General features: G+C 43.5%; 1 protein-coding gene across 1 annotated transcript; it reads left to right on the top strand.

Annotated features, from left to right (window-relative positions):
• Positions 1–43,602: 43,602 nt before the first annotated feature.
• LOC147684058 (taste receptor type 2 member 40-like) lies at positions 43,603–44,526 on the top strand. Its single transcript, XM_086942588.1, has one exon. It carries the CDS (start codon positions 43,603–43,605, stop codon positions 44,524–44,526), a length of 924 nt encoding a protein of 307 aa, XP_086798714.1.
• Positions 44,527–72,089: the final 27,563 nt, after the last annotated feature.

Here is a 72,089-nt window from a genome sequence, read left to right as displayed (position 1 = left end):
CTGAACACATGTGATTTCATTATGTTCGTCCTGGGAGTCTCCTGCACTTGTTTCCAGTTTACCTTGATAGGAGACGCTTATGTTACAATGAAAAGCCAGGTTTTATTTAAACTGAATTATCCATTGACAGTTCTTGAGGGCTTTAAAATATGGATGTTCAGTTGCAGTTTCTGGAACACTTCATGTCTCTGTGTCTTCTACTGTGTGAAGATTGTGGACCTCAACCATCGCCTCTTCTTCCAGTTGAAGGCGAGAATCACTAAGGTGGTGCCATGGTTTCTTGCAGGGTCTGTGGTCGGGTCATTTGTGCTCAGTATCCCCTTGTACTGTGAATATGACAAAAGATCCTCTGAAATGATTACAACTAATATCACCACTAATGTTACTGTCACTCTCTTGAACAAGAGTTGGTACTTTTCTGTTGTAGTTGTTTTGGGCTTTTGCTTACCTGTTCTGATTGACATTACTTCCATCACACTCATTCTTACGTCGCTCTTCAGACACACCCAGCGCATGAAAGACAACGCATCAGGATTTAGCCAACCCCGACTGCAGGCTCATTTTGGTGCTGTCCGGATGGTGGGGTCCCTCCTTTGTGTCTTCATAGTTTTCTTGCTGGCACAGTGCTATTTACTATATTCCACTGGCCATTGGTTTGATTTAATTGCTTACATCTCACACTATTGTGTTCCAGCTGAGATATCCACTATCCTGCTTGTGGGGAACACAAGACTAAGGCAAGGACTTTGGAAGTTCTTCAAACTTTGGAGGAGGTGAAAAGCCCAACTGATGAAACCTGATGATCTGTGGTAGAGGTCTACACACAAAACAAAAATTAAGTACTTAACTTTTTTTAAGGCGGCTAGTTAAGGACTCACATTTCTTTCTCCTTCCAGTCACTTTCAACTGGAAAGCAAACATTTCATTATGCTTCATTCTTGCATGTGATATTTAATGGCATTTTGAATCATAAATAGAGATGTAGAGAAAAAGTATTGTGTGAATCTTTTCTCATTCATTAAGAACAAAAGTAGTTTTTGTAACATTCAGCTACAAAAAGTAGTTTTTCATAGTTTCTGGACTAATATTGCATTGTTCATTTTTACTTTTTATATTTTCCTTTTTGAAATATAAACATTTTCATGAACGTGCTCAGCTCTGTGACTGTTTTTACATGATGGCTCTTTTTAAAACTCACACATTTATCCTCAATTTCTGTGGTGAGTGTATGAGCCGCAGACAGCACAGCTAGGAAACAGTGAGCAATGTTTGCCTTTCTCTGCTTATGAGCTTTGCTCTCTGGAGCTCATGCACTAAATCAGAGGAATTCTGAGTTAAATACACACACCTCAGAAATTGTGATCACATAAATGCAGGTGCTCAGTTCTGCTCTCAGCCAGTGCACATCCTCATGACATGACCTCTGATTTGGAGATATGGGGCCATATCATGAATACACTGACGCGAGGCAGAGGCACATGTTTGTTTTTAAGGCATTGCACCTTATAACGTTCATTTAAGTTAGAAATTCTCCAATATAGAGATTGATATCTGAAGAGCACCACTCAGAAAGAGAGAGATTGAGACAACGACTGTACAGTTTCTGAGATATGCTGTCTGCAGCTCATGCAGTAACCGAGAATTTCCTGAAGAAGTGTCTGCGCTTTGACTAGTCCAATAACTTAAAAAAGGGCGAGAAACTGTTTCCTGTTCTAGTGCATCCAATCAGTATACATCCAGTGTGGTGTAAATAAGGCCAACATTCTCAAATCCACATTTAATGTTACAATACTTACCAATATCAATTCAAACTGTAGAAGATAAAAACCAGTGCATGCTCCTAGAAGATAAAGAGGTGGACAGGACTGTTAATTCACGTGGCATCCATTTTAACAGAGGTATGTGGACAGATATTAAAGAAGACTCAAGGGGTTCTTATATAAAAATACATATATGTGTGCGCTTGTACATATATATATCTATACTAATATAATAAAGAGAGAGCCCAAACCTTTGAGGCGGGTAATCTCAGGAACCACAGCACCAAATACAGCGTTGGAAAGGGCAGTTGCAGCAGAAGGACACAGGCTATGCAGATGCCCACCATATACATTTAAAAGGTAAAAGAACCGTGGCAGCAAAGTAGACCCTTGTCTGCGTTGTGCTGCGGGCGTGTGCTCGGAGCGTGACAAACGCTGGGGGCGTGTGGTACGTTCCGCCCTTTAAGCCATGTCTCATATCGTGTGCTGTGGGTGTGTGCTGGGGGTTTGGGCGTGTGCGGGAGCAGGATTACGGGGAAAAGAAGCGAGCATTGTGCCCAATATTTCATTGTTTTTTCTTCCCAGGTTCTGTACATTCCAGCGCCGGGTGTGCCTGCCCCGCGCTCCCAGTGACGTGTACCTGCTTTACTGTATGGACGTCAGGCATGGTGCTATTCCCAAGGGCCGGACGGAGCGCAAACAGGGGCCATTGTGCAGGAAATGTAATCTCGCCTCAACTTCCGGTGACGCCTGAAGCGCACACTGGAGATTTTCCACTTCTGCTGCGCACAGGCCTCACGCCACGCACATCCGGACAGAAGGCCCACCTCCACAGAAACAGCAAGAAAGGGACTATCCCTCCCCCAGGAATATGTGATGATATTCTACAAACCAACATCCCGCATACCATCACTCCGCAATTTTTATAACGCGGACTATAACTCCACAAAGACATAATTTCTAGAACTTTTACAACGCATATGACTTTATCACGCATGCCATTATAACGCAAATGCATATGTGGTAAAGTCATATACATTGTAAAACATCAAATATATGTTTGTATATATGTGTATTTATATATATGATGAATATTTTAAATAAGGTCAAGGTGCACCACTTCAATGTTTCCAAACGCTGTTGGCTTCAATACGGTCAACAGAAAAAAACACATTTGTTGTTACTTGTCTTCTTTAAAAGTTCTTTTATTCAATTCAGTCGAAAGTGAAAAACACGCACAGGAGCTACAGCCGACGCGTTTCGTCCTCTTGGGACTTCTTCAGGGCGAAATCAATTTTAAAATAGTGTTCTTAGATCTTCTCTCGTGATTATTGAGTACGTAGGTATGTCCGTGACGTTTTAATATGCTGAATGGGGCATCCTGTTTAACAAGCAGTTCTCAATGGAGGAATCTAGTCTGTCAGAGCCGTTCTTGTTACTAAGCGGTATGTATCTGTTTGTAGTCACATTCAGCCAGAATTTTCATCAAAGTGTGGATTATAATCCAAGTAGCGCTGGAACCAGGGTAGAAAACATGGAATGAAGACGCTGTCTTGTCTATTGTTATGTACTTGTTATAGGCGAAATATTTGTTACTCCTCCTGCTTGAACACTCTTAATAAAGTGAATTGGAGCATCCCCTGGTTCCTAGGTCAGCTTGTAAAACGACGTCCTCCTCCGTCAGGTGCCGGCAGCTGATTTCGCCCTGAAGAAGTCCCAAGAGGACGAAACGCGTCGGCTGTAGCTCCTGTGCGTGTTTTTCACTTTCGACTGAATTGAATAAAAGAACTTTTAAAGAATACAAGTAACAACAAATGTGTTTTTTTCTGTTGACCGTATTGAAGCCAACAGCGTTTGGAAACATTGAAGTGGTGCACCTTGACCTTATTTAAAGTACTTTATAGTTCATATTTTGAACCAACATTGTAACGGTGGGTGTTTTTTGAAGTGTGCACACATATTGTCCCATGTACTACAGTGTGGGTTTGAATTATTCTTAGGAGAATATTTGACTAGGTGCTGCTCTGTGGGGAATCTTCCACCGTTGCTTTTTTCTTAAACAAATATATGATGAATATATATATATATATATATATATATATATATATATATATATACACTTTTTTTATTTAAGTAAAACATTTATTCTTTTAAATTGCATTATTTAAATACCCCTGCACCCCATAATCATAACCCACCCTTACTCCTTAAAATACCCCAACACCCTTAAACACTAACCCATCTTAACCCTATAAATATACCATGTACCCCAAAACCCAAACCTATCCCTAAACCCTAAAAATACCGTAGCACCCCAAAACCCAATCCTAGCCCAGAACCCTAAAAATACCCATGTACCCCAAAACCCAAACCAAGCCCTGAACCCTTAAAATACCCCTGTACCCCAAAACCCAAACCTACCCCTGAATCCTAAACATACCCCTATACCCCAAAACCCAAATCTAGCCCTGAACCCATAAAAATACCCCTGTACCCCAAAACCCATACCTATCCCAAAACCCTAAAAGTACCCCTGAACCCCATAACCCAAAACTATATCTGAACACTTAAAATACCAAAACCACCCCAAAACATATACCTCAGTACCCCCAAAACATATACCCCTATACCCATACTTACCATAACCAAAAAACATACTTTTACCATTCATGCATTTACAACGAATTTCGTTGTAAATGTATGTGTGGTAAAAGCATATAAAAGTAGTGCCATGCGTTATAATGGCATTGTGTAGTCATGGTATTTTCGTAATGAAATGTTTACCCTCCCCAGGTAAGTACATTGGTGGCACTGCGGCCCACATCTCCAGCAACATACTCATATTTTTTCACCACCCATTTGAAAAATGCACAGGTCTCTCTCATTGATGGCCAGCACCGACATACATTTTTAGACACACCTCCTGCCACAAGTTCTAGAATTGCGAACTTTAGAGCTGGGGAGCTACGTTTGAATATCGGCATCAGCTCAACATCCTGTGATTCCAGGCAAATCGCTTTGTCTCCCCGTGCCTACCACAATTGAATGTGTTCTTCTGTAATGTAAATTGTGCTCATGCCATGTTGTCGAGTTGCAAGGAAAAATAAAGTAGGGAAACTCGAGTTTACACACTACTGAGCGCGCACTCTTAAGTGCATCTGCAGTGCACTGTGAATCAGAGCGTTTCACAGGCCTGTCACAGATAAGAAATGCTATCAAAACGAAATCCTACAAAACAATATACTACTGGCCGGCAGCAATTCATACCCGGATAACGTCGGGACGGGCTGCTAGTGTATATATATATATATATATATATATATATATATATATATATATATATATATATATATATATATATATATATATATATATATATATATATATATATATATACTGAAAAAACCATAGGTTTCACACCAGTTACAGTTAGCTGGAAATCACCATTAAAATTCCCACGTTATAGTTAGTTGGACTCACTATAACTTGCGCGCCTGCAATGCACTGCTGATGACGTCACATATTACATCACTCATGACATGGTCAGTGACATCACTCATGACATCACTGATGACACCATCCAGTGAATGTGTGTCTTTCTGAAATATCAATATGTTTTATATATGTATTTGTAAAGGTCGATGGACGAATAAATGTTTAAATAAGTGTGTAAATGGATGTTTATTTTTAATAAAATATTGATTGGTTAACTGGCTTATAAAGTGTATCTTAGTGAATACATATATTAGCGAGTAATTTTTAAATATTTTAAATATATGTATCAGTGTTTCACTTTGTGTATAAGTGGCTGCATGGGTTGGTGACTGACTCACTGTTTGTATGTGTTTTTAAGACAGCGTATGTGCAGGACTGTATGGGTGGATGAGTGTGAATATGCGTGTGTTAGTGAGTGAATGTCTATCTCACTAGTGTGTTTATGAGTAACTACATATGTTTTAATCTAGTATATGTGAGTATTGATGTATATAAGTAAGTATATGTGAGAGTGAGAGATTGAAAGAGTTCCTGTTTAAATAAGTATGTGCTTCTATAAGTGATTGTTTAAGAGAGTAAGTATGTGTAAGTTTCCTTAGAAGTAATGTACTAGTGTGTGTATAGCTGTATATGCAAATAAATGGATGTTCAATAGTTTATTTGCATGTGTGAGTAACTTTTGGATGACTGTCGGTGTGTAACAGGATGTAAATGTGTATCACTACATATGATGAGTGAGTATATGTATGAGTGACTATATAGAACTGTTTCTGAATGAGAGGATGTGTATATAGATGGAGGAATTACTGAATTGGCTGTTATAACTGGTATGGGTATCTCAATTTTTTTGAAAATGTTAGTTTCTATTTTTGAATATGTGTTTCAAGGGTTACATTACACCCAAAGGAGGTCTGTCAGTCTGTCACAAGGATGGTGTCATCAGTGATGTCATGAGTGATGTCACTGACCATGTCATGAGTGATGTAATATGAGACGTCATCAGCAGTGCATTGCAGGCGCGCAAGTTATAGTGAGTCCAACTAACTATAACGTGGGAATTTCAATGGTTTTATGTCAGTAAAATTTCCAGCTAACTATAACTGGTGTGAAACCTATGTTTTTTTCAGTGAATTTAATAGGTTTTTTAAATGCTGATTCCTAACTATAACTGGTGTGAAACCTATGGTTTTTTCAGTGAATTTCATAGGTTTTTTAAATGCTAATTGCTAACTATATATAAGGCCCCAAACCTATGTTTTTTTTAGTAAATTTCAAAATGTTGTTAATAGCAAATGTCTATAGTTATCAAATGTAATATTTTCGAAAATGAATGAATCCTATATTATATTTGTATTTAAAACAATTTTTTTAATGTATATATTTTATTTATTTTTTTGCCCTGGAGCGCTCCCGGGGCGCGACTCGGTGAGCGCCCTGAAAAGCGTAGTCTTTTGAAGCGCCCCAGGGCGCCCTCCGGAGAGCGTCCCGTTAGCGCTATTGCCGCGAACAAAAACAACATTGTGACATATAGCGTAGCCACGTCCACATGATACGCACAGCGTAAGCGCACCCGGAAGCACTCAAGCGAATACGATTGCGCAACGTAAACATCCAACGCGCTTACGCGACGCGCGCCCGGGGGCGACTCGCGTAAGGGCGTCGGGTCATGTGACCTGAAAATAACACTTTTAATTGGTGCAGAACAGTTTTGGTTTCATAATGATGAAATCCCTAGTCTTGTGACCTGAAAATAACACTTCTCATTGGTTCAGGACATTTTTTTTTCCAAATGATGAAAGACCCCACCTTTTTTCCTTATTCTGACTTTGTCCTTTGACTGAGGAAGACCTGTTTTGAAATCTTTTAGGTATATTTTGTACTTTGAAATGGCTACAGTTGCAGCATCAGCTGGAGCATCTCCACCACCACCACCACCAACAGGACCACCACAACATCACATTGGTGGTCAAGAAGAAGAGAAGGAGGAGGAAGAGGAGGAGGGGACGAGGAGGAGGTGGCTGGAAGAACACAATACCCCATACCAACCCAAGCCACACATTGTATGGGAGTTTTTTCCATCCCTGAGGGAAAAAAGAAAGTGAATGTGGCAAAGGTGACTTGCCTTATCTGTGACACAGAACTCTCAAGGGGTAACCCAAATAAAAAATATTCATTTGGGAACAATACCATGATAAGGCACATGCAGCGCAAGCACCCTAACATCTATGCTGCCGCAGAAATGAGAGAACTGGCCAGCAACCCTCCCCAATCTATACCCAGCACCTCCAAACGAAAACAGCCCACTCCATTGGGACCAGAGACATGGGAGACAATCCCTTGCATTCAACCACGATTTGGAGAATTTAGGGTCAGCTGTATTTTTTGCGGTAAGACCATCTCCTATGGTGAGCAGAGCCTAAAGCTCATCCTCCTTGCTGGTGACAACCACAATTGGATATACACCATAAGAAACACAGGGGGTCTATTAGCTAACTATTAGAGCTATGCTATCACTACGGAGTCACCTAGATCTCAACGTGTGTGCAAAAGAATAAGGACAAAGTAAGAAAACAAGTGGATATAAAGGTGAAAAAGAGATGAATACATTATAGACTATTCATCAGTGGCTGACCAGTCCAAAAGAGTGATGTAGGGTTTCCATCAAAAGAGACTTTTGTGATCAGTCATATCATCTGGCCAAACCCTGGAGTGTGAACGGCTAGTCCCCTGATCAATGGGACTGTACCACACAGTGTTGATATCTTAGGATTTGGTCCACCAATACTGATGAAACATCCGCAATGACTGATCTATTGATGGTTTTGAAAAAGGTGCAACAAAACAGAAAATGTGACTTAAAATAGGATGGAATGTCCTCCTTTACGCAACTTTATTCTATGGACAAGACATGCCTCCTAATTAAAAACAGAACAGTGCAAGATGACAGTAAGAAATATCTGTCTGTAAAGGGGCCAACATGTTTCTGCCTATTGGGTGTCTAATCCCACGGCATTCATCAGGGCCTCTCTTCTTATTCTCGTTGCACTCTTACAAGTGAAAAAAGTTCACCTCCACCATAAGAAAAAATGGGAAAACTGAAAAGAAATGGTTCACTGCGGTACAACCTGTAATAACCATATGTTGTCACCCTCCGACTCACTCGTACTCTAGTGAATCCTGCGAAGGAAAACACATCAAACAATAACTAAATATCTGATTGTATCGGTTCTCAATACACCCTATCCACCCAACATTCATGTGTGAAAAAAGTAGTAAATTCAATGCTCACCCCGACTGATGGGTGAAGCTACCTCACCTCGCCTGGACACTGCTCAGGTATAGGAGGCACCGCACTGGTATAGGGAAGAAAGAAGGAAATGTCGCATAATAAAGCTAAAAACATATAAGCCTATCACTATGTGCCAAACTCCTTCCTGTATTGCCCTATTTCCCAGAGTTTAAAACTGAAGTAGGTGCCCCAAAAAACCCTAATTTTTTCCTGATTTTTTTTTGCTCCTGTTGAGCCATTTTCAATTCCCTGTTTTTTGTTTCCCCCCCATAAAAATAACCAAAAAAAATACAAAACATTCCATAAAAGCCAAAAAAAGTACAAAATGTTCAAAAAACATAAAAATATATAAAACAACAAAAAGAAGAAAAAAACAGTTCTTTTTAGAACTACCTCCAATTTCTAAAAAAAGGCTACATTTTTTAAAAATTCTATCATTCATTTTTCCCTATGGCACGCTCCCCGGTGCGCTCCCCGGTGCGTGTACCAGGCGCTCCCCCTGCGCGAATAAAAAAAAATGTTTTTTTCACCCGCGGGGCCCTTTTATAGCCCCCACATCAAACCTAGGGGGTCAAGGAGGGTCTACTCTGCCCCCGTATGGTCATTTCCCCCTTTGTTTTTCCCACCTCCTGTGTCTCGATCCTACCGAGACACAAGATGGCGGCCGCTCCGGAATGTTTTGAATGTTTACAGACACCCGAGAGACAATCAGCTTTCCGTGCGCACCTCGCGTGGCGCGCCCGGAGCGCGTACCGGGGCGCTGCCATAGATATATATATTTTTTTGAACCTAAATTACTCAAAAACCACTGGAGCACATATCTTGAGACATAGCAAAGGCACATCGGGCTACCAGTCCCTACAATTTTGCCAAGTTTGGTGGAAATCCATTCAGCCGTTCGGGTTAAAAGTGAGGTCGACCGCCCTATGGAAATTAACATGGGGAAAACCCGTTTTGGGACCCCCCTTTTATCTCGGCCCTCGCTTGACGAATCCCCCCAAACTTTCTAGGAAGGACCAGAGCTCCGCGAGGCAAATTTGAGGAAATTTTCAGGCAGATTCGTCAACCGGCGCCAAAGTTATTCACAATAGAATTTTGAGATTTTGCATTGAAAAAAATCCTAACTATAACTACCTACTGGCAACCGCCAGTAGGTAATATTTATATATATATATATATATATATATATATATATATATATATATATTCACTGAAAAAACCATAGGTTTCACACCAGTTATAGTTAGGAATTAGCATTTAAAAAACCTATTAAATTCACTGACAAAACCAGTTATAGTTAGCTGGAAATTTTACTGATATAAAACCAATGAAATTCCACGTTATAGTTAGTTGGACTCACTATAACTTGCGCGTGCAATGCACTGCTGATGACGTCACATATTACATCACTCATGACATGGTCAGTGACATCACTCATGACATCACTGATGACACCATCCAGTGAATATGTGTCTTTCTGAAAAATAAATATTAGTGAGTAATGTTTAAATATTTAAATATATATATTATTGTTTCACTTTGTTTATAAGTGGCTACATGTGTTGGTAAGTAGCTACATGCGTATGTATATGGGTTATTAGATGTTTCTCTTAGTATCAGTATGAGTGTCTATATGGTTTGGTGGGGGTATTACTTAGCACATAGATGCATGAGTGACTGACTCGCTGTTTGTATGTGTTTTGAAGACAGCATATGTGCAGGACTGTATGGATGGATGAGTGTGTATATGTGTTTGTTAGTGAGTGAATGACTGTCTCACTAGTGTCTTTATCAGTAACTACATATGTTTTAATCTAGTATATGTGAATATTGATGTATATAAGTGAGTATATGTGAGAGTAAGAGATTGTAAGAGTTCCTGTTTAAATAAGTATGTGTTTCTATAAGTGATTGTTTAAGAGAATAAATATGTGTAATTTTCAATACAAGTAAGGTGGAAGTGTGTGTATAACTCTATATTCAAATAAATGGATGTTCAATAGTTTATTTGCACGTGTGAGTATGTGTGTGAGTAACTTTTGGATGACTGTCGGTGTGTAACAGGATGTATAGGTGTATCACTTCATATGATAAGTGAGTATATGTATGAGTGACTATATAGAACTGTTGGTGAATGACTGGATGTGCATATAGATGGTGGAATTACTGAATTGCTTGTTGTAACTGATATGGGTATCTCCATTTTTTTTTAAATTTCAGTTTCTATTTTTGAATATGTGTTTCAAGGGTTACATTACACTGAAAGGAGGTCTGTCACTATGTCACAAGGATGGTGTCATCAGTGATGTCATGAGTGATGTCACTGACCATGTCATGAGTGATGTAATATGTGACGTCATCAGCAGTGCATTGCACGCGCAAGTTATAGTGAGTCCAACTAACTATAACGTGGAATTTCATTGGTTTTATATCAGTAAAATTTCCAGCTAACTATAACTGGTTTTGTCAGTGAATTTAATAGGTTTTTTAAATGCTAATTCCTAACTATAACTGGTGTGAAACCTATGGTTTTTTCAGTGAATTTCAAAGGTTTTTTAAATGCTAATTCCTAACTATAACTGGTGTGAAACCTGTGGTTTTTTCAGTGAATTTCAAAGGTTTTTTTAATGCTAATTCCTAACTATATAAGACCTGAAAGCCCACCAGGAATCTCCAGTATGCGCCAGGGGACTGCATTGCAGAGAGGTGTAATGAAGCCACAACCCTTTTTACACCTCTCTGCAACGCAGCCCCCGTGCATGTTTGAAGAGGGGAAACTAATTCCCCTTGCATACTGGGGGCCCCTGGGGGCCTATTAGCCCACCTGGAACCTCCAGTATGCGCCTGGGGCTGCATTGCAGAGGTGTAATGAGACTATGCCCCTTGTTACACCTCTCTGCAACGCAGCCCACTGCCGCGTTTGCAGAGGGGGAACTAATTCCCCTTGCATACTGGGGGTCCCTGGGGTCAACTAGTCCACCAGGAGCCTCCAGTATGCACGAGGGAGCTGCATTGCAGAGAAGTGTAATGAGGCCACACCCTTGTTACACCTCTCTGCAATGCAGGCCACTGGCGCCTTTGCAGAGGGGGGACTAATTCCCCTTGCATACTGGGGGTCCCTGGATCATATCTGCCCAAACACCGATATTCCGAACGATTGTAAATGACTTTTCTTGAGAAACATTTGGATTTGGATTATCATGTCCTATACTTTGGAATTTTTGAAAGACTGACTTTGAGGATGCTATAAATTACTCAAGTCTGCCCGAATTGTGTGGGTAAAATTGATACCTAGTCACTTTTAATAAGAATATACTTATGTCTCGTCTAACATTTGGAAGAAATATCTAGTTATATGACAACGGGATACCGACATAACTTGAAGGAAATAAGAACGCCCTGAAGAAGTTCTGTTGTACAGAACGAAACGTTTCGGCTGGCTGTGGTACATAAACTTAAGGAAAATAAAAGCATTTGAATATACACCAAGATTCAGCGCTTCAATAAGTACTCTAAGTGATATGATTTGATTGGACTCATTGTGAAAGTGGTGCTGTGCCAAACTTTGGAATATTCTCCACTACTCTCTACTACTTACTCTCTCCCACTCTCTACTACTCACTCTCTACTGCTCTCTACTACTCACTCTACTACTTACTCTCTACTACTCTCTACTACTCAGTCTCTACTACTCACTCTCTACTACTCTCTACTACTCACTCTACTATTCACTCTACTACTCTCTACTACTCACTCTGCTACTCTCTCTACTGCTCTCTACTACTCTCTACTACTCACTCTCTACTCTCTATTACTCACTCTCTACTCTCTACCTCTCTACCTCTCTACCTCTACACCTCTACCTCTCTACCTCTCTCTACACGCACACATATAGACATATATGCATATATATATGTGCATATGCATTTATATATATGTATGTGTATATATAAAAAAAACAACTAAACATTTTTTTTTCTAATCAGCTACTTTTAAAACTGTCATTCTTTTTCCCCATGGTACACTCCCCGGTACGCTTACCGGTGCGCGTACCGGGCGCTCACCCCGCGAAAATCAAAAATTTTTTTTTTTTTTTTTTTGCCCCGTGGGGCCCTTTTATGGCCCCCACATCAAACCTAGGGGGTCAAAGGGGGTCTACTCTGCCCCCTTATGGTCATTTCCCCCTTTGTTTTGGCCACCTCTTGTGTCTCGATCCTACCGAGACACAAGATGGCGGCCGCTCCGGACTGTTTAGAATGTTTACAGACACCCCAGAGCCAATCAGCTTTCTCCGCGCAAGTCGCGTGACGCGCCCGGTGCGCGTACCGGTGCGCTTACCGGAGCGCTGCTATAGATATATATATTTTTTTGAACCTTAATTACTCAAAATCCACTGGAGCACATATCTTGAGACATAGCAAAGGCACATCGGGCTACCAGTCCCTACAATTTTGCCAAGTTTGGTGGAAATCCATTCAGCCGTTCGGGCTAAAAGTGAAATCGACCGCCCTATGGAAATTAACATGGGGAAAACGCGTTTTGGGACCCCCCTTTTATCTCGGCCCCCGCTTGACGAATCCCCCCCAAACTTTCAGGGAAGGACCGGACCGCCATGAGACCATTTTCCTGAAAATTTCAGGCAGATTCGTCAACCGGCGCCAAAGTTATTCAAAATAGAATGTTGAGATTTAACATTGAAAATTATCCTAACTATAACTACCTACTGGCGACCGCCAGTAGGTAATATATATATATATATTTTCCATTGCCGGTTCCTTTTGCCACTCAAACAGCGCTCAAAACGGGTGCGGCGCCCTGCAGCTGAACCACGCTGCTAATACATTTCTCACAGCTCCCTCCGCGAAGGAAACAATTGGGTCGCACTCCACGGGTTGTATTTTGCAATTTTTTTATTTTTTCATTACATTCCACAGGCAGTTGTTACGATCGTATATATATATATATATAAATATACCATTATAGATAATGGGGTAGCCAGTAAAGTCAAGACGGACCTAGGCGCTAATACGGGAATGAAATACTGGTCCGTGACCAAATGTTTGAAAAGAGCAGTTTTGTGTTATGTAGAACACTGCAACACTGTTATTTAATAACCCAACAAAGAATTTTATGCATGTACACAATTACTATTTATGCATATGTATGTATCAAGAGACCACACATGAAACAAGTGCCAAACTATACAGTTGATTCCAAGAATATCAATATTTATTTTAGAATTAATCAGGAATATTTTTTCAATAGACATAGGTTGCGCGCAAAAAGAGTGAAAGGGTAGCAGGGTACTGAAAGTGCAAATCAAGGAGATGAGGATAAAGACAATTAAATACTTTGACAATCACTGGTAACCAAGACCAGACAATGCAAGCCTGTCCGTATTATAAATTTCATTTACATGTGTTCTGTAAATTACAATAAGCAACCAATGCATTTTCCAATTATATAGCAAAATAGGATGTAGATACAGGTCTTGATCAGAAGGAGAGCGTCGACGTTTCGAGTCGACTGTGCAATGAGGGAATTCTAGCCTCTGCTGCGAGTCTTCATCAGGACTGTGTGTTGCAACCTAAACCTGGAGCCGGGCCTGTCTACTCAGTTGTTATTCCATAGATGAGCCCAGGGCCCAACGTCGAAAAGTGTACGAATGTTCAGGTGTTCTATGATTTCAACACCGTATGTTAATTCATCTGTTGAAGGACTTTAACCCTGTTCCTTACTCAATATAATATATATATATATATATATATATATGTGTGTGTACACTTGATCAGACGAGATTACATATCTCGTGGTAGCTATAAGAATTAGAGTTATGTGCAACAAGGATAGATGATACAGGCAAGAATACGATGATGGTAACCCAGTGCAGTGACTTCTCATAACATTAGCATATGCACTTACACTTCAGCTGAAAAAGATGTTATATATGCAGTATAGTGTAAGGAAATACAAGAAGGAGGGGAGTAATTTCCCATCCCATCTGTGGATCCCGCATCAATACTGGCACTTTCAATTGAGACACATGCCTAGGTGATCACAACATAATATTGGTGGCATGCAGCGGTTGTGTTTATGAATAGAATTAGGGACCTGTACTTCACAAGCACTAATACGTTTAACAAACAAAATAAACTGCACCACCATTGCTGGTGAAACAATTATGACACATCAAGCATCAGAAACACTAGACCATTCTAAAATTCTCTGTTGAACTTGTAATGCCTGTGAACATAGTCGAAGAATAAGCAATTCCGGTCGTATTTGTGTATCTAAGGATCAAAAATGCCTCTGAAAGATGTTACAATCCTTGAGGTACTTTACCATAAAATCACAAAACAAGCTTTTGACTCGACCAGTTAGCTGCTTGTTCCACATATACAAACATATACAGTTTGCATTGTGTTACTCTAATTTTCTCTATTGTTGTATTGAATCATTGAATCATTTCTGTTAAAGTAATAATGAAAGTTGATGTAGGACACAATGAAGAAACTTCTTGAGCAGTCTACTGTCTTTAATGTAATAGTGATGGGGAAGTGTTTATCCCATTATATGGGCACTCTATACACTGCAACTCTATGATTCTGTTAAAGGCTACGCCGAAACGTGTTGGTCTTGTCTGCACTTTTGTACCTTCAATATACAGAAAATATAATAAAAGGGATTTCTTGGATACATGAAGCTGTGCTTCTTGCTTATTTCCAGGGCCGAGATCAGAGGAACATCAAATGCGGGGTTGATGTGAAGCTTTTACAACAATGTATACGTGTGTGTGTGTGTGTGTGTGTATGCAAATTGCATTTAATAAGGGTTTTGTTGTTTCACGAATTAAATTAAAACACAACCACCTATTTACTGGAGTGGGCGAGTATTTTGTTTAGAGTGACTGGGACAATCTTTAATTTGTACCTTACTATAGAAGGACAGTTTATCACATTCACAAAATTACAGTATAGTTTTACACACTCACACTTACAATATTCTCTCTCTTTCTCACAATCTCGCACACACTGTTATAATATTACCAGATACAAAATTGTACTTGTTGGCATAATATTGGAGTCTGCCACACCACTCTAAAGTCATTAGCTTTCAGTGCTGTACTTATTAGGCTTGGGAGGAGTTCGCGGAGTTCTACTCTGCAGAACTCAGCGTAGTGCCAGAAAAACTCTGCCTTGCTCCGCAGTGTTCCGACAGCAGTGGAGTCTGTTAAGTCATGCTGTTCGCACTGATTTTTAGCTCCGGGAGTTTTTCTCATGCTGTAAAATCAGCACGTACAGCACTGCACGTCACCATTTTTCCTCACAAGCGCTCCCCAAATCCTCGGTTAAAAAATTCTGCTCTGCGTCACTTTACTGAGGTTTTTGAAACTCTGCGAACTCATGGATCCCATCATACGCATAGAGCAGAAAGGAGATACACACTCGTAAATGTGAATAATTCCTACGCTTCTCATGTTGAAAGGTGTAGAGGGGAAGTGTTACCAATGCTTTTGTCTCTTCTGAAGACTATACAATAGCTGATCAAATCACTCATTGGTCTGTGTAGGAATGTAGGTTGCTTTAGCAAATCATTAACCTCACAGTCCCATTAGTATCTCATCACAGCGGGGGGCATTTAAAGTCTGTTGCACTGTACTTTGTTCTGCCACGGGGCAGAGGGACATACTCCACTGTCTTGGTACACCACAGTCTGCCATATTAACAGAGCTCCATCTGAAAGGTGATCTTGCTGGCTTCAGGCAAGACACAGCCATAGTGGCTACTCTGAATGCAGAGAATATTTGCTGAGCAGCCAGTGTTTCATGCAGCTTTTCAACAAATGCTTTAGCTTTTTTAAAACTAAGCTCCCAAAGCTGGATTTGCAAAATAAAAAAAGGCTCATGGCCTTGACTCTCTGGGTGTTTTCTCCCAGGGTTTTGTAGTAATTTTAGTTCTATTCTATTCAGCCAGGCCTTTCCTAGTGGAGCCAGCAATGGCTCCAAAGGTGGTATTTTTAATGCTAACAGTGACCCAGTTATTAAAGTATAATTTACCCTTGGGTACTGGGATCCCTGTTTAGCTTTTAAACTTTCACCTTCACGCCACTACACTGCACACTCAGCAACATACCTGCTCCGCTGTATCCAGGCGTCGTAGCACACCCGGAACACATTCGGTGTCACTGGGTGGGCCCGATGATGAAGCATGCCACCAACAAGGTTGGTGGGTGAGGGCTTCATGAACAAACCGAATTGTGGAATCACAATTTAAAATCACAACTCGTGGTGAAGTCAGATTTTAAATTGCAATTCTGAAAATGCCACATTTTAGAAAGTAGAAGACACAAAAAAGGGAACCTGACTCCGTTTAACCTTATGCTCCTAATACTATTGAGCAACAAACAGACCACTATCTTATCTGTTTGAATGGAATTTGTATTAGACCATTCCTTTTTTTGCAATTGTTCTTATTACATTTACCAAAAAGTTTTTAGTTGCATGAGAAGTGCAGAGACACACATTTTTCAAATTAACATACAAAACATGAAAATACTTATCACGATTCAAAATAGACAGCATATGAAATACTTATATACAAAATCATTTATGTACAACAACGTTGAACGTTTGCATCATAGCATCAAAAACTAGAGAAATCTTATAGCTATCTTGCTTTTGGGGCCAAACATGTGCCAAACACGGGAAGATATTTGGAGTGTGTACGTGGGGCATACTATTCAATACAATTCCCTCACATACTACAACAAGTTTATTCAAATTCCTAAGTGTTGAAAAAAGTGCTGACGCGTTTCAAGACCCAGTCCTCTTGTACCGGGACTCTCATCAAGGCTACATGTTAATGGTCAGCGATTTCTAAAAAGCAAAAATAAATGATGCAAACTCTGTATCAGTAAAAATGAAACTGCTCTCCCTAATTATGCTTTTTTAAATATTGTGTACCTGATTACCTGATTCTCGAACAGAGCTGCTGCTCTGACTCCTATTTACGTGGTAACCAAAATAAGCCTCAGAGGAAATTGCTGCAGGGCGCCTCGTAGTTTATGCCGGTGGGAATTTCTACAAAACATTAAAATGGTTGTATCTATTGCAGTATATTTGAATGCATAGACATTGAGCAACTCAACGGGAAAGGTCAAAAAGTACCTTCCAAATGTTCCCGGGTCAATCAAGATCAGGGACATCAATATCTATCATTCTGCTCCTGTGCATCATCAATTGGAAGTGTACCCAGGCGCTTTCTACAGTGGATTTGACGCATCCACTGCTGCCAGAGCAGAACCACCACACCACCACTGTTGCTGGAACAGAACTAGCCCCATGCACATGGAACCAGTGCATCACCATCATCACCTCCAGTGAGACCTCTTTGTGCACACAGCAACTGGCAACACAATGCCTGCACTTCTCAGTGACAGTTAGCACCATGACGATCCCCCAATGCACCGATCCATCGGAGACCGGCTCTTCGCGATACTGTAATGACCATCTCTGACAACTGACCTGCCCTTTGTGCCCAAATCTTCCTCCTCATGTCCTCCTCCAACCCTAATGAACTCATTGCCTACAACTTGAGAAGGAAACTCTTCAACTGAACTGACCAAGTCCCTGTATCTGACCCATGCTCCATCATGGTAGGCCTGAACATGTAACTTTCCCTAAGTCCTGCGGGATCATATAACTGCAAGTGGAGTTATCTGCTTCTTGCTGTTATTTCAACCAAAACATTTCATTTTAATATATCCGGCTCTACTGATTGAATTTAGTTTTTTAGTTTTTTTGGGGTTTGTTTTTCTGAATTTGTCAGAATTTGCCCTTTTGGTGTGTTTCACTTTAATACAGTTTGTGTGGTGCATACATAATTCATATATTGCTTCTAAGTTAAACCTGACTGCTTTTCTGCCTAGCTACTGTGGGGTGGGGATAATGGGAGCACAAAGTTAATTTAGTGACTTTTGTGGTTCGCCCTGACAAGGATTGTGATTGTTTCCTTAGTGGGGCTTTCATCCATCCCAACTAGCTGGTCAGTTTCTTACAATGATGACTACCTTCATTGGTATCCTGCGTGGGTCACCAATGAGGCACCCAGGTAAACCTGCAGGAGCGACTGGTAAAGCTTCACCACCACGGTATCATTGTACCATGCAAGCTATCATGGGGGTAAAGCTTGCATGGTGGGTAAATAAAAGAAAATGTGGGATGGGCACCAGTTGGGGGGTTGTCCTGTGGCCAACTTCCTGCAGTGCATAGGCAATACCCATGCAAAACAGGAGGTTCACTGCCTGCTGCAAAGTTGGGACGTAAGACCTGGCTGGTGGCCCAACCCTGTATCTGAGTTCCCTTTAACCATGGCCATAGGCCATGCGCAGCAATCGGTTGGGAGGGTGGGTGCCCATGTTAGTGACCATGGTCATGCACAGAGGGCAATTCGGCTCCAGAACCGCTTTGGAAGCAGGGCCTAGTCTGAGGCCAGGACCTGAGGCCAACAAAACTGGTGAGCACCACCAAAGATCATATGCAGCAGAGACTTTGATTAAATATGATTTATTAAAAACTAGAAATTCACTGAAAAAACATTAAAATTATGTTACAATTAGGTCTGTCCTTTTTCTGTATATTTTTTATTGCCATTTCTAAGTATACAGTAACAATATTGGATCATTATACAACTTCCAATGCAGGCAGATAGTGCTGGAAAACCTACCTGCCCCGACCCCCCACCCCTCACACACTCTTGGTCTCAGAACATCTTATACAATGACGATACCCATACAGCATTGCATCAGTGGAATTCACCCCGGAACACTGATCCACAGTAGAAACACAGCATAAAAAGAAACATTAGGATTGAGGTGTTCTCCCCTTGGAAAGTTCTCATCCTAGCAGTATTGTGGTGTGTCAGTTTCCCCCCGATCTATGGGGTAGCTCATCTGGCGGTGTCAGTAGCTCAGTTTGCATTACTGCCAGGCCCTCATATCATTCTCAAGTTTTTCATCTGTACGCGCCTTTTTCTTGAGAAACCCTTCAACATTTATCCGTTCAGCCATATCCCTTAGCCAGTCTTTGATTTCGGCTGTTTTGGAGACAATAATCTTATTACAATCCTACGTTTAGCTAACTTCAGCCCCAGGTCATGGAGTTTTTAACTCACATTTTTTTTTCTCTATAGGGAATATATGTCCAAACAGACACTAGGACATCTCTCTGTGGATCCTTCACCCTGTTGCCACATTCAGTCTGCTCAACACTGATTGACAGTAATTATCTATGTTTGGGCATCTCCATAGTATATGTAAGATATTGCAGTCCACCCCCCACAGCGGGGGCAATCGGCTGAACGCTCTGAGTTTATGGCATGTAGGGCCCGATGTAGGTGGCCAATACCGGTCGGAAACGGCCGAATTCGGCCGTTTCCGACCGGTATTTGGCCTTTTGAGATGTAGGGGACCTTTTTTTGTCCGAATCGGTATTTTACCAATTCGGTAAAATTACCGAATTTGAAAAATACCGAATCGGTAAGTTTACCGACTTTTAAAAATCGGGATGTAGGTGGGACTACTTTCAGTCCCACAGGCCCTTCAGATTCGGTATTTTAACACCCAATCCAATTGGGTGTTAAAATACCGAATCCAGATGTGCATGCACATGTGTGCATGCACACCTATGCCATGTGACAGACAGACATGCCCTTAGGGCATGTCTGTGTGCCACATGGCACACAAGCCAGTATTGGGGGTGCTAGAGGGTGTCAAAGTGACACCCCCTGCACCCTTGCAGAAATCGGTAATTACCGATTCGGTAAATACCGATTCGGTAATACACATTGATTCCTATGGGCTTCAAGGCCCATAGGAATCAATGGGGGATACCGATTCGGTATTTACAGAATCAGTAAATACCGAATCTTACAGATTCGGTATTTACCGATTCTGAAATACCCACATCTCCCCCCTCCAATTTACCACTTCTTAAATCCCGAATCGGTATGATTCGGTATTTAAGAAGTGGTAAATTGGAGTTTACCTACATCGGGCCCGTAATCTATTGGGAGCAAGCTAGATCTGATGAACCTCATTATATTGTAACAGTTTGAACCTCGCATTGGTAGAAGTGGCTTTTACCCCCTTGTGGATTGCTTCCCATGCACCTGACTTGTGGGGGTGTGTCAATAAATGTCTCCCATTTATGTTGCACTGTTAGCGTATCAATGGGAGCCTCCTCCCTCAGAGCCCTATATATTTCATAAGTGCAAGTGCTGAGGGGATATGGACTGTGGGGTTTAAATTAGATGAAAAAGGCAGTGCTGTATGGTCTGGTTCAGTTCATCAGTCGTTCTTGTATAGTTCTTTTGGCTAGATTCCAAAATTGTATTGCTTTGCAGTACAGTTGGATGGGCCAAGCAGTCTTTGTCTGTTAACAGCGATTGTTGCTTGACGACTTTGTTAACTACGTGTTTAAACTCAGAATAGGTCGTTATTGTGAGCCAGGCCACGTCTAGCCTTAATGCAGAAAGCGATTCTTTTAAGACCGGAAGTACTGACTTGTTTAACCTGGATTGTTTTTCAATCTCCTGCCAGCAATGATGGACTAGAGTGTTTTCGTCTGCTGCCCGCATTCTCCAATAATATTTAACCAGTGCTCCTTGTCTTGCTGGTATCTGTTTTTTTAATCCATACTCCAGTCTTATTTGTGCTTGTGAAATATGGCGTGGGATTGAGAACAATGCCTTAAAGAGGCTAGATTGTGCTAGGTTTAAAACTGTCGAATCCTTTATGTTTATCATTTCCTTCCCATATGAAATGGATGGTAGGAACTTGGCAGCTATGACCTTTAGAAGATGGTTTGTTGAGCCATTGCTGAGTTTTTTCTGCAAGGTTTTAAATGTTAATAGAAGCTGTTTGGCTCTAATTCTCCATAACTCTGGGTGTTGCTTGTAGTTGAGCTGGAGAGCACTGCCAAGCACGTCATTGATGACATCACTGATAGTATAGTATATCTTGATGTGGTACTGGGCACATAGATAACACCACTAATGTGATGTAATGTAAACCCCCCCCTGTTTTACCCAACAAAATGTTGTTTTTCTTCACAGGTACAACTTGACCATCAGGACGTATGTACTAATGCATGCCTTATTATTGCAGCATTAATTTCTTTAATTTCACTTTTTTTTTATATAGCGTTGGTTAGGAGTGGCGTACACAGGGCTGGTCCCTGTGTAGTCTTGACGAAGAGATAGGGGAATCTCGAAACATGTTGACACAAGTGAATAGGCATACCTAACTCATTGACAGTAGGGTTCCAATTTCTCTACCCCATTTTTAATATATCACCCAGGAGCAAGAATAAATCATTTATAGCTCACTAGGCAGGTATTTTTAACCCACATAGACCTTACCACTCCATTTTCACAATCACCACTTGCACCACACATAGTCCATCACAAAATAAAGTGCTCCTACGTAGTTCGCAAGTCTTGGACGCCTCAGTCCGTAGAAGACTGGGATGGCCCCAATGATGAAGCATGTCACCGTGGGGAAACCCTGGTGAGTGAGGTGACTCAAGAAAGAAATATAATTTTCTTTCTACCAACATCACACATATATTCCAACCCCAATGAGCGTTGTGAATACTATCTACCAGCCAGGTTCCTTACATTTGTCTCACAAAAGTTTTTTTGATGTATCACTGATGAGATCACATCTGACATACCAGAAACGGTATCTGTATGTTATAGAGATGATTAACCACAAAATAAGTGTATGAGTCAAATGAAGATCCAAAGGTCATAAAAAGCTATAAGCTATGCCAAGCTAAAAGCTATGCCACCGGGTCAAGACAATAGTCTCAGGTCGTCATCCTCTTCGTAAAAATTGGCTTGTTTCCACGAAGAGGAAGTTGTGTTACTTAGTTGGTTTCTCCAACCCAGCTGACACCTATCGCAGTGCACTGGGCAAGGTGGATAATTCTCCATCCAAGGGCCACTTATCTTTGTTAATTATACGTCAACGTGAGACTATTGTCTTGATCCGGTGGCAATACTGATTGTAGCTGTTTATGACATTTGGATTTTCATTTGACTCATACACCACTTAGAGTGTTGTTAATCATCTTGATAACATACAGATACCGTTTCTTGGTCCGCAAATTGAAGGAAAGTTCCCTGACCACTGAATGGTCTGTTACAGATGCATATTATAATCTCGGCCCAGAAGAAGTCCAATGTTTGACTGGACGAAACGCGTTGGCTGATGATTTTATGAATACAACATGATACAACAATAAAGGAAGAAAAGCAAATTGTATCGTGTGAAAAACGTCATTTCAAATTGTGATATATTATACTGCGAAATTACACTTTTTTGTCTCACATGTGGTGCAGCTCTATTGTTGCTTTTGTGTAACATTGGGTGCAGCCCTTCCATCAAGATTTGGCCACTGAGCTTGTGTCAGATCACCTTGTGGCAACACCCATCATGCATGACTTTGAACCCTGGGCAGTGGGCCCAATGTACACTGATCAAGGCCTTCAGATGTATACTGTGGAGATTGCCATGCCACGACAAGCAACATCCCCTTCTCAGATAAGCCAATAGTGCACAGCCCTTGACTATGTGCAATGCATTCTGGGTCAGTGGCCTGCCCATAAACCATGCAGAGTTGGCTCTTGACATACGCAGAAAAAATACTGTCCTTACTGCCTGTAATAATTATGAAAGCCTGTCCAAAGAACTCCTAGCAGAGCCATAAGATGCTGAGGCTATTGCCACCTACAGTCTGGTCTGGAGTTAGCTCACTCCCGGAGAGTGAATTAACTCCCCATTTGGATTCAGCAGGTTTTCCTTGCTTCTGTAATGAGGGATTGCAATGTGTGTACAATGTGTACTGGTCAATGGTATCCTGCAACCAAAGAACTAAGAGTAGAGCTACACATCTCTGATCATTGTGCTCTGCTGGGAAGAGACTTTCACACAAATCTGACCCCAAAGTACTGTAATAATCACAAGACGGCAACAGTTGGGAAAGGTATTAAATGTTAATTATCATAATATCTTCTAAACACAATGAAGGTAAACTGTCAGTGGAAGCTCATGTTAATGGCAGAATGCGGGCTGTATAACTATACCTGATATAACATGAATTTGCACCACCTTCCGTGGGGCCTGTTTATGAGTGCTCTGGGACTTGATCACTATGGCCCTCATTATGATGTCGGTGGGCCCGTCACCGACAGGCCATCGGTGGCAGGCCCGCCAACATCTGGAGAAGCGGTCCGACCACCGAATTATATGATTCGGCAGCTAGAGGCATAGTGCCATGAAAAGGCAGATGGAAAGGGACTTTAGGGACCCCAAACAGGGCTCCCACGCGTGGTGCCCCCTAAACACCCATGCACTCTGTGCCAGGCACCAGATTGTGCCTGGCACACGGTGCAGGGATGGTTGTAAATATGCCTTTTACCAATGGGGATTGTGATGTGGCCCTTTTTTGGGCTTCAGCACAAACCTCAATTGAAAAAAATACATGTTTCCGACAGCCTTCACGGATCGGATCGTAATAAGGCAGGTGGAGCCTCTGACTACATATCAGATGGACTTCATCCTCATATAATGTCGGTTGGACGCTTCTCCGACTGACATCGTAATGAAGGACTATGTATTGCACAAAATAACTGCAATTACAAGCTTCGCCTACGAAATTGGGCATACCATGTAGGCTTTGATGATTACTGCCCCAAAATTCATACATCTCCGTCCGTCAATTCCAGGCCTCCACCCCCTTTGTCTCCCCCCCCCCTCCCCCCCCCCCAAAGTAAATATTGACAATCTGACCTGATGATATTTACCTGGAGAAAATTGCAAGTATGCGGTAACCAAAGTTACAGCACATATCAAAATAAACCAGGGAACTAGTAATCAATTTTTACTATTAAGTAGTAAATAAAATAGCTTGACATTGAGATTTCTTTCAAGGCAGATGCCACTAAATCCAGTCATATTTGCATTTATTCAAAGTGAAAGCCAGAGATATTATAGAATGACTCTAGTGCCAAAGCAGCTGCAGGTTTCAAGTGTCTTGAGAGCCTCTCTGTTCAGGATACTGAGAAATCTGTGGTGAAGACAGCACTGCTGGTCATGAATGTTTGAAAGGACCTGCAAAAATCTTTTTTCAATGTCTTCGAATTAATATGTATTCGTTTCTGTAAATATACAATAAATCTGCCCACTAACTATAGTCACAGAGCATCTGAGGTACTCTCTTTGTGAATGACACTATTGAAAGAAAGAAAGCCAGGATACAACAGTGGTGTTCAAAGTGATCTTCAAGGGCCAGAATCTAAGGATAAATGCATAAGACAAATGTTCCTATAAGTATTCGGGTTGTAATCATTCTATACAGGACAGTATGTGCATGTGGCATTAAGGTCTCCCTCCTGAGTGGTCCTTGGACTCTGCTGAATCTATCATTTTTTCCACTGGCTTATTTCATAGATTTGCAGCTCACAAAAAGCCTCTTGGATGATTGTCCTGCAGAATATCCATCCACTCCAGAATATCCTAGTACAATAATATTGACAGACAATATAGCAAAAGGTGTGTGCAATTCTGCTCACATGTGCATACAGTCAAAATGGATTCCCTATGTGCTATTACACTTTTTTTTACTTTTCTTCCACAGTGAATGTGTAAGAAAGTCCTTGCAATTCACCCCCACCAAATGTGGGGGTGAGCCGTGGATCTTCCCACCCAGGTAGGAGATTTAAATCAGCCTTGTGCTGGAGGAAATCACCTACCATTTCCATGGTGGGATCAGGTAAGAGCATAGTTGTGGGAATAGCGATAAACTTCCTTATTTGTGGGTGTTTCCAAACTTTCAAGGTAAGCGATGTTTTGGAACACCCCACCCCAGCAGTGGATTTTTGGCAGCACATATCTCCATACTCATGGTAAAGATCTCAGCCTCTTAACAGATTACTCATGTCAGGAATTCCTTTGTAAACAAGGTACATTTTGTTATAAACCTAGATCTGTATGTGTTAGTGTGTGTCAGAGTTACTATTTTAACTCCAGCCACACTTACATTGGGGACAGTAGATATGTAATTGGAGGTCGGGGGTAGATTTACTATTCTAACTCCAGTCATAATTACACTGGAACAGCTATGCATAATTTGGGGTGGGGTCTGGGAAGGTCAGTTTAACTATTCTAACTCCATCCTTACTAACACTTGGGATACCACATATGTTTTGTGGTAGGGGAAGATTCCTCAGTTTAACTTCAATTACACCAGCATTTTAGAATGTGCATATGTTTGTTGTTCACTGTCTTTAATTTAAATCTTGTTTTACTAACAAGTCGATTGCAGAAAATATAGGGGTGGTCTGATTCAATGTAAAATAAATAAAATGTAATAGCAAAGCTATTCTGTAAATTGAATGTATAAATATTTACTTTTTACATTAGTTATATTATTAATGTTATGAATTATATTATGTACATATCAATATGAAATACATTTTGTACAAATTAAAGGTAACACGTGATACTATAAATATAAATTAAAAAACACAAATGTCAAAAACTTTGAAAGAATACCATTTAATTTTGCATTAAAATATGTACATATATATAGTAAATTAAACACTGAACACCCACATTTTATTTTTTAAATCAATTTTTCACAATTAGAATATTAGTATAAAGAACTATCAATTACATTTCCCAATGTCTGCAACCTTGAAAATAATAATAAACTCCCACCCAATTCCCTAAAAGAGGAAAAACCAGATTTGTAAGTTTTACATTGAAAACTGTAAATAAATAAATCTTAATGTGTACTATATTAAGGTACTATTGAACGAACACATGTGATAATAAACATTTTAAATAATAAATCTTATTTTATAGTTAACAATGTTCTATTATTTAATAACGTAGCGCAGCAGTGGGAATACTAGTCGTAACCTATCCCAAGGTCAGATGCAGGCTTCAAGTGTGTGGAGAGTCTCTCTGTTCAGGATGGTCACACACTTGTGGTGAAAAAATCACAGGTGGTTAGCAATATCTGCAGGAATCAGACTCCTTCCCCTTTGAAGCTCGCCTATTGGGATAACACCCTGAGTTGCCACCCTGGGAGAGGAGGACTTATCTTGCTTTGAGAAATTGCCTTTGTTCCTAGTCCTGCTAGATGGTCACACATCTCCCCAGGTGGTCAGAAATCTGTTTGTGTGCCATTGACTTTGTAAGGCCACTGGACCAGCTGGTGTGCAGATTGGCAACTTTCTAAAAATTGCTAACTTTAATGGTGACTTTAAATTTGACCTGGGCATCAGGTTGGATTTAATGCCGGATTTACTTGATACCTTACTCAACCTTATTTGGTACTTCCTTTCAGAAGTTAGCCAGGCTGGGATGCCAGCTGGTAAACTTTTGTTAGCCAATGGGGCTACTAACCTTTTCACAGCAATATGACATTTGGAAGTGTTGCTGTTAAGACATATCACAAAATGCATGTCTTACTTAAAAATATATAGCTACCTGTCATATGCCTCCACAGGCCTTCCTTACGGGAGACTTACATATATCATTAAAGGAAATGCTGGCTTTTCCATTAGTTGGAATGACAAAGTTGAGCCAGCAGTGTAAACACTGCCCTTTCAACCTGCAGTGACAGGTTGGGGTCAATTTTGTCCATGTCCCATTCAGGGTGGTATAAACAGTGCTGCAGCCCTGGGCGAACACGTTGCCTTACGTGTGCTGGTTACCCTGGGTAACATATACTAGGGACTTCTGAGTAAGTTCGTTTTTTGCATAACCAAGCTTCCCCCCTGAAATATAGACAGAATGTATTCTTTTTTAGATACATGTGTTAGTATGCTTTTATGGTGTTTGCCTTGTTGTCACCGAATAAAGCTGTTTTGATCTTGATCTTGAGTAAGTTAGATTTTGCCAAGTGGTTGTATGCCATTTAAAAAATAAATTGTATAAGATTAGAACACTGTCACTGTGGTACGGTTTGCAGACCTCAGTGCATCTATTCAAAAATGTGGGGATGAACATGCAGAAAGAGGCATTTCCTTACAACTACCAAATTACACAAAACAAGTTCTTGACCAGTGGGAACTCACCCAGACGGTCTACTCCTGTGCACCAAGGACAACTGGGCACCAATCTAAGGGCACGTTTACAGTTTGGTGGACAGCGACAGGGTACCATGCCAGTTGTATGATGTCACAATGCATGCTTTCACCCGGCGTGCCGTTGCAAAGCAATTTTTTACCCCGACTTGCTGTCCGGGGTGTGTTGGATGTTGGAATAGTATAATTTACTATTCCAACTCCAGTCTGTGCAACAGTAGGGAAGGTGTTAGAGTTAAATCCAACACCTTCTACCACCTACAGTAAGCCATTTTCGGTGCAACGGCATGCAGGGTAAAAGCATGTGTCGTAATGAATACGGTGTAACAGTTGTTTCCCACCATGTCTTCCAATCGGACATGAGTGCGAGCAGACCTACATTATGTAGAAGGAGCAGACTTTTCTATCTCCACCACTGACATAAGCCTCAGACGGCCCAACGGGGTGAGGGCTTTAAAGGTCTGGCTATGTGTCCGCCAAATTTAGACTGGGCAAACACATGGCCAGTTTTCACTGTTTGTCACTGCCAAGTAAAACCTGACAGTAGAGGGAAGTGAAAACTGCCCCTTCATCATGGGGGTATACTCCCATTGCAAGGGGGCATTTCTCTTTTTATTGAGCAAAACAAAATCCCATCACATAACTGAGCACAAAGTAGGGGAAAATATGCAAATAGTGTTCATCTGTACGTGCTAGGGTCAGTTTTACATAGAATTTTGCAATTAACTGAATGAAATTCAGGACTTTGTAAGGGACAAAGTTAGACCCACTCCTAGGTATTTCAAGGTTAGTTTTACATACAGATGCATGGGATTTAGAACATGCAATCAAATGTGGAACAACTATTTTGATCCCTGTTGCCCATATAATAATCATGACAGATTGAAATATTAGGTGTTTGGAAACAGGGGATGCTGCACTGTTGAATGTGTGACTGTCTATTGTGCATTCAAAATATCTTAAAATATAAATTGCCATGATGTATTGGTCTCCTAAGTGAGATATTGTTAATGTTTAATATATGTTGGGCCTCATTTATATATTGGCGGACAGCCCGTTGTTCTGTCAGGGCAACAGAGTAAATTACCCAGTCTCCCAGCGGGACCATGTGCCACATTCATAAATGACTGCCAAGCCGGCGGTCATTTCTAAGCTTTGGAAGGCAGCAGTTTCTGTCAATGCATTTTTCTATTTGGTCCAGGGTTCCACCATCAGGATGAAGCCATGTACTAAACATGTTCCTTTTTTTATTTTCAAAAAGAAAATCTTGAAACTGGATTTTCTTTATGAAAATACAATCCTCCTTCGCCATGGGAGTCCTCTCCCATGGTGAGGTGAGCATTTAGCAATTTTCCTGGCGGTGATGGGCAATGAAAACTGACCTGTCATTCTGCTCATTCAAATTAGGTGGGCAGAATGGCCGGTGAGCCTCTGACAGCTCTAACACCTCAGGACCATCGGAGGGGATTTATCTGGGAAGAGATGGAGTAGTCTCAATCTTGACTAAACCCAAGGTCCACCCGGATTTAAGTTCAGCGGACGGTTCGCATTCTTGGCAGTAAGGATACTCAGTTGCTGTTGCAACTGAGTATCCTTACCACCAAGAATTAAATCGTCCTTTTACACTTTGAAAATAGTGAACTATTTGGAGTTAAAGGATAATAGTCAATGTCCTAGTGTATGCCAGAATAGGACACAAGAGGATGAGCTCACGCACACTTTGAATACAGAAATGAGGAAGATAAAACCAGCCAGATTTGCATCCTTTCAAAATACCAGACACCTAGAATAGCTGCAGGTTGCCAGATTCTGGAAAATGTATCTGTACTCACCTCACGGACACAACATTTGGTAAGAGGGGCTTGTCAGCTTGTGAGTTTGGAAATGGCGCTAGAAGTCCAAAATCAGAAAATGGACCTGGTGTCTACCGCTGCATATTGCATTGTAGCAATCATAGCAAGTGTGGTTGGAATACTCACCAGTGGATTCATGGTGGCCTTCAATCTCCTGGACTGGGTTAAAAGCAGAAGACTGAACACCTGTGATTTCATCATGTTCGTCCTGGGAGTCTCCTACACTTTTTCCCAGTGTACCTTGATACCAAATGCTTATGTAACAGTGAAACACCGAGATTGTTTTAAAATGAGTCATCCATTGCCATTTCTAGGTGCCTTTCAAGTATGGTTAAGCAGTTTCAGTTCCTGGAACACTTCCTGTCTCTGTGTCTTCTACTGTGTGAAGATTGTGGACCTCAACCATCGCCTCTTCTTCTGGTTGAAGGCGAGGATCACAAAGTTGGTGCCTTGGCTTCTGGTTGGGTCTGCGGCTGTGTCATTTGTGCTCATTATCCCCCTGTGCTGCGAAAATTACGGGATTTCTTTTGCGGTGCTGACAACTAATATCACCACTAACGTTACTACTACCTTTCTGAAACATAGTTCATCCCATTCAGTTGCTGTTGTTTTGGGCTTTTGCTTACCTGTTCTGATTGACATTACTTTCATCACACTCATTCTTATGTCCCTCTTCAGACACACCCGGCGCATGAAAAACAACGCATCAGGATTTAGCCAACTCCGACTGCAGGCTCATTTTGGTGCTGTGCGGATGCTGGGGTCCCTTCTTTGTGTCTTCATAGTTTTCCTGCTGTCACAGTGCTACTTACTATATTACACTGGTAATTGGTTTAATTGTATTGCTCAGATCTTATGTTATTGTACACCAGCTGAACAATCCACCATCCTGCTTGTGGGAAACACCAAACTAAGGCAAGGACTTTGGAACTTCTTCAAACTTTGGAGGAGGTGAAGACCCCGACTGATGAAACCTTATGTTCTGTGCACAAAACAAAAATATAATAATTCCATTTTTTTATGGGCAACCAGATTAGAGTTTGTGAAACTTTCTCTTTTCCAGTCCCACTTTCAACTGAAAAACAAACATTTTGTTATGCTTCAGTCTAGCATGCGATACTTAATGGCATTTTGAATCATAGTGATTTCGAGAAAAATGATTGTGTGGATCATTCCTCATTCATTAAGGACAAAGCAGCTTTTGTAACATTCAGCTGTAAAATGTACAGTTTTTAATAGTTCCTGGACTATTATTGCCTTCTTAATTTCTACTTCTGATATTTTACTTTTTGAAATATGTAGGTTATCATGACGTGTACTCTTGCTCAGGCCACAGCTCTGTTACTGTTTTTACATGATGACTCTTTCTAAAACTCACACATTTATCATCAATTTCTCTGGGTGAGTGCATGAGCTGCAGACAGCACAGCTAGGAAACAGTGAGCAATGGATGACTTTCTCTGCTCATTACTATGCACTATCTCAGAAGAATCCTGAGTTATACACATGCACCTTAGAAATTGTGATCACATAAAGGCGGGTGCTCAGTTTCGCTCTGAGACAGTGCCCATCTTCATAACATGACCTCTAATTTAGAGATATAAGGCCCTATCATGAAGACAAGAACTGCACCCTGTTTCTGAGCTATGGTGTCTGCAGCTCATGTAGCAACTCTGAAAATTTCCCGGATAAGTGTCTTCACTTCAAATAGTCCAATATCTTGAATAAGGCAACAAAACTCTGCTCTGTTGCAGTGTATCCATTCACAGTACACCCTGTGGAGTGCAAACAAGGCCAACATTCTCAAATCCCTATTTATTGTTACAATACTTACCAATATCCATTCAAACTCCATGAGACACAACTAGTGCATGTGTCCCGCAGACAAAGAAGTGGACAGGACTGTTAAAAAGCATGGGCTTTTGTCATGCTCTGTGCCCATTCCCTCTATTTCTAGGGGCTGCTGTGCACAGTCTTTGATTATAGTTTGCAGGCTCTGGATTCAGGCCTTGGTTTTGATCATGCCTGACTTCATATCCAAAGCGATACGAAAGGGGATGATGGATGGAGCGTTTGAGCAAATCAAAACACTCTTCACATCCTGCATCAGTAGAACTGACCGTGCATGTCATTTGCCTCCACACAGTAGGTTCGTAGAATAATTGTGTCTGTTTGTGGGATGGTTGGGCGGATATATAGCCGCAAAGGCTTTGTTTTTTTCATAATGTTGATATTTAATTGTCACTTGATGTAAAGAATAAAGTATTTGTGGTATCTTTGGGCGAATATGGATCAGTTCTGTAATTTTCTAGGTGTTTTCCTTCAGAATTCCTGGGGATCCTTCCTTCCCAAAGGCACCACCCGATGACTCCAAGACAACATAGGAAATAGTATGGGTAAGTTGGAGTTCAGAAAATACTTCTTTCCGTCACCATAGTCTTTTGGTAAATTCCCAGGGACTTACTTGGGGGAGTGCAGTGTTGTGCCTGGGGAAACACTGCACACCTTTCTGGCTAACAGGTCTATTGGGAGTTTACCCCTAGTTCTAGTACCCTACTATTTCTTTCCTTACAGGATGTGGGGTATAAAACCAGTTTTGTCTCACCTGTTTTTTAAAACCTTGTTCCTTTCCCCCCTCCTTGTAATTCGCAGGATAGTACTGGGTACTTGACTTGTAACCCCAGTCTGGAAACTGCCTGGGGTCTCAGCATCTTGCCAAGAGATTTCTTTACAAATCCCCTGGTAGGGCAATTTGTAAAACTATTGTAACATGCTCTCATCCTCACATCCCTCTTCCCCAACTTTCATAATTGTAAGAAGCAAGACCTGGGGATCTCTACACAGAAAATCTGAATTTGCTAATCTGTTCCTTTTCGGTGCAATGTCTGAAAACAAAATGGCTGGAGAGCAATGAACCAACTAACTATTTGAACAATTGATGTATGGAATGCTGAAACAATGTCAAACACTCACCCCCAGTACAGAGATCTAGGCCTAAATCCAACATTTTATGCACACCATGCCATTCCAGATTATACCCAGCCATATGCAAATCAGTCTTGATCATACTGCCCATGTGCCATACTGCCCATGTGCCCTTACTGCCAGGTTAGTTCATTCCGGACCAAAAACAAGGATTCTTGGACTGGTTTCAGGGTATCACCCCTCATCAACCAGGCTAGCTTGACTCAAGTGGCATGGTGAGCACGGGATTCACGCCTGGGTGTACCCTTCCCACTTAGAGCGACAAATGCAAAAAGAACAATTGATGGACTGAATGCTGAAACAATGTCAAACATTCACCCCCAGTAGTAAGATCTGGGCCTAAATCCATGTTTTTTGCACATAACTTTTTGCCTTCCTCCTGTATTGTTTCTGACCTGTTTTTGTTGGTGTTATGACTCTGGGCACTTTACCACTGCTTATCAGTGCTAAAGTGCACATGCTCTTCCTGTAAATTGTTGTTATGGATTAGTGATTCCATTATTGGCTTATTTGATTTACTAGTCAGTCCCCAGTACAGTGCACTATGTGTGCCCAGGGCCTGTAAATCAAATGCTGCTGGTGGGCCCACAGCACTGATTGTGCCACCCACAGAAGCAGCTTGTAAAATGTGACTCTGGCCTGCTATTGCAGAGCCTATGTTCAGGGTGGGACTGCCATGTCGACTTGGCAAGTGCACCCACTTGCCAGTCCCTACCCTGCCCTTTTCTTACATGTCAGGCACCCCTAAGGTATGCCCAAGGTACCCCTGTGGACAGGGTGCATTGTTTGTGAAAGGTAGGACATGCCCTGATGTGTGTGGCATGTCCTGATAGTGAATTACTGCCATTTTCGTTTTTTACTATTGCAAGGCCACCTGTTCCCATAGGACAGAATGGGGAGTTTGTTTATAACATCTTATAAACATAACTAACCCTGGGAACAAGGTAGGAAAATAAAGGTTAGTATGCTTGAAGTCTGATGAGTCAGGGCTGGGATGAATGGACCTGGGCTGCATTTAGAGTAGGGGGGGGAGACATCCTTTCACCTGCTGGGGCCTCGTCTGCATTTGAAGTGGTGGGAGGAGTAGCACCTGCACCTGAATAGCGCTGTGCCTGCCTTCCACAATGACGGCTCTGCCCCATGTGGTGTGTCTGGAGCCAGGGCACACACTGACAATGGAGGTTGTTGGGCACTTGCAAAGTTCCCCCACAGAACTGGTTTTGGCTGGGTACAGACACTCTCTGCCTTCAGAGAACAAAGGATTTGGGTGTATAAAAAGAGGGGCCCAGACCCCAGACTGTTAGATCACTTTTGGGAAATCAAGAGGAACCCTTTGCCATTGAGAAGAGCCGGAGAAGCTGAGGAGGAATACTGCCACTGTGTTGTTTGCTGTCTGGGTTGGCCTGCAGTGGCTGCTTGCTGCCAAGGAAAGGAGAAGAAGGACTTTATTGTTTTCCTTTGTCACCTGCTTGAAGAAAAGATCTCTAAGGGCTTGAAACTGAGCTTGTCCCCTGTACTGAAGTCTCAGGAACAGAAAGACGTCACCGTTTCTGTCTCTCAGCATCTGGAACTGCTGTTTTAGCAGCCACAGAAGGAAATTGCAAAACCAATGCCAGCAAGTGACGCTGTAACCTGCACCAAAGCCATTGGCAATGCTCGCGAAGAGCACGAAGCACCGACCCGACTTGCACTGTAGGCCAGACGCCTGCTGACGCCATGCCGCATTGACTCGGAAGCTGTCCTCGAGGCCACTGCCTGCACTGGAGCCAAAGATACCACTTGTGACGTCAACAACGTACCGTCCCGACTTGCACTACAGCCCCGACCTCACTGACGCGGGGCTTCATCAACGCGGAGCCGATGCTCGACGTGGGTGACTTCCGAATCCATCAATATTGCACCGTCGTAAGGAACCGATGCCACACCGCCATTTTGTGACATCACCTCCCCGACACAGTAAGGAACCAGCGTCTAACCTCCCCTGCGGGACTGTAAGGAACCGAGACATCACCTCCTTTGGCGTTGTAAGGAACCGACGCCGCCTGGCACCAACGAAGCATCACCTCCCCGACGCTGAGCACCGTCTTTGCTTTCATCGTTTCCAAGGTACTATTGTTTGTGGGCCCCACGCCGCGCACCTCGTGGTCGGAGACGTAATTTGGGATTTTCACCGGCCATGACGTTGTTTTAACTCCAAGTGCAGTTATTTGTTGCTACAGGCTTTATTTTAGTGAATAACCTATTTAAAAAATATATTGATAAGTGTACTGTGGATTTTTGTCATTTGGTCTTGTTTTGAATTAGATAAAGATTATTTCTCTTTCTAAACTGGTGTGGTGTCTATTTGTAGTGTTTTCACTGTATTACTGTATGTGTTCACAATTGCTTTACACACGGCCTCTGAGATAAGCCTGTCTGCTTGTGCCAAGCTACCAATGGGGTGAGCAGGGGTTATTTTAGGAGAAGCAAGTGCCCCTATTTGGACAAAGGTACCAATCTCTGCCAACTAGAAACTCACATTTCTAACACACACCATGATATTTAAGTTTAGACCCCACCATATGCAAATCAGTCTTGGCCCTGCTCCCCATGGGAACAGTTCAGCCCTAACTGCCAAGCCAGATCCTCCCTGGACCAGAAACACGCATCCTGGGACTGGTTTCAAGGTATCACCCTCATCAGCCAGGTTAGCTTGACTCCAGTGGCATGGTGAGCACAGGACCCACATCTGGGCATACCCTTCCCACTTCGAGCGACAAATGCAAAAAAGAAAAATTGATTGACTGATTGCTGTAGCAATATCAAACATTCACCCCCCAGTACAGAGATATGGGCCTCAATCCCACAATCCTTGACACTCGATGGGCGACCTGGCCCCCAGGATCGCATTAAGCACGTCCTTGCACTATTTCCACTGAACCGCTCATGCCGCACTCCCTAAAACTTCTGACATGAAACATTAATGGCCTGTTAGACCGTATCAAGTGGGGCAGACTTTCATTTCATACAACATTGTGCCCCAGGGATTCTCCTGCTGCAAGAGACACACCTGCAGAGCAAAACTGCCTCTTCCTAACCTGCAATGGACACAATAGAGTCTTCCACGCAGGGCATACTAGGGAATCCAGAGGGGTGGCCCATCTTCCCCATAGGTCCCGACTTTTAGCTGTCACACAGGTAACGAGAGACTCACAGGAGCGGTTTATCATATTGGAGGGTTCTATGGATAGCGTCTCCCACAAGCATATACATTCCACCTGCTCTACACCAGTCCATGATCTCATCAGAGACTTCATCATAGCGCTCCCTCATGGGAAAACTATAATAGGAGGGGACTCAATGACATCATGGAAGGTAGGGACTGAATCTGGCTGCAGGGAGGTATTCAGAAGGATAGCCATGGCTTGTACGACTGAGCTCGAAGCCTAGGGCTTACTGATGTCTGGTGCACCTCCCACCCTGGGCTTTGGAATGCATTAATGCATCGGCCGCTCACTGGACCCTTTCCCATATCAACTATTGGTTTTGTCCCATCGATGATCTTCTTTGCAGCACAGGGGCACAGATTTTTCCCCATGCGATTTTGGACCATGGCCTGGTCCTGATTCGCTTCGAAGCCCCTCCCCCCCCCACCCCGGGAGCTTGATCGTTCCTGCGCCTTAGCACTTGGTTTCTCCCAGAGATAAAACTTGTGGGATACCTCAGCAATGAACTTGCTACCTTCCTTGGTCTGAACGTGGCTCCATTGAGTCAGTGGGCACTATGTGGGAGACTATAAAGGCATATATGTGGGGGGGTGGCTCACTCCTTCCTTAGAGGCTCAGAGCGGGACAAATTCAAACTGATTCCTGATCTTAAGAAGCCCATTTTGATTTGGGAATGCAAAGAGCCTCGACTGAATCTGAATGGAGCCAGTTGGACCTGGATAGAATATCCCTACACCAGGTATGGGGAGACAAATCCAGCAAATTGCTTCACTGGCTTGCTATGCACCAGGAGTCCTCCCAGGTAGTCCCCCGCGAGCACATTGACTCAGGCAGGGGGGGGCCAAGAATGCACTGAGATTGCAGCAGTATTTGCCCAGTGCTATGAGGCCCTAAATGCTCCTAAAACACACCGAACTGCAGAACGAGGGTCCCTGCAGGCTGCAGATTTGTCCCTGACTCGTCTTTCCTTCCTGCAGAGACTGGCCTTAGAACAGGACCTCTCGGAAGAGGAAATAGGTGCAGCTATCTCAGGATTCAAACCCAGACAGAGCACCAGGTACCCATTAGAATTCAACAGCAGCCTTCTGCACTTATCCCACCCCTACTTCAGTTCTATAACAAAGCGATTGGCAGGGGTCGCCTCCTCACTTGGATCAACTGCGCCACAATCGTGGTCCTGCCAAAACCTGGTCGCCACAAACGACTTGTTTGTCTTTTCAACCTCTGTCTTATCAACAGCAAAGTGAAATTCATGTAAAACTCTATGCCAACTTTCTCTCGTTCATACAAATCAGTGTGGGTTTATGCCTCACAGGGGACCAGACCTGCATTTACTGAGTGCAGATGGCTCTGTCCCGAGTTAAGGTCGCAGAAGGCCCAGAGGCTTTCCTTCTGATTGACTTAAAAAAAGCATTTTGCACATTTGACTGTTCCTTCATAGAGGAAACCCTGTCGGCAATGGACTTCGGGCCCCTGATTTCTTGCTTTTGTAAGGGTCCTCTTTGCTGGTCCTTGAGCCCAGGTGTGTATTATTGGTGTCCTGTCCCATACATTTCGTTGAGCGCAAGGCACACAACCATGCTGTCCCTTGCCCCCGCTTTTGTTTGCCTTGATTATGGAATCTTTGTCAACATGGGTGAGATGCTACGTGCAGGTATGGAGTTTCTATTGGGGTTTTCGAAGGATGACCGCATCGCCCTCTACGTGGACGCAGTCCTGTTATTCATGTCCCGCTTAGCCGAAACCGTGCCCAGGGTCCTTCAGATCCTGCAGCTTTTCAGTGATGCATCTGGATTATGCATCAAATGGACCAAGTCCCTGCTGGTCCCACTGCAGGGAGACCACAGTGATGAGTAATGGCAGTCCCAATTCCCAATTGGCAGATTCAGCTTCCAGCATCTGGGGATGCACATGTCCATAGAGCTGGGGCTCCCTTGGAGCCTGAGCCTACGCCCTGTGGTGTGCAAGAATGGCAAACACATGAGGCGGTGGGCTAGTTGCTCTTTTTAAAATGGTGGTTCTCCCAAAACTACTACACATGCTGCAAATCTACCCCTTATTCATCCCATGGGTGGGGTTTGATGCCCTGCAGACAATGCAAAGCCAGTTTATTTGGGCAGGCAGCCCTCCTAGGGTAGACTTGCGAAAGTGTACTCTGGTATCCTATGACAGGGGCTAGCTATGGCGAGATGTGAGGCACTAATATTGGGCTACCCAGCTCCTTCCCTTTAACGACTGGCTGCTTGGGGGGATGGGATGACCGTGTATATAAGGGTGAAATGGCCCTATTGGGGCTTGACAAGATAATGGGTATCCTTGACGGCTGGACTGGGTGGATCCGGAGGTTCACCATTGAGCCTCCACTGTGGGAGGGCATGTGGCTGACAGGTGGCCTCCCTTGAGGGATTTTGTGACTGGGACAACATAGGGATCTCAAGAATTGGCAACGTCTGGAAGAGAGGTGTATTGAAGTCCTTTCAGGACCTTCCGATAGAGTTTAACATGCCTTACTCTCAATTTTTCCATTATCTGCATCTCCGCCACTCCCTCTCCCCTTATCATAATGCCCTAGCCAATGTTCCTGAATGGAGCCCCTTGGAATGCAGGCTTCTCATAGGTCACCTGGGTAGGGGAGGTATATCGCAAATTTATTGGCCTCTGGTAATGCATTCCCCATGGCACTAGACGCCTTGAAAGAAAAATGGGAGAGCTGGGTTGGAGAGTTGGACGAAACTGACTGGCGGGACACATGCATGACATCCCGTATGCTGGTGAGGTCAGCCATGCTCCGGTTGGTGATCTTCAAATGCCTCCACCAAGCGTACATGACACCTTTGCGCATGTGGAGAGGAGGGCCTTTGCAGCTCACCCACCTGCCCTAGAAGTCATGAACGAAGGAGGAACTTCTTCCAAGTAGTATGGTCTTTTCTGGTCATACCGACCTATCAGTTGAATATTTTTGTGACTCTCTCAGTAGTTATTGGATCCTATGTGGAACTGCAACCCTGGATTACCCTGCTGGGTATCTTGGAAGACATGGTTGGGCATAGAAGGGACAGACTGCGGGTGGGTTTGGGAACTATAATAGCTTAAAGAGACATTGCCCGTCACTGGACATCCTTGACAGCGCCGCTCATCAAGGCATGAAGAAAAGGCATGGACTGGTGTGGCAAGCTCAAGGAAAACACACATGAGGTGATGGGTTGTCCCAAGACATTACAAAAGGTGTGGTAGAAATGATGGGACTATCACAGACTGACAGGGTAACAGCCCCTGCGCCACATGGGGGTGGTCTCCTGGGGACATGACACTGTATCATATTATTGGGAAAGGTTGTGGTAATGAGTAATTTTGCCTGTGATGTTGGGTTGAGCAGGGCAACTAACACTGTTTGTATGGGATGTAAAAGCAATAAAATGTGTTATAGAATAAAAGGAATCATCCAGCCGAGTCAGTAATCCTGGCTCTGTGTAGTTTTCCACTGCTAACCCAAGGAAAAGGGCTTATGCTCTCTCCTTTAAACATGGTAAACTTGGTATACACCTAAATGCCATATTTAATTTGCTTAGAAATATCTAGTCAATGGTGCTACATGTACCCTGGGTCTGTAAATTAAATGCTACTAGCGTGACTGCAGCACTCAATGTGCCACCCACTAAAGTAACCCTCTAAATCATGTCTCAGGCCTGACACTTCAGCCTGTAAAGCAGTTTTAAACTGCTATTTTGACCGGGCAAAATAAATCTTTTTCTTGGCCCAAATGTTCCTATTTAACACATATAAGTCACCCATAATGCAGCTTTACACAGCATAGAGTGCAGTGTATTTAAATGATTGGACAGGTACTTTTAATGTTTTTATGTCCTGGAAGTGAAAAACTCCTACATTCGTGTTTCACTCCTGTGTGGCCCACCTTATATAGGAGAACATTGGGTTTCCTTATTACATGTAATAAGTGATAACTTTCAATTGGGAACAGGTAGGAATGTCAAGCTTGGTGTTTGAGAAACTACAATTAAAAGTCCTCTTTAATGGTAAAGTCAGATTTTAAGTTACAATTTTTCAAAATGCAACTTTTAGAAAGTTGGCATTTTACTGTCCTCTTTGGTGCCTGCAGCTCATTCCTGGGTCACACGAATGGGTGTAGCTGACAGTTGGACTTTGTTTATTGCTCCTAGACTGCCACACAATTAGATTAGATTAAGTGTGCCTGGACGGTGCATCAACTGGCAGAATGAGGGGGTGGAGCTGGCCAAAGCCCCACTTGCAAATGAATAGACAGTGCCATGACTTCACAAAAATGACTTGTCACCACTGCATGTTCATTTAGCCAGCTTGGAGCCAGGACCGGGGCGGAAATAAACTTCAAGGACTTCAAAGGAAATCCTCCAGAAACATTTTCTACTTCTAAGCTCGCAAGAGGTGTAAATATTAGAACCTCAGACCCAACTCTTCAGTATACTCCTAGTTCTGTGGATGCTCAGAAGAAGGTCTGATGTGTGGTTTTCTGTCAGAAGGACTGCCACTCTGGTGTCCTGCTACTCTGATGCTAGACTCCCCGCAACTGCCCAGCTGACTTGTTGCTAGGACCTGCAGCTAGACTTGGGGGCCCGACTAGGGCAGAGCCACACACCAGGCACCAGTAGAGGGTCCTGCTGTGCATAAGAATCTGGAGTTGGTAGAGTCTGTTCATGCACAGAGATTTTAGGATCACCAGATCATCTGATTAAGACAAATTGATTGTGATTGGTCCTCCAACACTTTATAAACACATTTTTTGAGACTTTTCACAATTAACAGAGTGACTTGATATACAGGTCCTGATGAATGCCCTGAACTAAGTATTGTCAACTAGGGCAGGAACATGTTGACCACCACACAGGGTAGACATCTATAACTCTCTATCGTGTTTCTTTTTAACTCTATCCAGTGGGACAGGTGAATAAAGTTATTAGTACCTTCTGAGATAGTTTTAAAATCATACATTATATTTTTCCTCTTTTTTTCGCACTCTGCCCCTTATTCACACCGTAGAGGTGTAGATACACTCACATGCTAGGTAAGAACACTCCTGCTCCTTCCCTAAGGGGAAGTTGAAGCCCACATTGGGTACCTTTGCGGTCCCAGTGTGCTTAGAGGAACCCAATGATGAAGCATGTCACCCTAGGGTGAGTGAGGGTTTATGTCCATTAACAGGTTATGCCCACCCGTACAGACACTGCTTTCTTTTTGCTCTTTACTATCCTATATTTAGTGTGAGATATATTGATTTGGAAGTAATATAGGATAGGTAACACCTGCCCTGTTTTTATGTGTTACAAACTTTCACTTGCCCCCCTGTGTGTGAGTAATAGTGGTGTGTTTATACAGTCATGTCTTAGCCGCAAAGAGTGGACATTGATTGCAAAAGGGTATATGCTGGGTCAATTAGCAAAAAGACTTCACTCACAAGGTCGTGACTTGGTCCCTTAACAAATACGGTTTCCTTTCAGGCAGCTGTCCCCTTCAATGCCCTGTCATAGTCCAGTGAGAGTGGATCCCTAACACAGCTTTTGTTGCTTTGGGGAGGTGCCATTCATCAATCCTGTTACCTGAGCTGACCTTTCCCAGCTCTGAACTTTCTATGGGGATAGCACCTTCAAATCCTTTGACCTCTCAGTGAGCTGGGCTTTCACTGACCCTTTGTGCAGTCAGTGAGGTAGTTTCTCAAACTCCTCATGCCCTTTACAGAATCGCCTCTCTCATGCCTGCAACCACACAACATGGTTCAAATGCCCTGTCAGGGATTTGAATCCCCAGATGTCTTGTACTCTGCCAGTGTGCTGGCAAATTCACAGACTATCACTTCCAACTACATTGGCTGTTCAAGTTTCATGAAAGTTTGTGTGTAACTATTCCCCTAGTACAAAATGCTACTTTAAACTCGTGTCGCTCAAGCCATTTCAATTTCATTCACAGCAATGTTCCAAATAGGCAGCCATAATAAACAGGGAAAGGTATTCATTCCCTTCTACCTTGCATACAGATGCAGGCAGGCAGGCAGGCAGGCAGGCAGGCAGAGATAGATAGATAGATAGATAGATAGATAGATAGATAGATAGATAGATAGATAGATAGATAGATAGATAGATAGATAGATAGATAGATAGATAGATAGATAGATAGATAGATAGATAGATAGATAGATAGATAGATAGATAGATAGATAGATAGATATCCACGACCTGTGACCCAAAGACCCAATACCAGTGCCCTATTTTTGGTGCTAGCCTCTAGTTCAGGTTTCTCATCTAAATTTTATGATCCAAAATGGATGAACACCACTCCTGAGTGAGTCTTTTCTTAATTCTTCATTTCCTTCAATTCAAAACATCAAATGAAATTAAACCGCCAACACGTTTCGACCAATCCCGGTCAAATGTGCAAATTAAATGAATACAACCCTTCTTCTCAACCTTGTTTTCACTGTGGTAAAAAAGGCAATCTGGTCTAGATAGTAAGGATACAATTGGCTCTGCACTCCGGAGTAATTTTTCAGCATAGCCTCTTTGCCTAACGACCCTTTCATTTTTAAAAGTTCTTCCTGTAAACCCTCTTCTGTGCTCCAATTACGGTTGGATATTAGGAGCTGGGAGTTTCTAAGAGCCAAAAGTAAGTAAAGCAAACTTTTTGGGGGAAGGCCACCATAAGACTGTCAGGTCTAACACATTCTCTCTTTGATTGGTCGTGCTGGGCCTCTATGACTCACCTGCCCAGTACCATCCATATAATATAAATGCTATGATGTATTGGTCTCCTAAGTGAGATATTGTTAATGTTTAATATATGTTGGGCCTCATTTATATATTGGCGGACAGCACGTTGTTCTGCCAGCGCTACAAAGTAAATTACCCAGTCTCCCAGAGGGAGCGTGTGCCACATTCATAAATGACTGCCAAGCTGGCGGTTATTTGTAAGCTTTGAAAGGAATCGCTGTCACAGCAGTTTCTGTCAATGCATTTTCCTATTTGGTCCAGGGTTCCACCATCAGGATGAATAAAATAGAGAGCTTTAGACATCAGTGTTAACATAACATTTGCGCTGTACCCTAGCAGTGCCAAGGGTGTATGCACATTTGAATGTTGAATAATATTATTGTAATTGTTGCTTAACATTACATGCCACGATGGTTTTTGCATCCATGCCAGGATGAAGTTATGTAGCAAACATGTTCCATTTTTTATTTTCAAAAAGAAAATCTTGAAACTGAATTTTCTTTTTATAAGTACAATGCTCCTTCGCCATGGGAGTCCTCGCCCGTGGCGAGGTGAGCATTTAGCTATGTTTGTGGCGGTGATGGGCAATGAAAACTGACCTGTCATTCTGCTCATTTAAATTAGGTGGGCAGAATGGCAGGTGAGCCTCTGACAGCTCTAACACCTCAGGACCATCGGAGGGGATTAATCTGGGAAGAGATGGAGTAGTGTCAATCTTGACTAACCCCAAGGTCCACCCGCATTTAAGTTCAGCTGGCGGTTCGCATTCTTGGCAGTAAGGATACTCAGTTGCTGTTGCAACTGAGTATCCTTACCACCAAGAATTAAATCATCCTTTTACACTTTGAAAATAGTGAACTCATTGGAGTTAAAGGATAATAGTCAATGTCCTAGTGTATGTCAGAATAGGACACAAGAGGATGAGCTCACACACACTTTGAATACAGAAATGAGGAAGATAAAACCAGCCAGATTTGCATCCTTTCAAAATAAAGAGACACCTGGAAAAGCTGCAGGTTGCCAGAGTCTGGAAAATGTATCTGTACTCACCTCACTGACACAACATTTGGTGGGAGGGGCTTGGCAGCTTCTGAGTTTGGAAATGGCGCTAGAAGTCCAAAGACAGAAAATGGACCTGGCGTCTACAGCTACATATTGCACTGTAGCAATCATAGCAAGTGTGGTTGGAATACTCACCAGTGGATTCATGGTGGCCTTCAATCTCCTGGACTGGATTAAAAGCAGAAGACTGAACACCTGTGATTTCATCATGTTCGTCCTGGGGGTCTCCTACACTTTTTCCCAGTGTAGCTTGATAGGAAATGTTTATGTCACACTGAAACACCGAGATTTTTTTAAAATGAATTATCCATTGCCAGTTCTAGGTGCCTTTCAAATATGGATGGGCAGTTTCAGTTTCTGGAACACTTCATGCCTCTGTGTCTTCTACTGTGTGAAGATCCTGGACCTCAACCACCGCCTCTTCTTCTGGTTGAAGGCGAGGATCACTAAGGTGGTGCAGTGGTTTCTTGTTGGGTCTGCGGCTGGGTCATTTGTGCTCCTTATCCCCCTGTTCTGTGAATTTTATGGAAAATCCACTGCGATGCTGACAACTAATCTCACCACTAACATTACTGCCACCTTCTTGAAACAGAGTTCATCCTTTTCTGTTGCTCTTGTTTTGGGCTTTTGCTTGCCTGTTCTGCTTGGCATTGCTTCCATCACACTCATCCTTACGTCCCTCTTCAGACACACCCGGCGCATGAAAGACAACGCATCAGGATTCAGTCCACCCAGACTGCAGGCTCCTTTTGCTGCTGTCCGGATGGTGGGGTCCCTCCTTTGTGTCTTCATAGTTTTCTTGCTGGCGGAGAGTTATATATTATATTCCACTGGTCATTGGTTTGATTTTATTGCTCAGATCTTATGTGATTGTGCTCCAGCTGAACAATCCACCATTCTGCTATTGGGAAACACCAGACTAAGACAAGGACTTTGGAAGTTCTTCAAACTTTGGAGGAGGTGAAGAACCCGACCAATGAAACCTTATGTTCTGCTCATAAAACAAAAATAAAATGCTTAAATGTTTTTGTTTTTAAGGACTACTAGTTTAGGGTTCATGTAACTTTCTCTTTTCCAGTCCCACATTCAGCTGGAAGACAAACATTTTGTTATGCTTTAGTCTAGCATGGGATACTTAATGGCATTTTGAATCATAGTGATCTAGAGAAAAATGATTGTGTGGATCTTTTCTCATTCATTAAGGACAAAACAGCTTTTGTAACTTTCAGCTGTAAAATGTACAGTTTCTGATAGTTCCTGGACAATTATTGCATTGCTAACTTCTACTTCTGGTATTTTACTTTATGAAATATGTAGGTTATCATGAACGTGTACTCTTTCACAGGGCTGTGACTGTTTTACATGATGACTCTTTCTAAAACACACATCTATCCTCAATTTCTCTGGGTGAGTGCATGAGTTGCAGACAGCACAGCTAGGAAACAGTGAGCAATGGATGACTTTCTCTGCTCATTACTATGCACTATCTCAGAAGAATCCTGAGTTATACACATGCACCTTAGAAATTGTGATCACATAAAGGCGGGTGCTCAGTTTTGCTCTGAGACAGTGCCCATCTTCATAACATGACCTCTAATTTAGAGATATAAGGCCCTATCATGAAGACAAGAACTGCACCCTGTTTCTGAGCTATGGTGTCTGCAGCTCATGTAGCAACTCTGAAAATTTCCCGGATAAGTGTCTTCACTTCAAATAGTCCAATATCTTGAATAAGGCAACAAAACTCTGCTCTGTTGCAGTGTATCCATTCACAGTACACCCTGTGGAGTGCAAACAAGGCCAACATTCTCAAATCCCTATTTATTGTTACAATACTTACCAATATCCATTCAAACTCCATGAGACACAACTAGTGCATGTGTCCCGCAGACAAAGAAGTGGACAGGACTGTTAAAAAGCATGGGCTTTTGTCATGCTCTGTGCCCATTCCCTCTATTTCTAGGGGCTGCTGTGCACAGTCTTTGATTATAGTCAGCAGGCTCTGGATTCAGGCCTTGGTTTTGGTCATGCCTGACTTCATATCCAAAGCGATACCAAAGGGAATGATGGGTGGAGCGTTTGAGCAAATCAAACACTCTTCATATCCTGCATCACTAGAACTGACCGTGCATGTCATTTGCCTTCACACAGTAGGTTCTTAGAATAATTGTGTCTGTTTTTGGGAGGGTAGGGCGAATATATAGACACAAAGGCTTTGTGTATTTCTTAATGTTGATATTTATTTGTCTCTTGATGTAAAGAATAAAGTATTTGTGACATCTTTGGGCGAATATGGATCAGTTCTGTAATATTCTAGGTGTTTTCCTTCAGACTTTCTGGGGATCCTTCCTTCCCAAAGGCACCACCCGCTGGCTCCAAAATCAAAATAGGAAATAGTAGCGGTAAGTTGGAGTTCAGGAAATACTTCTTTCCGTCGCCACAGTCTTTTGGTAAATTCTCAGGGGCTTATTTGGGGGAGTGCAGTGTTGTGCCTGGGAATAACTGCACACCTTTCTGGCTAACAGGTCTATTGGGAGTTTACCCCTAGTTCTAGTACCCTACTATTTATTTCCTTACAGGATGTGGGGTATAAAACCAGTTTTGTCTCACCTGTTTTTTAAAACCTTGTTCCTTTCCCCTTGAAATTCGCAGGATATACTGGGTACTTGACTTGTAACCCCACTCTGGAAACTGCCTGGGGTCTCAGCATCTTGCCAAGAGATTTCTTTACAAATCCCCTGGTAGAGCAGTTTGTAAAACTATTGTACCATGCTCTCCTCCTCACATCCCTCTTCCCTAACTTTCATACTTGTTAGAAGCAAGACCTGGGGATATCTAAACAGAAAATCTGAGTTTGCTATTCTGTTCCTTTTCGGTGCAATGTCTGAAAACAAAATGGCTGGAGAGCCATGAACCAACTAACTATTTGAACAATTGATGTATGGAATGCTGAAACAATGTCAAACACTCACCCCCAGTACAGAGATCTGGGCCTAAATCCAACATTTTTTGCACACCATGCAATTCCAGATTATACCCAGCCATATGCAAATCAGTCTTGACCATACTGCCCATGTGACTAGTCCAGCCCTTACTGCCAGGTTAGTTCATCCCGGACCAGAAACAAGGATTCTGGGACAGGTTTCAGGGTATCACCCCTCATCAACCAGGCTAGCTTGACTCTAGTGGCCTGGTGAGCACGGGATTCACATCATCCCACTTAGAGCGACAAATGCAAAAAGAACAATTGATGTACTGAATGCTGAAACAATGTCAAACATTCACCCCCAGTACAAAGATCTGGGCCTAAATCCATGTTTTTTTGCACATAACTTTTTGCCTTCCTCCTGTATTGTTTCTGACCTGTTTTTGTTGGTGGTACGACTCTGGGCACTTTACCACTGCTTATCAGTGCTAAAGTGCACATGCTCTTTCTGTAAATTGTTGTTATGGATTAGTGATTCCATTATTGGCTTATTTGATTTACTAGTCAGTCCCTAGTACAGTGCACTATGTGTGACCAGGACCTGTAAATCAAATGCTGCTGGTGGGCTCACAGCACTGATTGTGCCACCCACAGAAGCAGCTTGTAAAATGTGACTCTGGCCTGCTATTGCAGAGCCTATGTTCAGGGTGGGACTGCCATGTCGACTTGGCAAATGCACCCACTTGCCAGTCCCGACCCTGCCCTTTTCTTACATGTCAGGCCCCCCTAAGGTATGCCCAAGGTACCCCTGTGGGCAGGGTGCATTGTTTGTGAAAGGTAGGACATGCCCTGATGTGTGTGGCATGTCCTGATAGTGAATTACTGCCAATTTCGTTTTTCACTATTGCAAGGCCACCTGTTCCCATAGGACAGAATGGCGAGTTTGTTTATAACATCTTATAAACATAACTAACCCTGGGAACAAGGTAGGAAAATAAAGGTTAGTATGCTTGAACTTAGAATGTTTAAATACATCTTTTAGCGAGGGTTGTTTTTTACATTCTGTGTTTGAAAATACCACTTTTAGAACGTAGGTGTTGTCGTGCCTACTCACCAGTGTGCCTCTGCTAGGTTTGTCTATTGCATGTCTGGCTTTTGGATGACAGGGGCTGGAGAAGGGCTGTGGCTCCAGAAGTCTGATGAGTCAGGGCTGGGAAGAATGGACCTGGGCTGCATTTAGAGTAGGGGGGGAGACATCCTTTCACCTGCCTGGGCCTCATCTGCATTTGGAGTGGTGGGAGGAGTAGCACCTGCACCTGAATAGCGCTGTGCCTGCCTTCCACAATGACGGCTCTGCCCCGTGTGGTGTGTCTGGAGCCAGGGCACACACTGACAATGGAGGTTGTTGGGCACTTGCAAAGTTCCCCCACAGAACTGGTTTTGGCTGGGTACAGACACTCTCTGCCTTCAGAGAACAAATGATTTTGGTGTATAAAAAGAGGGGCCCAGAACCCAGACTATTAGATCACTTTTGGGAAATCAAGAGGAACCCTTTGCCATGGAGAAGAGCCGGAGAAGATGAGGAGGAATACTGCCACTGTGTTGTTTGCTGTCTGGGTTGGCCTGCAGTGGCTGCTTGCTGCAAAGGAAAGGAGAAGAAGGACTTTAATGTTTTCCTTTGTCACCTGCTTGAAGAAAAGATCTCCAAGGGCTTGAAACTGAGCTTGCCTCCTGTACTGAAGTCTCAGGAACAGAAAGACGTCACCCTTTCTGTCTCTCTGCATCTGGAACTGCTGTTTTAGCAGCCACTGAAGGAAATTGCAAAACCAACGCCAGCAAGCGACGCCGTAACCTGCACCAAAGCCATGGGCACTGCTCGTGAAGAGCACGACGCACCGCCCCGACTTGCACCGTAGGCCAGACGCCTGCTGACGCCGTGCCGCATTGACTCGGAAGCCGTCCTCGAGGCCACTGCCTGCACTGGAGTCACAGATACCGCTTGTGACGTCAACGACATACCGTCCCGACTTGCACTACAGCCCCGACCTCACTGACGCGGGGCTTCATCAACGCGGAGCCGATCCTCGACGTGGGTGACTTCCGAATCCATCAATATTGCACTGTCATAAGAAACCGATGCCACACCGCCATTTTGTGACATCACCTCCCCGACACAGTAAGGAACCAGCGACTAACCTCCCCTGCGGGACAGTAAGGTACCGAGACATCACCTCCTTTGGCGTTGTAAGGAACCGACGCCGCCTGGCACCAACGAAGCAGCACCTCCCCGACGCTGAGCACCATCTTCGCTTTCATCGTTTCCAAGGTACTATTGTTTGTGGGCCCAACGCCGCGCACCTCGTGGTCGAAGCCATAATTTGGGATTTTCACCGGCCATCACGTCGTTTTAACTCCAAGTGTAGTTATTTGTTGCTACAGGCTTTATTTTAGTGAATAACCTATTTCGAGAATATATTGATAAGTGTACTGTGGATTTTTGTCATTTGGTCTTGTTTCGAATTAGATAAAGATTATTTCTTTTTCTAAACTGGTGTGGTGTCTATTTGTAGTGTTTTCACTGTATTACTGTATGTGTTCACAATTGCTTTACACACTGCCTCTGAGATAAGCCTGTCTGCTTGTGCCAAGCTACCAATGGGGCGAGCAGGGGTTATTTTAGGAGAAGCAAGTGCCCCTAGTTGGACAAAGGTACCTATCTTTGCCAAATAGAGACTCACATTTCTAACACACACCATGCTATTTAAGTTTAGACCCCACCATATGCAAATCAGTCTTGGCCCTGCTCCCCATGGAAACAGTTCAGCCCTAACTGCCAAGCCAGATCCTCCCTGGACCAGATACAAGCATCCTGGGACCGGTTTCAAGGTATCACCCTCATCAGGCAGATTAGCTTGACTCCAGTGGCATGGTGAGCACAGGACCCACATCTGGGCATACCGATCCCACTTTGAGCGACAAATGCAAAAAAGAAAAATTGATTGACGGATTGCGGTAGCAATATCACACATTCACCCCCAGTGCAGAGATATGGGCCTCAATCCCACAATCCTTGACACTTGATGGTCGACCTTGCCCCCAGGATCGCATCAAGCATGTCATTGCACTATTTCCACTGAACCGCTCATGCCTCACTCCCTAAAACTTCTGACATGGAACATTAATGGCCTGTTAGACAGTATCAAGTGGGGCAGTCTTTCATTTCATACAACAGTGTGCCCCAGAGATTATCCTGCTGCAAGAGACACACCTGCAGAGCAAAACTGCCTCTTCCTAACCTGCAATGGACACAATAGAGTCTTCCACGCAGGGCATACTAGGGAATCCAGAGGGGTGGCCCATCTTCTCCATAGGTCCCGACTCTTAGCTGTCACACAGGTAACGAGAGACTCACAGGAGCGGTTTATCATATTGGAGGGTTCTATGGATAGCGTCTCCCACAAGCATATACATTCCACCTGCTCTACACCAGTCCATGATGTCATCAGAGACTTCATCATAGCCCTCCCTCACGGGAAAACTATAATAGGAGGGGACTCAACGACATCATGGAAGGTAGGGACTGAATCTGGCTGCAGGGAGGTATTCAGAAGGATAGCCATGGCTTGTACGACTGAGCTCGAAGCCTAGGGCTTACTGATGTCTGGCGCACCTCCCACCCTGGGCTTTAGAATGCATTCATGCATCGGCCGCTCACTGGACCCTTTCCCATATCGACTATTAGTTTCTTCCCATCGATGATCTTCTTTGTAGCACAGGGGCACAGATTTTTCCCCATGCAATTTTGGACCATGGCCTGGTCCTGATTCGCTTCGAAGCTTCCCCCCCACCCTGGGAGCTTGATCGATCTGGCGCCTTAGCACTTGGTTTCTCCAAGAGATAAAACTTGTGGCATACCTCAGCAATGAACTTGCTACCTTCCTTGGTCTGAACGTGGCTCCATTGAGTCAGTGGGCACTATGTGGGAGACTCTAAAGGCAAATATGTGGGGGGTGGCTCGCTCCTTCCTTAGAGGCTCAGAGCGGGACAAACTCAAACTGATTCCTGATCTTAAGAAGCCCATTTTGATTTGGGAATGCAAAGAGCCTCGACTGAATCTGAATGGGGCCAGTTGAACCTGGATAGAATATCCCTACACCAGGTATGGGGAGACAAATGCAACAAATTGCTTCACTGGCTTGCTATGCACCAGGAGTCCTCCCAGGTAGTCCCCCGCGTTTACATTGACTCAGGCAGGGGGGGGGGGGCAAGAATCCACTGAGATTGCAGCAGTCTTTCCCACTACTATGAGGCCCTAAATGCTCCTTAAACACACCGAACTGGAGAACGAGGGTCCCTGCAGGCTTCAGATTTGTCCCTGACTCGTCTTTCCCTCCTGCAGAGACTGGCCTTAGAACAGGACCTCTTGGAAGAGGAAATAGGTGCAGCTGTCTCAGGATTCAAACCCAGACAGAGCACCAGGTACCCACTAGAAATCAACAGCAGCCTTCTGCACTTATCCCACCCCTACTTCAGTTCTATAACAAATGGCAGGGGTCGCCTCCTCACTTGGATCAACTGCGCCACAATCGTGGTCCTGCCAAAACCTGGTCACCACAAAAGACTTGTTTGTCTTTTCAGCCTCTCTCTTATCAACAGCGAAGTCAAATTCATGCTTAACTCTTAGCCAACTGTCTCTCGTTCGTACAAATCAGTGTGGGTTTATGCCTCACGGGGGACCAGACCTGCATTTACTGAGTGCAGGTGGCTCTGTCCCGAGTTAAGGTCCCAGAAGGCCCAGAGGCTTTCCTTCTGATTGACTTAAAAAAAACATTTGGCACGTTTGACTGTTCCTTCATGGATGAAACCCTGTCGGCAATGGACTTCGGGCCCCGATTCCTTCCTTTTGTAAGGGTCCTCTTTGCTGGTCCTTGAGCCCAGGTGTGTATTTTTGGAGTCCTGTCCCATACATTTCGTTGAGCGCAAGGCACACAACCATGCTGTCCCTTGCCCCCGCTTTTGTTTGCCTTGATTATGGAATCTTTGTCAGCATGGGTGAGATGCTACGTGCAGGTATGGGGTTTCTATTAGGGTTTTCGAAGGATGACCGCATCGCCCTCTACATGGACGCAGTCCTGTCAATCAAGTCCCGCCTTGCCGAAACAGTGCCCAGGGACCTTCAGATCCTGCAGCTTTTCAGTGATGTGTCTGGGTTATGCATCAACTGGACCAAGTCCCTGCAGGAAGACCGCAGTGATGAGTCATGGCAGTCCCAATTCCCAATTTGCAGATTCAGCTTCCAGCATCTAAGGATGCACATGTCCATAGAGGCAGGGTTTCCTTGGAGCCTGACCTGTACCCTGTGGTGTGCAAGGTTCGCAAACACATGAGGCGATGGGCTAGTTGCTCTTTTTAAAATGGTGGTTTTCCCAAAACTCCTATACATGCTGCAAATCTACCCGTTATTCATCCCATGGGAGTGGTTTGATGCCCTGCAGACAATGCAAAGCCAGTTTATTTGTGGGGCGTCTCTCCTAGGGTAGCCTTGGGAAAGTGTACTCGGGTCTCCTATGATGGGGGCTAGCTATGGCAGACGTGAGGCACTATTATTGGGCTACCCAGCTCCTTCCCTTTAACGACTGGCTACTTGGGGGGATGAGAAGACCCTGCCTATAAGGGTGAAATAGCCCTTGATAAGATAATGGGTATCCTTTATGGCTGGACTGGGTGGAACTGGAGGCTCACCATTGAGCCTCCACTGTGAGAGGGCACGTGGCTGGCCCAGGTGGCCTCCCTTGAGGGATTTTGTGACTGGGACATCATAGGGATCTCAAGAATTGGCAACGTCTGGAAAGGAGGTGCATTGAAGTCCTTTCAGGACCTTGCAAACGGTTTTAACATGCCTTACTCTCAATTTGTCCATTATTTGCAGCTTCTCCACTGCCTCTCCTCTTATCATAATGCCCTAGCCAATGTTCCTGAATGGAGCCCCTTGGAATGCAGGCTTCTCATAGGTCACCTGGGTAGGGGAGGTATATCGCAAATGCATCGGCCTCTGGTAATGCATTTCACATGACACTAAACGCCTTGAAAGACACATGGGAGAGCTGGGTTGGGGAGTTGGACTAAACTGACTGGCGGGACACAGGCATGACATAACGTATGCTGGTGAAGTCAGCCATGCTCCGGCTGGTGAAATTCAAATACCTCCACCAAGCATACATGACACCTTTGCGCATGTGGAGAGGCGGGCCTTTGCAGCTCACCCACCTAACCTAGATGTCATGAACCACAGAGGGACTTCTTCCAGGTAGTTTGGTCATACTGACCTATTGGCTGAATCTTTTTGTGACTCTCTCCGTAGTTATTGGATCCTTTGTGGAACCGCAACCCTGGATTGCCCTGCTGGGTATCTTGGAAGACATGGTTGGGCATAGAAGGGACAGACTGCGGGTGGGTTTGGGAACAATAATAGCTTAAAGAGACATTGCCTGTCACTGGACATCCTTGACAGCGCTGCCCATCAAGGCATGAAGAAAAGGCATGGACTGGTGCCTCAAGCTCAAGGAAAACACACATGAGATGATGGGTTGTCCCAAGACATTACAAAAGGTGTGGAGGAAATGATAGGACTATCCCGGACTGACAGGGTAACGACCCCTGCGCCACCTGTGGGTGGTCTCCTGGGGTGATGAAACTGTACTATATTTGGGGAAAGGTTGTGGCAATAAGTACTATTGCCTGTGCTTTTGTGTGGATCAGGGCAACTAATACTGTTGTTTGGGATGTAAAAGCAATAAAATGTGTTATAGAATAAAAGGAATCATCCAGCCGAGTCAGTAATCCTGGCTCTGTGTAGTTTTCCACTGCTAACCCAAGGAAAAGGGCTTATGCTCTCTCCTTTAAACATGGTAAACTTGGTATACACCTAATTGCCATATTTAATTTGCTTAGAAATATCTAGTCTGTGGTGCTACATGTACCCTGGGTCTGTAAATTAAATGTTACTAGCGTGACTGCAGCACTCAATGTGCCACCCACTAAAGTAACCCACTAAATCATGCTCAGGCCTGACACTGCAGCCTGTAATGATACTATGATGAGAAAGATGCACAGCAGTGTGTTATTCTAGGATAAACGTTTAGGTTAATCAGAGTTTGAGATTTTTGGTGGTGCTCAACCAGGAGGCGTCGAGGCTCCAACGGCGCCGGTCTAAATACTTAGAAGAGTGAGACTAGAGAAACTCTAGTTGCATCCCATGGTTGGCACACATATATTTGTCTTTCCTTCATGCAAGAAACCGACTTCCATTCAATATTACGTTATTGTTCATTTTATTATTTTCATGGTTCCGATTTGAATGTTTAGTAAATCAGTTCAATAAATCAGTTCAAATTTCTTTCCAAATCATGATCAACATTATAGAAATCAGGCACTGTCTTTTTAACGTGTCCAATGCATTTCGGGCATTGATGGCATGCCCTTCGTCAGGGAATTGACACTAGAAGCAATGATAATGACAAAAATTAATTACAAAAATTAATATAAAGGGTAGGGTGTGCATTATGTCAAAACAGTGCGAACAAAAACAGTACATTGCAAATTTACAAATAGGTGGTGTTTGCCCAGTTATGTTATGACGGTTAAAAAAAACGGGGTAAGTCACGTTCATACATAATACGGGGACATGGTTCTAAGCATTTGCGTGTACATAAAAAATATGACGGGTCATCACTTACATGCCTGTTGGTAAAGGGTAGTGGTGTGATCTAAAAAAAGAAGGATAAACAAAGAGTCCCGTCAGCGCCTGTGGGCGAGAGGTGCTCCGTTATGCTCCCCGATTAGAATGTTACGGGTGATAGACACTAACCTGGTGAAAATGTGAACAAAGTTTGGTCATCCGGTACTCGTCTCCGAAGAACGCCGGTGAAAGCCGTATTTCGAAAATCGGGGGTCATGTGGTTGGTCACGTGTGATAGAGTTGGTAAACAGACTAGAGGGAGTCTTAATACGTAAAGTGGAGTAAAAAAATATGCGTGAAAGTGAGTTGCTATTAATGATTGTGGGGGCTATGAAAAATTAGGTTGGCTGGTTACTTCATCCACTGAGAGTGAATCGGGTCAAAAACCACGCAAACCACAATCTACACGAACCCCACAAGATCAAACACCTACAGTGGAACCAACCACCAGTCAAACACATGAAAGCAGCCCTTTTTTAGATCAGGGCCAAGCCCAAAAAGGAGACCCAGGAGAGGGAAAAGAAAAGGAGAAAGAAAGGGACCCTCCCAACACTCGGAGCACGACGGCCACAACCAAAGAGAAGGAGAAGAAACCCAAAAAAAAACAACCACAGAGCACCTAGTAATCAACATCAGCGACCAGAAGTTCAGTACATATGAACTGAGGTTATTAGAGAAAGGAACTTCATTTGTACCCACTACCTCCACAGACCACCTGGAACTAGAAGTGAGTTTTTTCAAATTAATGCGAAAACTCAAACTTAGACATTTTTTTTACAACGTTGTACCAGAACGTCCACAGCAAGACAAAGATCAATTACTGGGACTACGTCCACAGAGTTCATTCCAAGCTCCTACTAGCCACAAGACATTAGATCTTTTTGAAAACTTAGTTAAACAGGATCTCATGAAAATCAAACACACTAAACCCAAAGCTAGAAACATCACACAAAAAGACTTGGACACACTGAGCAGAATGGCAAAGAACGACCAAACCACTTTCACTAAAGCTGACAAAGGGGGAGCGATCGTCATCATGAACACCACTATGTACAATGACAAAATCACAGAACATGTGATGGACAAGACAACCTACAACAAACTGGACTTTAACCCCACCATGGAATATTCCAACATTCTAAAGAACATCATTGATCAAGCACACAAACAAGGAACAATTACAGAAAGGACATAAAACTTCCTCACAACTACCAATCCTAGAAGTCCAACACTCAGAATGGTACCAAAGATCCATAAAAACCTCACAAACCCCCCCATGAGACCAATAGACTCTACTCGAGGCAGCTTACACCAACCGATCGGTCAATTGATCGACAGATATTTACAACCTTCAGTGCAATCCATGCAAACGTACATTAAAGACACAACACAATTTCTACTCAAATTACAACAAATCCAACTCAACCCCACGGATAAGGTGTTTCTATGCACCGCGGACGTGTGTAGCCTATATACGAGCATACCCCATGACATGGGGATCGAAGCCATGGAATCAGCACTCTTAAACACGGACTTAGACCAGGATTTCCAATTGTTCCTAATGGAACTCATGCACTTCACCCTATACCATAGCTACTTCAAAACTCGAGATGAATGGTACCAACAACTCACTGGGATGGCCATGGGCAATTCGGCTGCACCTGTGTACGCCAACATCTTTATGCATTGGTACGAAACGCAACACATTCTTAAGAACACCAACTGGACTAATCATCTAAAGATGTTAATTCGATACATTGATGATTACTTCATCATATGGACTGGCACAGAAGAGACACTGAGAATGGAACTTATCAAATTCAATACCATCGATCAACGGATCCAACTGACCTGGGACATTTCAGAAACTTCGGTCAATTTTTTAGATGTGAAAGTTTCGGTAACCCCCCATGGATTCATTACCGATCTTTATGTCAAGCCTACCGATAGGAACAACATGCTACTGCATTCCAGCTTCCATGAACCCAACTTGATAAGTAACTTACCATATTCACAGATGGCAAGAGTCAAAAGGATTACCTCGGACACAACCACACTCAAACAAAGACTCACAGAGATGTCCAATAAATTCACGAACAGAGGTTACCCCAAGACCCTAATTGAAGAAACCAAATTGAGAATTGAGAACCTGGACAGACCCAAACTATTAACACCCACTACGAAAATAGAGCAATCACGGACAGTAGTGGTTTTGAAATATTCCACAAGCAGTAAAAAATATAAACAGATCATCATGAGACATTGGTCAATACTCAACATGGAACCAGACTTCAGAAATGCATTTATTCAACCACCAATATTTGCATACACCAGGGCTAAAAACTTGGGAGAAATTCTCTATCACAAACCTGATGAAACCACCACCTACACGGGAACTAAACCTTGCCTAAATCGCGGTAATTGCAATAACATTATCAAAGGTAACACTATCAATCATCCGAGTCAAGGTCATTCCATCAAACTTAGAGTGAATGCAACCTGCGATACCGGCAATTTGATTTATGGTATAAAGTGCCCTTGCGGGAAAATGTATATCGGTAAAACCGAACGACGTATTAAAGTGCGTCTCACGGAACACAAGTCTAATATCCGACTTAAAAATTCTAAGTCAGCACTATCGGCACACTTCGTTGAGAAACACCATAATGTCTCCCAAATTAAGTTCATCGTTCTTGAGACTGTATCCAAACAAGAAGGGAGAGACAATAACAAATTTCTCTTAAGAAGAGAGAATTATTGGATTCACAAACTATCAACCCAGAAACCCACTGGGTTGAATGAAAGAATTGAATTTGCATGCTACCTGTGAATCATTTGCTCTGTATATCGATCTTGCTGTTAATGTGTATGTTCCCTTTACCATTGACACTCCACACCCCTGTTTATAACACACTTTTGTTTCATCATCGCATTACTACATGATCTGACTACTGTGCACTTCCAGCCCCTTTCACCTCTGTCCCTCGAGTTCGAACCCGTAGACCATTTCCCACGTTTTATTTTTTTACATTTTTTAAGGCTCTCGGTTACTTATGGTATTCGGAACCAGCCAGCCTAATTTTTCATAGCCCCCACAATCATTAATAGCAACTCACTTTCACGCATATTTTTTTACTCCACTTTACGTATTAAGACTCCCTCTAGTCTGTTTACCAACTCTATCACACGTGACCAACCACATGACCCCCGATTTTCGAAATAAAATAACGCGGGAAGCTACGGCTTTCACCGGCGTTCTTCGGAGACGAGTACCGGATGACCAAACTTCGTTCACATTTTCACCAGGTTAGTGTCTATCACCCGTAACATTCTAATCGGGGAGCATTACGGAGCACCTCTCGCCCACAGGCGCTGATGGGACTCTTTGTTTATCCTTCTTTTTTTAGATCACACCACTACCCTTTACCAACAGGCATGTAAGTGATGACCCGTCATATTTTTTATGTACACGCAAATGCTTAGAACCATGTCCCCGTATTATGTGTGAACGTGACTTACCCCGTTTTTTTAACCGTCATAACATAACTGGGCAAACACCACCTATTTGTAAATTTGCAATGTACTGTTTTTGTTCGCACTGTTTTGACATAATGCACACCCTACCCTTTATATTAATTTTTGTAATTAATTTTTGTCATTATCATTGCTTCTAGTGTCAATTCCCTGACGAAGGGCATGCCATCAATGCCCGAAATGCATTGGACACGTTAAAAAGACAGTGCCTGATTTCTATAATGTTGATCATGATTTGGAAAGAAATTTGAACTGATTTATTGAACTGATTTACTAAACATTCAAATCGGAACCATGAAAATAATAAAATGAACAATAACGTAATATTGAATGGAAGTCGTTTTCTTGCATGAAGGAAAGACAAATATATGTGTGCCAACCATGGGATGCAACTAGAGTTTCTCTAGTCTCACTCTTCTAAGACTGCAGCCTGTAAGGCAGTTTTAAACTGCTGTTTCGACCTGGCAAAATAAATCTTTTGCCTTGCCCAAATTCCTATTTAACACATATAAGTCACCCCTAATGTAGGTGTTAAGCAGGAAAGAGTCCAGTGTATTTAAATGGTTGGACAGGTACGTTAAAGTTTTTTATGTCCTGGAAGTGAAAAACTCCTACATTCATGTTTTACTACTGTGAGGCCCACCTCTCCTATAGGATAAAATTGGGTTACCTTATTATATTTAATAAGTGATAACTTTCAATTGGGAACAGGTAGGCATGTCAAGCTTGGTGTCTGAGAAACTGCAATTAAAAGTCCTCTTTAATGGTTAATCAAATTTTAAGTTGCAATTTTTCAAAATACCACTTTTAGAAAGGTGGCATTTTACTGCCCTCTCTGGTGCCTGCCGTCTATTCCTGGGTCACACGAATGGGTGTAGCTGACAGTTGGACTTTGTTTATTGCTCCTATACTGCCACACAATTAGATTAGATTAAGTGTGTCTTGACGGTGCATCAACTGGCAGAATGAGGGGGTGGAGCTGGCCACAGCCCCACTTGCAACTGAATAGACAGTGCCATGCCTTCACAAAAATGACTTGTCACCACTGCATGTTCACTTAGCCAGCTTGGAGCCAAGACAGGGGCAGAAGTAAACTTCAAGGACTTCAGAGGAAATGCTCCAGAAACATCTTCTTCTTCTAAGCTCGCAAGAGGTATAAATATTAGAACCTCAGAACCACCTCTTCAGTACACTCCTAGTTCTGTAGATTCTCAGAAGAAGGAGTGGTGTGCGGATTTGCTGCTGAGGACTGCCACTCTGATGTCCTGCTACTCTGATGCTAGACTCCCCACAACTGCCCAGATGACCTGCTGCCTGGACCTGCAGCTAGACTCAGGGGCCCGACTCAGTTAGAGCCACACACCAGGAACAAGTAGAGGGTCCTGCTGTGCCTAAGACTCTGGAGTTGGTAGAGTCTGTTCATACACAGACATTTTAGGATCACCGGATCATCTGATTAGGACAAATTGATTATGGTTGGTCCTCTAACATTTTATAAATACATTTTTTTAGACGGTTCACAAAGAAGCAGAGCGAAATGATGTAAAGGTCCTGATGAATGCCCTGAACTAAGTATTGTCAACTAGGGCAGAAACATGTTGACCACCACACAGGGTAGACATCTATAACCCTGTATCTTGTTACTTTTTTAACTCTATCCAGTGGGGCGTTTGAATAAAGTTATTAGTACCTTCTGAGATAGTTTTAGAATCACACATTATATTTTTCCTCTTTTTTTACACTCTGCCCCTTATTCACACTGTAGAGGTTAGATACACTCACAAGCTAGGTAAGAACAATCCTGCTCCCTCATTATGGGAAAGTTGAAGCCCACATTGGGTACCTTGCGGTCTCAGTGTGCTTGGAGGAACCCAATGATGAAGAATGTCACCCTAGGGTGACTGAGGGCTTACATCAATTAACAGGTTATGCCCACCTATACACACACAGACAATTTTTCTTCATTACTATCCTATATTTAGTGTGAGTTATATTGATTTGGAAGTAATATAGGATAGGTAACACCTGCCCTGTTTTTTATGTGTTACAAACTTTCACTTGTCCCCCTGTGTGAGTAATAGTGGTGTGTGTATACAGTCGTGTCTTAGCCACAAAGAGTGGACATTGATTGCAAAAGGGTATGTGCTGGGTCAATTAGCAAAAAGACTTCACTCTCAAGGTCGTGACTTGGTCCCTTAACAAATACGGTTTCCTTTCAGGCAGCTGTCCCCTTCAATGCCCCCTCATAGTCCAGTGAGAGTGGATCCCTAACACAGCTTGTGTTGCTTTGGGGAGGTGCCATTCATCAATCCTGTTACCTGAGCTGACCTTTCCCAGCTCTGAACTTTCTCTGGGGATAGCACCTTCAAATCCTTTGACCTCTCAGGGAGCTGGCCTTTCACTGACCCTTTGTGCAGTCAGTGAGGTAGTTTCTCAAACTCCTCATGCCCTTTACAGAATCGCCTCTCTCATGCCTGCAACCAAACAACATGATTCAAATGCCCTGTCAGGGATTTAAATCTCCAGATGTCTTGCACTCTGCCAGTGTGCTGGCAAATTCACAGACTATCACTTCCAACTACATTGGCTGTTCAAGTTTCATGAACATTTGTGTGTAACTATTCATTTGTGTGTTACTTTAAACTCGTATCGCTCAAGCCATTTCAATTTAATTTACAGCAATGTTCCAAATGAAATAGGCAGACATAATAAATAGATATACATATAGATGCAGGCAGGCAGACAAGCAGACAGACAGACATGGATAGATAGATAGATAGATAGATAGATAGATAGATAGATAGATAGATAGATAGATAGATAGATAGATAGATAGATAGATAGATAGATAGATAGATAGATAGATAGGTAGGTAGGTAGGTAGGTAGGTAGGTAGGTAGGTAGGTAGGTAGGTAGGTAGGTAGGTAGGTAGGTAGATAGATAGATAGATAGATAGATAGATAGATAGATAGATAGATAGATAGATAGATAGATAGATAGATAGATAGATAGATAGATAGATAGATAGATAGATAGATAGATAGATAGATAGATAGATAGAGAGAGAGAGAGAGAGAGAGAGAGAGAGAGAGATAGATAGATAGATAGATAGATAGATAGATAGATAGATAGATAGATAGATAGATAGATAGATAGATAGATAGATAGATAGATAGATAGATAGATAGATAGATAGATAGATAGATATCCACGACATGTGACCCAAAGACCCAATACCGGTGCCCTATTTTTTATGCTAGCCTCTAGTTCAGGTTTCTCATCTAAATGTTATGATCCAAAATGGATGATCACCACTCCTGAGTGAGACTTTTCTTAGTTCTTCGGAGTAATAGTTCAGCATAGCCTTTTTGCCTAAGGTCCCTTTCATTTTCAAAAGTTCTTCCTGTAAACCCTCTTCCGTGCTACAATTACGTTTGGCTATTAGGAACTGGCAGTTTCTAAGAGCCAAAAGTAAGTAAAGCAAACTTTTTGGAGGAAGGCCACCATAAGACTGTTAGGTCTAACACATTCTCTTTTTGATTGGTCGTGCTGGGCCTCTATGACTCACCTGCCCAGTACTATCCATCATAGAGACGGTGGGCATATTTAAAAAGAAATGATGCCGCGTGGCACTACAAGCAATTTAGAAGCGCCGAGTTGCGTATTTAAAAAAAAACGCAGGGATGCGCTGTATTCACAAGAATACGGAGCTCCCCTGTGTTTTCCCTTGCACCGACCCTAAAAAAGCCGCCTAGCACCAATGCAGACCATGGTGCAAGGGGCATTGCAGAGTCGATTGTTTATGTGCAGGAAGGGACACCTTACTGCACATAAACAATGATTAAAGGCGATTTGCTCCTTCTATGTGTTCTGCAGAAGGCCGCACACAATGAGCAACAAACGTTGCACCACTCTAGTGCCTGCTTTCCAATGGGATTAGTTTTTGGTGCTGACTCAGATTTACAGATCCTTGTAAATCTGGGGCAGCATCACAAAGCAATGGATGTTGCGGTGGAACGGATGTTGCGGTGGAACGAACACAGCAACACCCATTGCACTCCCCCTTCACACAAAGTGATGCGTGGCATTATAAATATGGGACGGCACACTGCGTCTCCGAGCGTGAAAAAAAGAACACTCCAGTGGCACAAGGGGCTTGTAAATATGTCCCTGTGTGATGGTGGGAGAAGCCTAGCTGAGCCTTGAAGGCTTCACGAACAAGCAGAGGTCACACCTGCAGATGTAAGGGCAAAGTGGGAGCAGAATTAACTGTGCCTCCTGCTGGTGTGTTTATTTACACCTCTGCCAGAGAAGACAGGCCTCAGCTTGCTTGGCTATCCTTGCCACATTTGTTTTTTTCATTCCTATGATGCAGGTTCGCAGGAACTGTGGGCACCCCTTTTGGCATGTAAATTGTGGTGATGCCCCGCATCACATGGACTATTGGGGCCTCTGTTACGCCTCTGATGTCATGCTACTCTACTAATAAAGAGAAAAAGCTGTATTTTTAAAGATCCTCTGTATAGCTGCCACAACTCTCCAGGATAGGAAGCGGTAGTTAGCTACATGATCATTTGAGCCACTGCTAACGTTAACAACATGTGGTTTTAGATAGCATCAGATGCTAGAGAAACTCGATGTTACAATTAATTTGCAACCATTAAATATAAAATAAACTAAAGTGACATTGTATAGGTAACATGGCCTGAAAAGAACACGGTGAAGTTAAGTTCCATTGGCTTTGTGTTTGGTGGCAGAATGTCTTATACAATTTTAGGACCATGAAAATCCCCACAGTGCCTCCACGTGATATTAAAGTGTATGTGAGGGGCTCTCAGCACTTCACATAAAATCAATGCACTGTTCTCCAGAAGCCACTTCAGAGGGGCTCGCACAAAATGAACTTGATCGAAGTCATTTTGTGGGGAGGAGTTTTGTATAGCGCAAACTCGACCCGAAGGTATCAAAGCGTTTTACATGAGCACCAGTTGACAGATGGACACATTCATTTTTGTTAGGCACAGTGGGATTAAGTGATTTGCCCAGAATAACAGGATGTTGAGCGGTCTTTGCAGAGACTCGAACCCGGTTCCCCAGCTTGAGTCCGACAGCTCTAGCCGTTAGGCCATATCCACTCATGAGTTTTATGTGTCCTATCAGGAAAGCATTGGCACCTAAATGGAATCTGTAATGCATTTCTCCATTCAGAGTGCTTGCCAGGGAGAGTAGCTGTTGCTTCTCCATGCTGGAGGGATAGGCCAATTGTTCACTGGTCAGTGGATTTCCTTTGAGGCTCAAGAGGTTGAACATAGAGGGATATACTTGGAGGTAGGATGCAAAAGGGAGTCATTGCACCACTGAGACGAAATTCCACCTTCTTGTTTTTTAGGAGTATGAGCTCTGGGACTGTCTTGTTATGCAGGACAAGTGCCTTATCTCTAAGCAGTTATCTAAGGTGGATTCTCCAACTATGCCCTCTTCAATCCTATGGAAATCTACCCAACATGAGCTTAATACCATCTCAGATGTCCTTGAACGCCCTGGACCTACATCAACTCCCTGTCCCTGCCATTTTGGGAGCATGGCTTCCCTCATGTAACTTCAGCTCAGGGTTCTCTGCGCATTGCCACTTGATAACCTGTAGATTCACAGCTGAACCTTGAGCCGCGTTTCAGTGCAGGGCAAGCACCACTTTTATGGTATCGTCCTTCTGCAATGCCAGCAGGCCACAGGTTTGCTTTCTGAAAGCTCAGTGATCAGGATTGTGGCAACAAAGATAACTGTGCATAAGGATGCCTCCCAAATGAAGGTCCGCCTATAGAGTAAGCATGGGCGGAAAATCCGTTCCGCTCGCGGATTTTGCGGATTTTCGGTAAATTCGCAATCCTCGAGATTCGCGAATTTCTCGCAAAATCCGTGAGCGAAACGGATTGAGTCAAAAGTTCAAGCTGACTTTTGTAACTCTTTTAGAATGGCGCCGGCAAGCTGCCAGAGCCATTCTAAAATAGTTACAAAAGTCAGCTTCAACAGGAAGCTCTAATAGAGAAAGTAAAGCAGGTGCTCGAGTTGAAGCTCAAATACAGTTACACAATCATTAATCACCCCAAACTTGGGGTGATTAATGATTGTGTAACTTAATTTGACATTCAACTCGAACACCTGCTTTACTTTCTCTATTAGTGCTTCCTGTTGAAGCTCTTTGTAGCTATTTTAGAATGGCGCTGGCAGCTTGCCGGTGCCATTCTAAGTGGGGCTGAGGGCAGAGGGGCACAAAAGTGGGACAGAGGGCATAAGGGGATAAAAAATGAGTGGGGCAGAGGGCAGAAGGGCACAGAAACGAGTGGTACAGAGGGCAGAAGGCCATAAAAAACGAGAGGGTGGCAGTGATTAACCAGGCAAAAAAAAAAACGTGAACACGCAAAGCGCCCCGCGAACACCCGCGAACACGCAAAGTGCCCCACGAACACCCGCAAACACGCAAAAATAAAAAGATCCGCAAATTCGCACGAATTCGCAAATTTTGCGGATTGCAAATTCGCAAATCCGCAAATTCACGGATCGCAAATTTGCAAAATTCGCCCAAGCTTACTATAGAGCACTGTACCCAATACTCCTTTTCGCGCATCCTGATGGTCTGAGAAGCATGTCTCTAGGAGCCGCAGTCCCTATGCAGAAGGACCAGGAGCTACATCATGAATACCACCAGCACCAATGTGCAGATGGGATCCATGCACACAGTTTTACAACATTGCATTGTTTCCACCACATAAATTAGCTTGAAGAATCCAGAAGTGAGTATAAGTGCTGTAGACTGCACAGCTCAGAAAAAAGGGCCAACCACTGCTCCATGCTTCTGAGCTGTGTTATCTTCAGATTATGCTGTAACTCAAGCTTATCTATGTGCTGTGGATGACCAGTGTTAGCAAACCAGGTGCATGGACCTCTTCTAAGCCTGCACATGGGAGCAGAATCCATTCATAGCATGCTCAAAGGATCACCAAGTTTAATGTTCATTCCTACTTCTTTCCTACTTTCCCGAAAGTTCATATTAAGCTTGGACCAGAAGCAAGGCTTACATGGTACGAAATCAAGTCTTGATACTTTGCAGTGGCCTGTTAATTCCTATGGGCCTGTTGATGGTAGTTACAGGGACTACATAATAATGTGTTTAGAGGGAATACCTCTGGTAAGTGGCATTTCTATTGGATACTTCATCTGCTTCGAGCAGGTGAAGTTTCTAGGTGAAACACTGGGCAAAATCCTGCACAAATTGGCACAGTCAATTCAATTTCCGCAGGTTATTACCCAAACATGCAGAATTCCCATTATTTACACACTCTTCGAATTACCAGGACGTCCAAGAACAGTAAATCCAGCTTGGGGGGGGGAAGAAATGATTATGAGTTACTCATTATGAATGTATAAATGGTACTATATTAAGCTGTGCGTGTTATTTTCCCACAATACAAAAAGCACCAGACAACAGTGTATGTGGGACAACTCCTACACAGAACACAAGTGGACTGTGTAGCTCTCAAAAAAGCCCAGCTGGTGCAGAGCCTCCCCACACTGTTTTCAAATAAACAAAGACCAACCTTCCCTGCAGAAATCAATGCTTAGTAGCCTTCATGCTGACTTCTAAAGGTACATCAACTTCAAGAAGCCATGGTCTGGAGAAGAAAAATAAACATGAGGTCAGGGAAAGAAAGAATAACTAAAGTATACAGTAGATGCCTTGGAGGTCTTCCTGCATTAAGCAGTTCACCTCCTATGCCTTTCAAGTCTGACCAGTAGTGAACGCTGTCAGAGGAGAAAGGCGGGGCAGGGGGAGACAGCAAACAACAACAAAAAAGGGGAAATAAAGAACTTACATGCTGCCTGCAGCCCGCCGCATAGCTGTCTCCTGCACCCCTCGTGCAGACACTGCAGGCACAGGCTCCCAGACTCCTCTTCGGCCAAACCGGAAGTTTCTCTTATGCATGAGAGCAGCTTCCGGGTTGGCCTGAGCGTCGAGGATTTGTACTCCAAGTGAGACTGGGAGCCTGTGCTTTGCTGTCTCCAACCAAGCGGCGTAGCTGTGTTGGAGTGAGCTTCAGTGTCAGGCCCGGACTGGCCGTTGCGGGCACCGGGCAATCCCCCGGTGGGCCGCATGGTTGGGGGCCGGTTTTTGGCCCCCGGGGGCCGTTTTATGTTACAGGGCCGTTTTTGCAGCTATGCTGCAAAAACGGCCCTGTAACAAAAACAGCCGAAAACCGGCCCTGGCACAGAGCGCGGTCGCACCCCGCCCCCCCTCCCCCTTCCTCCCGGAGGGGGGGAGGGGGGCCGGCCGAGCACTTTGCCAGGGCCGGTTCTGGTTCCCAGTCCGGCCCTGGCCATGCCTTCCCTGGACCGGAAACAAGTTTCGGAGGACCGGTTTCTGGCATTGCAGAAACCGGTCTTCAGCCCGGCTTTCTTGAATCCAGTGGCAAAGTGAGCAAGGGACTCACATCTGAGCATACCCTGCCAACTTATGGCGAACAAAGCGGTAAAAAAGGGGGTGGTGATGGACGGAGTATCTGAACCAATCAAACACTCACACCCAGTCAACAGATCTGGGTTTAATCCATCACCGTTCTTTAGCCCACTTTGCCACCCTAGTTCAGACATGGCCATATGCAAATCAGTCTGACCCTGTGCCTCATGGGAACAGTCCAGCCCGAACTGCCAAGCCATGCCTTCCCTGAACCGGAAACAAGCTTCTGAGGACCGGTTTCTGCCATTCCAGCCGTCTTCAGCTCGGCTTGCTTGAATCCAGTGGCAAAGTGAGCAAGGGACTCATGTATGAGCATACCCTGCCAACTTATGGCGAACAAAGCGGTACAAAGGGGGTGGTGATGGACGGAGTATCTGAACCAATCAAACACTCACACCCAGTCAACAGTTCTGGGTTTAATCCATCACCGTTCTTAAGCCCACTCTGCCACCCCAGTTCAGACATGGCCATATGCAAATCAGTCTGACTCTGTGCCTCATGGGAACAGTCCAGCCCGAACTGCCAAGCAATGCCTTCCCTGGACCGGAAACAAGCTTCCGAGGACCGGTTTCTGGCATTGCAGTCGTCTTCAGCTCGGCTTGCTTGAATCCAGTGGCAAAGTGAGTAAGGGACTCACGTCTGCTCAATGATTTGAGCGGCAGACCCTGATGCAGAGGTCTAGCCCGGGACCAGGGTTCAATTCCCCGCCTCGGCGGGTCTTGGGCTCAAAATTCCATGGGCCTGATAATTCTCGCCTCGGTGCCTATTCCAATCATGGAGTCCCACTCTGCAACTCTGAGCAATAGCTTGCTTAATCTCCACAACCGCCCCCACAACGCTAAGGATGCCTGGCCTCCACCTTGGGGGTGCCCAGGAGTGGACGTCTCACAGGGAAAGCCAGGATGGGTTCCACAGCGGTATTCATACAAGCGCCTTGAAGACCCTTGCGGGTGAGTAGTGCGCTATACAAGTATCAATTTTACGTCTGAGCATACCCTGCCAACTTATGGCGAACAAAGCGGTACAAAAGAGGGTGGTGATGTACGGAGCATCTGAACCAATCAAACACTCACACCCAGTCAACAGATCTGGGTTTAATCCATCACCGTTCTTTAGGCCATTCTGCCACCCCAGTTCAGACATGGCCATATGCAAATCAGTCTGACCCTGTGCCTCATGGGAACAGTCCAGCCCGAACTGCCAAGCCATGCTTCCCTGGACGGGAAACAAGCTTCCGAGGACCGGTTTCTGGCATTCCAGCCGTCTTCAGACCGGCTTGCATGAATCCAGTGGCAAAGTGAGCAAGGGACTCACGTCTGAGCATACCCTGCCAACTTATGGCAAACAAAGCGGTACAAAAAGGGGTGGTGATGGACGGAGCATCTCAGCCAATCAAACACTCACACCCAGTCAACAGATCTGGGTTTAATCCATCACCGTTCTTTAGCACACTCTGCCACCCCAGTTCAGACATGGCCATATGCAAATCAGTCTGACCCTGTGCCTCATGGGAACAATCCAGCCGGAACTGCCAAGCCATGCCCAGGCCCGGACTGGCCGTTGCGGGCACCGGGCAATCCCCCGGAGGGCCGCATGGTTGGGGGCCGGTTTTGGGCCCACGGGGCCGTTTTATGTTACAGGGCCGTTTTTGCAGCTATGCTGCAAAAACGGCCCTGTAACAAAAACGGCCGAAAACCAGCCCTGGCACAGAGCGCGGTCGCACCCCGCCCCCCCTCCCCCTTCCTCCCGGAGGGGGGGAGGGGGGCCGGCCGAGCACTTTGCCAGGGCCGGTTCTGGTTCCCAGTCCGGCCCTGTTCAGTGTGCATAACCGTTTGGCCATCTTGAGACGTCCGACCAACCCGTCATTTGCACCGATAGCTGTGCAACCACTCCGAGTTGGTGGCTGTCATCCCACTGGCCCCAACACCAAGCAAAATAAAACAGTAATAAACCCGGTTTTATTATCGTTTTGTTTTTATTCATTTTTGCGTCTCTGGCAGAGGGGGGGGGGGGACGCTTCTCCACCATAGTGGAGGAGCCGCGCCTAAGTCTGACTTCATGCACAGTGAGACCTACACAGACAAGCAGCCCAAGACATGCTGCAGGTCAGGATGGACCTTTGCCACCTGACCTTTTTATCACTGTTGGCTACATGACCTTTGGTGACACCAAACTGTGCTCATGTAGCCAACAATGTCCACATTAGTGCCTTGTCAAGCTTCCCTGAGATAACCAGAGAGAGCAGGAGTAGTTCCAAGTCAGACAGCAATAATACATTTATTAGCCCAATACACTTTTGATGTACTGATATCTTGACAGAAAGGGAAACAGGGAAAGGTTACCCTGACTTACATCAAAAGATCAAGAAGCGATGCACAAGCGTGCTAAAGCAAAATATTTTTATTGAGCCGATCAATGAAATTTGATTGATGAAAAGGGCAGCATCAGCATGACACTAAAAAATCCCACAATTAACCTTTTATCTGCTGCAAACATATATTAATGAGGCGCAAACATATCTCAGGCCACTCACACCCTTGACATGAGGTAGGACAAGATTAAAGGGAAGAGGAGTTTGAGTGCTGGGGGGAAGGAAGGAAAGAAGGAAGGAAGGAAGGAAGGAAGGAAGGAAGGAAGGAAGGAAGGAAGGAAGGAAGGAAGGAAGGAAGGAAGGAAGGAAGGAAGGAAGGAAGGAAGGAAGGAAGGAAGGAAGGAAGGAAGGAAGGAAGGAAGGAAGGAAGGAAGGAAGGAAGGAAGGAAAATGGGAAGGGGAGGGGAAGGGAAAGGGAAAGGGGAAATGGGATGGGGATGGGGAAGGGAAAGGTAAGGAAAGGAAAGGAAAGGAAAGGAAAGGAAAGGAAAGGAAAGGAAAGGAAAGGAAAGGATTCATTCTATACGGGAACTTGAAAAACACAGCCCCTTACATTTTTTTGTATAGTATGCATGTGGGTTTGTCCAGCCATCTTAGGATGGCCAAACAGACATGAGAACTGAGGGGCATATTATCAAGGGGGTTTATCTCCGCTTTTTTGGCTTTAAAAGCCAAGAAAGCGGAGATAAAATTATCTCCCTATTACCAAGCTGTCGCTAACACCAGTTAGCGACAGCTAGTAGGAGATAGCGACCATCTTGGGCCCCACTTTGCATGTCAGTGATATTTATCACTAATGAGATGCAAAGTGGGCGTGCCAAGATGTTAGAGACTGAAAACAGTCGCTAACATCGCTATCTCCTATTACCAACTTTTGGAGATATTCGCGCTAAGCGGGAATATCTCCAAAAGCTAACACCTGCCCTGAGCAGTTCTTAGCCATGTTATCCAATGGGAGGTGGATAACATGGCTAAGAGCATTTGCTCGATAATGCATGAATATCGCTGACTTTTCAGCGATATTCATGCATTTCGGCCGTTTTTTATCGCATTTGCGATAAACCTTGTTAATAGCAAGGTTTATCTGCGATAAAAATCGCCGATGTGCGGCGATAATTTTTGTCTCTAAACAAGTTAGAGACAAAAATTATCGCTAGTTGTTGGTAATATGCCCCTGAGTCGTCTCCAATCTGAGCTGCATTGCTGGGTTGGAGACAGCAAAGCACAGGCTTCCAATCAGGCAATTTCTAGTGCAGTTGTCTTGCTGCCAGCAGCATGAGAGCAGCGTTAGGATAGGCTGCAGGGGAATCTGGGAGCCTTTGCTGCAGTAGAGACAGAGGAGCAGCAATGTGGCAGGCATTCAAATAAGATCTTTTTTTTGAGGGGGACGTTGTTATTGTCGCCCCCCCCCCCCCACCTCGCCCACCCCGCCACTTTGCCATGACACCAGCAACAACTACATTTAACACAGGGAAGCTCTGCTAATATCACATTTTTGGTCTGTGCCATTTCAACATATTTGGCAGCAGCATATCAAATTTGACCATATGCATGTGGTTATATCTGCAAGATGCTAAAGTGTCAGCAGGCGAGGAAACACGGGCCTATAATTGGTGGCCTTGGCTACTTTTATCAGAAATGTTGGCAGGAAAACAGCAAATGTGTAGGAGTTTCTGGAGTATCAATATCGCTCGGGCAGGGTGGTGAGTAGTTTATTTCCAGCAGATGGGTCCCATTTTGTAATCATTACACCTCAAAGGTAGCAAATGGGATTCTTAATCTGAATTTCACCTATGATGACTTTGGGGATGATTATATATAGAAGCGAGACATGGCTCTCCTTTTAAAGTGTCCTTATGGTTATAGTAGTTCTTTTGGAATTTAATTTATCTTGGCTTAAAATTGAGTGTATTGTGTTCTGGCAGATCTAGGTTTTCTAATAATTGCTAAATAATGCTCTTTATCCATGGGAAGTATAACTAGCCACTGAAGGATATCTACTCAGAATCTAAAATACAAGAAAGCATCGTTGAGCATGGAATGAAAATTAAATTCAGCTTTCAGGGATTTCAAGGTAGTAGAATGAGGTAAAATCATAAATAAATGCAAAAATACATTTTCAGGTAGTAAAGAAAGAGTAGAATCTTTATTAAAACCCTGAAATTCAGGCCCAGATTTTCAAAATATCCACGTAGCGCAGCAGCCAAAAATGCTGAGCTGTGTGAGAAGGAAAGCGCAGCAGAGCGCCATATTTACAGAGATATGGCACTCTCCTCCCCTCTCCCAAGCACAGAAATTTGCTGCAGTACACCACCCATACACCTTTGCACCATAGTGCAAGAGTGTCTGTGTGACTCTAGCATAGGTTTTGTGATGAAAGGATACCCTTTCAGTACAAAATACTACGCTTAGACTAACTTTAAAACTTGTCCCCCTTTGTTTGCTGTACACTGAAAACTCACATGCAAAGTCGGAAAAGAAAGCAAAAAGTAAAAGCATTTCTCCGTGATAGCACCTGTTTGAAATGGGCGCTACTTTTTAAAGCAAAACCCTGTCTATGTTTTATAGTAAATAGGGTTTTTCGACAAAAACCTTGGGTGGTTGCATGGGAACGCTCATCCACCACTCATGGAACACCCTCTTGGCCCTCATTAATACAAAGCAGCACTATGTACTGCTTTTTATTACTTTTAAGTGATTTTCCAGCACAAAAGTAAATTGGCGGGAAAACAATTTGGTAAAAAATCATGTTAAATATACCCCTCAGTGTTGTACTGAGTGACAAACACGAATTAAGTATAGTAATTATTTTTTGGGGCTGAAATGCTGCAATTTCAAATTTCTTTACTACACCAACAAAATGCAATGTTTGTTTGAGCTAACAGTACCTGGTGGATATAACGTTCTTGAATAGAGAAAAAGCGCAATAGGCTTTTAAAGAAAGCAATTTTCTTTAAATTAGTGTTATTAATGAAGAAAGAGACTAGTCCACTTTTCATGAGCTCAAGGGCTACTGTCTTACTTTTAAGTGGGTTTACGTTTAATTATCTGCTAAGGCAATCTTATAGGATATGAATAAATTGGTTTCAGGTTATAATTGCACAGTATAGTGCGCATAATGAGCACTTATAATGTGTTACATTTCCTCACACTCACTTCTAGAAAGCTCAAGATAAGATGGAGAACATTAATGAATATCAGAAGTATACTGTCCAGGTTAACATGCAAACCACAAAGTTCCTGTTTGTTATTCCACCCTAAGCACCACAGGCCACTCAGGCTGGGTTATCATCTAGCAGAATTTTTAGGATTTCGACAAACCCCATTTATTTAGGATGACCTAGGTAAGCCAATGGGAATTTGCAAGCAATTGCAGTCAATCTGCCTAGTCTTCTCATACCTCTCACCCAAAATGTGGACCGGCTACCCTCGACACCTAAGTGTCT

The sequence above is a fragment of the Lissotriton vulgaris genome, chromosome 11 (assembly GCF_964263255.1).
Source record: "Lissotriton vulgaris chromosome 11, aLisVul1.2, whole genome shotgun sequence".
NCBI lineage: Eukaryota > Metazoa > Chordata > Amphibia > Caudata > Salamandridae > Lissotriton > Lissotriton vulgaris.
The sequence above is the reverse complement of the archived record's forward strand: the minus strand, read 5'-3'. Positions and strand labels throughout refer to the sequence as shown.

Excerpts from the sequence above, each read along its gene's own strand:
- LOC147684058 (XM_086942588.1), top strand. The coding sequence starts at position 43,603 with ATGGCGCTAGAAGTCCAAAGACAGAAAATGGACCTGGCGTCTACAGCT.